Raw genomic sequence first — 69,249 nt, forward strand, 5'->3', positions numbered from 1 at the left:
TCACCAGGGATGACTTAATGCACTTATGAGAAAGGGAAATGGGAATTTTTCGATGGAAAAGGGGCAACCATAAGATTTTGATTGGGGCATCAATAAGAGGTAAAAAATAGCATTTATCGCACCTGAAAAAGGGTATAGGTCCCTTATTAGAAAGAAATAGGGGCACGTATCATTGTTAAAATGGAAATTATCAGAGGTGAAAAGTAACACATATCGCACCTGTAAAGGGGGCACTGACCAAATATAAAAAGGGGCGCTCATGAGAATGAAAAAGGGCACTTATAATAAAAGAAAATGTGCATTAGTTGAAAGAAAAGTTGAGGGACATTTATTAGAGTTTATAGGGGGCATTTATGAAAAGAGAGAGGATTCTATTATAAACAAGAAAAAGAGGCACATGTCAAAACGGGACAGTTATCAGGGATGAAAGGGAGTAATTATAAAAAGGGGGAAGGAGGCACTTATTGCAACGGAAAATGGGACACGTGGCACAATAAAAGGGACACTTATCAAATGTGATAAAGGGTAGGGGCACTTTTACATATTAATAGGGGCACATTTAGAAGTAAAAGGGGCACTTTTCTACGTAATGAGGGGCGCTTTTAGGGTACTTAAAAAATGTGGGGGCACGGTGCCCCCATCCCCCGGGAGGGCCGCCTCCGATTTGGAAAATTTCAGATATGCACTTTCCAGTCAAATAAAACAAAAATATATACCCTATCACTGACCGACCATGCGAAATTGCCGTCCAAATTCGCAGTTTTGAAGACAATTCAACTTGGTCTTAAATGGCGATCTTTATACTTTTGTGTTATATACTTTGATGACGTCATCGCAAAGTTATCGCAAAAATGATGGATTTACTATGCATTATATACAACAATACGTTTTAGGCTTGCAGTACAATTTGCACAGATGACAATGGTTTCAGAATGACTGTAATGCCCTTTTGAATGACACCAAATACGGTTTATTTCACGCAGAAATGCCCGGCAGCCAAACACACACAAAAAAGGGTTCTAGAAAAAGATTTCATGGCGTTTTAGGGTCATGCATGGCACCCATGCTTTAACTTTTGCGAAAATACTAATTAACAAGATGCGGGTGAATGCCAGGCGAATTTTTTACTAAAAATGTCATAAAATTGTAATTTCTATTTTTTTGACAAAATATATTTTGTCTTTAAAATTATGGAATTTACTAATGTAGAACGCTGCAAAAAAAAGAAAGTTTCTTGTAAATTCAGGTTTTCTTAATCTATTCAAACTTAGCCTAGCCCTCTTAGCCCAGTTAAAAGCCGTCTTAGGCTCATGTATAGCATACTGTATAACTAAGTGCAGAAATGTTGTTATTTACGTTTTAGGGTTTTCACTTAATTCCTAAATTACATTATGATACATTTATATGTGTAAAATCTTGTTAAGGGTGGCGGACTTGAATATCAGGTAAAGTGTCATAAACAGAAAATAAAATAGTGTTTCCTTGTTTCACTTCAGTTATATGTCTGGTCAAATGGTCTCGTATATTATTTTAGTGAGGAATGTTTGTATCAAAGCGAAACGAAGTAGTAACCAAATTTAGACATGCTTCAACTTCAAATAGTTTTTCATCGTAATTTTACTCTAAAGAATCTATTAGACGAACATGAGTTTGAGCTTCTACGCACCCACGCTCGTAAGTTTACCATCAGTGATCGGTTATTTTTTTCTTTAATGTTGAACCTACAGAGTACGTGAACATCATTACAAATGATTTCAATCAAAATACATTTCCTTCCAGAATGTTACTTTCAAATGTGTTTTTCTTTCTCCTTCACCCTTGTTACAAGCCCAGCCGTATGAAATATCATATTCACCTACGATACTGTGACATGATATAAAAAGTGTAACAGGCCGTATATCATGGTATGACTGATGGGGATCGGACATAGATTTATGTGGTTTCCAGGCAAAGTCACTATTTGGCTCTCTCTCTCTCTCTCTCTCTCTCTATCCCTTTCTCTCTTTCTCTCTCTCTCTCTTTGTGTTAAAAAAGTCCAGGGTCCATGAGTAAACCCATATCGTTTACATAATATAAACTAAAACTAAGAAGAAGAAGAACAACAACAAAAAAACACTACACACACAACAAGTTCTATAACACAATGTTTTTAATTTAGCCTCCTTCCTACATGATGTATTAATGACATAATTATTTCATGGCTTTAGTAATTTTAAAGAATATTAAAATAATCCCTCTTACACGTCAACATGGTCAATCAGACCATGTCGTTCATGTCAATGATAGTTGAGTTTCGGTATAGAGGGCACTGTACATTTTTTTTTTTTTAATTAATTAATTAATTAATTAATTTATTTATTTATTTATTTATTTATTATTATTATTATTTTTTTTTTTTTTTTTTTGGGGGGGGGGGTTGAGATAATGACGAACTGAGTGTCAACTTCGGAAGAGCATACAATATAGATGACAACATCCTCTTTGTTTGCTCAAAATCGGTTAAAAAACGGCTGAAATATCCATAATAATGACCATTTCTAATTTGTGGGGCTCCACAAATATTCGCTAATTTTGAACCAGCCGTTGAAAGACAACTAAATGCTTACACTTTTCAAACAAATGTGTTTAATAAGTTGTTGATGATATTTCTATTTAACCATTATTTCAACACAACATAACATGCATAATTTTATTATTAAAAAGAGTTGAAACCAATGACTTTTTAGAGAATGCCCACATGTGGTTTAACGGCTCTCTTAATTGTCAACAGGATTATTACTTAGTCGTTTGTAATTTGTGTATACCTTTCGAGCATTATGCAGCTGTAAGTATTAGTTTGAAATGTAATGGTGCATGTTTTGGTTTCTCACATTTAGTTTGACCAAAACTGTACTCTCCATACCAAAACTAAACAATTCCTATATCAATCTTAAGTTGATTCTCCCTTCCGCTACAAGTCAAGAAAGTAATTGCCCACAATGTCATTGGCAGACTAAAATATAATAATGAGTCTTGCAGGAATTTCCATCTTGAAAAGAATGTGAAAAGGACTTTTTGATTCGATGACTATTTTGCTTGATGTGTTTGGAACAGCGAACATAGCAAATTTCCCGTATAAACTACTTACGCACCCACCCACACATTCTCCTTTTTGCTTTTCCATAAATTGTATTTGTATTCAATATTAGAACAATACAAACAACTCTCAAAATATAATTATTTTTATTCCTAATAACATAATTATATTAACTTGATGAATGAATGAACACACTACTCACTCAGTGGATGTCTGCTAACATTCTCAACTCAAGAAATATACTAAATAAGTACGTTAACCAGGCTGAAAAATAGAGCTACACTTTAACAAACTCACGGTGGAGAGGAAAATAAATCTTAATCAATACTAAGTTGCTCCCACTTCAGAAAAGGTACTCCCAGCTTTTCCATCCTAATGGCTATTTTCTTTTCCTCATCCCTACAATTAAAAATGGTTTTCTTCATCTTTTCTGAAGTTGGTAGTTGCCCCCCCCCCCGATCTTGACATAAATATAACATACTTCGTCATGAAAATTATAGTATTACAGATTTGTATTCTATATGAACTACCTGCCACCCAACAAATGTATCTTGCTATTCTAAATCTTTAAAGTTGTACTAAAGCCTGCCACATCCTTTGAACGCTCCCGCAAGATAAAAAATAATATTTATATGTTTCTATATTTCCTGTTTACAAAACGAATAAATTATCACCGACAAAATCAAATCTATGAAGATGCTCATTAGTATATACTGTATAGCTCCATGCAATAATTTAAATTGAAATTCTCGTTGTTTTCTAATGAGTATAGTAATCGAACGCACGCACGCACGCACACAAACACATATATCATTCTCTATATTCACCTCCATTCTCTCTGTATCCGTTTTCCACTCCACCATATCTATTTCTCTCTTCGTTTTGATTTACATGTGATTAATCACCTCAACCTGTCATTCACTTCCTCTCCAAATCCATTTTTCATTCTCTTGATATCATACCGGTGTGTTGGCTCAGTCAGTAGAGCGTCCGCCTCACAACCGGATAGGTCGTGGGTTCGAACCCCGGCCGCGTCATACCAAAAGACGTTAAAAGAGCTACCTTGTTTGGCGTTCAACAATAAGGGATAGAGCAACGTCGATCTGGCGCTGTTCAGTGGCTGCCGGGCTCACGATCAATTTGGCAAAAAGAATTTCCATTTTCGGTTTAATACGATTTGGAGTGGACAAAAGATTATTATTATTATTATTATTATTATTATTATTATTATTATTATTATTATTATTATTATTATTATGTATTCATCTCTTCCAAGTAATAGTGATAACATTCACGAAGTCATGTACGCACGTGTAACTAGGGTGGCGCGGGGTACGAGGTTTCGAAAACACCCGAGCAGATATCGTTTCAAGAAGGAATTTAAATATCTACCACAGACTATGATAGACTAATGCGATGAAGAAATCAAGAAGGACATATTTTTATGCGGACATTAGCTAGACTCGTGACTAGAATAATCAAACAGAAAATCGCCATGGCTCTATAACAGGTCTAAAAAGAAGGGGGTGGTGATGTCAATGCCATTTTGACATAGTACAAATTGTTGTCACTATCTCCCCCCCCCTCTCCTATTGCACGAGAAACATTGTTCATTGTATGACTACATTTCCACGGGCTTTCAGGAGGACACCTTTGAGAGTTACATTCGTTTTTATGTTCATATTTCCGGGTAAAAATAATGTCCTAAATTTTCCTGGCTGAAAGAAGAAAATCCCTCTCATTCCATAATTATCTTCTGTAAGTTCGTTTTGAAAAGACAACAGATTGCTACTTTTCAGGATCTCGCATTTCTCATCACTGATTATGCATGTTTAAAAATACTCAAATTAGACGGGGACACCCCATCCTCCTCCTTTCTCGCTCCGTTCATCCATAGTTTTGACCTGTTCGTCTAAACTATGAGAAACACAGATACACATAAATTTTGTTGTAATACGCCATAATATTCCTTTGGCACAGCGTTTTACATTGAAAAGGTGAACTATCATACATCAATGTGATAATAATGTGTGAAGTATTCAAAATGCTATTAAAAACATGCATATTTTGTTGTGACTGGCATAATTTACAGAAATGTACATAAATGTATATCATTATAAAGCATTAAGCTATTCCACAGTCATGTTCGACATGTTCGATGGCGAGAATTTATACATTTACAGAGATCGGTATTCTTGAGATAATCTCCTTGACACCAAGAGATTTAAGATACAATGTTGTATTAAAAAAGACAATGAGAAAAAACCTTAATTTTACCTCGAATTATCATCATAGCTTCTCGTGTTATGTTCCAAATCTTAATCTACAGAAAAGTTCGTTGATAAAGAGGTTTCATGGACATGGCTTTTTGGTTGCCTTGAAGAGATTCACTTCTCCATAAATACTTACACTAAACACTTACCGGCGCACACTACATGATCCGGCTGCGATCTGTTTCTTGAAGAAGTAAGCTTGAAGTCCCCTAAAAGTTAGATTTTATTAATCCATGAATAAACAAATCCTCAATTATTAAACATTTTACATGTTAAAATGTTCATATAAAATGCTGTTGTAAATTCTTCCAAAATCGATCGCAGTCAGATCGTGTAGTGTGCGCTAAGCCTTAGAGTAATGTGAATCAATATAAACCTTTAAATGCAAATTCTCTTATTCAGCAAATGGTGATTGTAATTCTAATATTGAAAAACAGAGAGAAACTGCGTTACAAGTATTATACAGTAGGCTTGCGGGTGCACCATGTGAGAGAGAGGGAGGATTGAGGAGTCCTGAAAAGGACTCTCGGTAATCTTTCTTGAATGTTTTGTAGTCCTGAAAAGGACTGTTGGTATAGTCTTGAAAAAGACTGTTGGTTATCTTTCTTTGCTTATAGTCCCAAGGAGAACTATAGCGCTTGGAGAGCATGAGGGCGGGAGTGGCTCGACGTTTCGAACACTCCTGACGACGGATAGTCAACCTGTTCGAAAAGTCGAGCTACTCCCGCCCTCATCCTCTCCAAGCGCTATAGTTCTCCTCAGAACTATAAGCTAAGAAAGATAACCAACAGTTTTTTCAAGACTATACTAACAGTCCTTTTCAGGACTACAAAACCCTAAAGAAAGATTACCGAGAGTCTTTTTTTAGGACTCCTCAATACTCCCTCTCTCTCTCACATGGTGCACCCGCAAACCTACTGTATAATCTACATCACCATGCAATTAAGCCGACACTTACAAGCATACAAGTATTGTAAAGATTTGCATCCAACCATATCATAAAACAATCATACCACGAGGATACACGTTAATTCTATGATTGCCAATTATCTAACCGATTTTCTTACAGATTTAAGTTCCAATGTAAACCTTTAACAGAAACAAAAACAAGAACATCAGAAACAATAATGCTAATGGCGATGGTGATGATGTTGATGATCGTGATGATGATAATGACGACGACAAACACTTTCTTTACTTTCTCTAGGTTCCTACATGACTGTTATACTACTCGTTTGGGATCAAGTCATTTGTCCTTAGATTAATGGTCAGATTTTTGGTCAATTCATCCCAAAAACATTCTTGTCCTCTTGCGTCCTCAGTCCAGTGGATATAGGGTCTGCCATCATTAAGATACAACCTCGCCAAGAATGGCATTTCGTCATCTGGGATGTCTTCGAGGAAGACCACGACTACAAATTCAGTCAAAGTGTCACTCACGTGGTCCATGGCCGTCCGGAACTTGAGTATGAACCAGCGGTCTTGCACTGCAGCTCTGCTGAGCACTATGATGGTCTTGTAACTGTGGCTCACCACGTAATGGACGGAATCTAAATAATGCATACCTAATACAAGGTCTTCGTCACCGAAGACGTTCCTCTGAAACTGTGGTAGCCGTTCTCCGAGAGCCGGTCGGAGCTGTTCGCGAATCCATTCTTCGTCATCTTCGCCATCGTCGCAGAAAATGATGTTCACGTCAAACTCGTAGTCATTGTGGTCTCGAGCGTCTCGCATCTCTTTATAGCCCACTGCGGCCAGTTTTAAGAGAAAGAGTTTGTACCTCAACTGCCATCGGAAGTGATACAACAGCACGCTGATTACAACCAAGCCAATGGAGGCAAGGGGAATCAGAAACAATAGACCATTTATTATACAGAGTTCATTTGGATCAACATCAAGCAGGGGTTTAGGGGTTTCTCACGAAAAGGCTCCAGAGATTCTGACGAACAAATAGTTTTGTCCCTGTCTATCAGGTGTATAGATTTATTTATCCAATAAATAAGCCACTTTAGATCACAGTTACAATCAATTGGGTTCATTGATAGATCAAGTGAAGAAATGGAGGAAAGGATCGGCCTGAAAGTCTTTTGATTAAAGCGCGTTAATTTGTTGTCGGCCAAAGAAAGATTTGTGAGATTCCGGTTATTTGAGAACATTAGCTCGTCCAAGTATATGATCTGGTTTCCTTCAAAGTCTATAATGTTTACTTGGCCCAACCCCGACAATACATCATCATGAATATGCTGGATGTTGTTTCCTTTCAAACTCAACTTCTGAAGCGATTCCAACCCCGAGAAGACAAGAGGATGTAGATTTCCAATTTGGCAATATTCTAGATTTAGCTCTTGTAAAACGGAGAGTTGCCGGAATACCCCTGGCGGTAAAAAACTCGGGAAAGGGTTTTTACTCAAATCCAAATGATTAAGATGCAATAATCCATCGAAAAGAGACGCGTTTACATTCCATATGTTATTCGTAATGTCAAGCCCAGAGTCTTTCATGTATAAATTAACAAGGGAATGTAAATGTTGAAACGAGGCTGGTTTGATACTAACCCCGACGTTTAACGGATTAATAGAGTTAAGGAAAAGTGATCTTAATATTGGGGTGTTCAATTCCAGAATTGTATATAATTGACATCCGGACAAATCAATGGTTTGAATATTGTCAAGTCCCGAAAAGGCCGTCAGCTCAAAGACAGCAAGTAGTCTGTTATAGCTCATGTTTAAGAAAGTTAAATTTCCTAAACCCCGAAATACAGATGTAGATATGTTTGTAATCATATTACCGGATAAGTCTAACTCCGATAAGTCAACTGTCCAAGTCTGGTTTTGAGGATTTATTTGTGTTACTTGGTTGTTGTTCATTATTAGTCCCTTTAATGCCTTCATGCCCTCGAAAAAGTCTGGGTGAATTATGTCGATGGGGAGTTCGTTATAATTGAAAATGAATTCTTTGAGTTTTGTTAAATTCGAGAAGACTAAAAGATGGAGGCTTTTAAGTTTGTTTCTTTCTAAGTACAGAAGAGAAAGAGAAGCATCGCGCAGTGGATCGAAGAAACCTTTAGGAAACGCACCAACAGAGCCTCTCTGGATTATAAGCTCATCGATGTCTGATTTTGAGATTCCGAGGATGATGTTCGTTAACAACTCGTCACTCAAAGGGTAGCCACCTAGCATCAGAGAGCGAACATGTAATGATGCGACCACATCAGGGTCTACGGATTGGATAGGGTTTTGTATAAGATAGTAGTGTTGCACACAAAGGTGAAATCTCCTGCCGTAAGGTGTTTTATGTGATTAGTAGTCATGTATACCTGGTCGGCCATGCCACAAGAACTCACATTGATGAAGGAGAGCCGGTTCTCGAACAGAACAACAAGATCTAGGTGTGGACTCCATTTTAGAATGTCATCGGGGAGCGACTTCAAGTTTGTTTTCGTTAAATCGAGCATGGAAAGCTGTGAAGACATCATAAAGACGCCTGTTGCTGGAAGCACAAGATGCTGGTTCATCAATAGAGACAGGTTAATTAAGCCCTTGAGGGGGTAAAAAGTGCCCTATTCTATCGATCTTACATCGTTGTGAGAAATGTCCAAGGAGTTAATTAGAGGGTATACTTCAAACGAGGAGTTCAAAAGTATGGTGATATTGTTATGAGACAAGTCAAGCACCTTGGTATCATCAGAAAGATTCTGGGGAACCGTATCCAGGCCTTTATTGCTGCAAGAAGCTTTTTTCAGTTCAATGTTCTGATCACATCCCTGGAAAGATTTGTCAATGTCCAGTCTTAATGATGATATCGCCGAATCTCCATCGTGTCGATGTAAAGATTGAAAGGACGGGCCGACGAGGAGACACGCGACGAGCAATGGGTACAAGATTGAGCCGTTTGCCATGACGTCAATATATCACCTCTGAAATAAGAAGGGTACCCCTTTGTCGGATGATAATGTCGTGGGTAAACTTCCAATGAAGGAAAGTGTAGACGTGGTGTATTTTTAGTTCATCGTTTTATTTTGTCATCAGACGAAACCAAAACAAAGCCCTGCAAGAAAGAGAAGAAAAACAATCAATTAATACTTCAGTCATTTATAATATTGATGAATTTAAATAAACAGATTTTGTTGAATAACAATCAATATTGTCATAAAATGAAATATAATTTCCATCAGCTAGTAACGCTGACACATTATCTATTAAACATCGGAAGTCTGTACCTCCATCCACAGACCACAATGGAATAATTGAGTCAGAACTTCGAGAAAAAAATGCTCTGTACGGCCATGCATTATGGCTCAAGGCATGGGCACACAGAGAATTTCATTATGTTGGGAACCGGGGTAAAATGCAATAAATTATTGAAAATTTATTGCATTTTCTTTGTGTTTTTTATTTATGGAAACTGCCCCCTACCCTAGAGACTGCTGTCGTCATGGTTCAGTGACAAAGCAATGGCCTCGTAACTGTGAGGCCCCAGGATCAAAACCGTGTCGATGTGCTATTTTAGTGCCTTTTTGTGGGACATTAATCCTCATTACTGTCATTTATGACTTAGGGGCGTTGGTCCCCTAGTTAATAAGCATAGTAGCATACACATGCTTTAGCAGTCACGCAAAACACACATTGGCAAATTATTATTCAATAAAATCTTAGAATGTATACTATTATCTAGATCTATTAGGAATAAATTATTTTTAAAATAATTCCACAAATTGGGGTACAACAAAAATTATTCCAACTATATGAGCGACAGTGTACTTTGGCACAATCATGCTCCTTTTTTTCTTGAAAAGTTTCCCCTTTTTCTCTCATCATTAAACGCGCACTAGCTAATTTCAAGCGACTAAGAGCAATTTCCCCCTCGCACGCATCTATAGAGGATGTACTTATGTTACTTATCAAAGGTCTGTTCAGTCTTCCGTTATGAGAATGTGCTTATAACCCCATTTGGATTGGCTTTTTTTCCTCTTTATAAGATGTAATTTTTCGTACTGCGACCTCACACATCTTAACAATTTTCCTCGCTCGCAAACAATTTGTTAGACAATCAACTGCAAAACATGATGTTTAAGCAATGTCTTGTATGGTGTATAAATTGAAACAAATATTGAAATCATCCCTGATAATTGTAATCACAATGTAGGGGTATATACCAATGTCTAAAAAATTGTATATTTTCGCTTTGAGATTTCCCTTTGTAGGTGCCCTTTTTTTTCTTGGTGCCCCCCCCCCCCAACATTGGAAGTCGCTCGGCAGCCCCTGTTTGTAATCCAATTGGCGCATGAATTGTTAGTTCCATGAACAAAATGCATGGAATTTGTAATCTAGAGAGTTGGGGGAAAGTTCTTTTCATTTCTTTATTATACCAAACGTTTATGTATTTTCAGATGAAGTAATGATTATATCACGGCAAATGAGATTGTTTTTGTTTAAATTATAATTAGCCGACTTTTTCGGAAAACGAAGAGTTTTATGTCTCTGATGGGATCATCTAAAGGCTATGCCTACGATGTTTGAAATGAATCGGGATAGAGGAAGGGACGTAAATAGGGCTCACAAGCACAGCGTGCCAGGCGCGTAGCCAGGGGGGGGGTGGTGGGGGCGGTCGCCCCCCCCCCAAAACGCCGGCCAAAAAAAAAAAAGAGAGAGAAAGAGAAGAAAAAAAAGAAAGAGGACGTAGGAAGAAAAAGGGAAAAGGAGTCAAGAACGGTACAATGAATCGTCAAAGCTTCCGCGCTTCGCGCGAGAAGGGGGAAACTGAGTTCAAATTAAGAAATACGAGTCGGGAAAGGTACAACGAATCGTCTTCTTTCTCTAATAATTTAATGAACGTCAAAGCTTCGCGCGAGAGGGGGGGGGGGGAACAGAATTTAGACAAGGATTAAGAGTCGAGAAGGTACAACGAATCGTCTTCTTTCTCTAATAATTTAATGAAACGTCAAAGCTTCGCGCGAGAGGGGGGGGGGGGGGGACAGAATTCAGACAAGGATTAAGAGTCAAGAAAGGTACAACGAATCGTCTTCTTTCTCTAATAATTTAATGAAACGTCAAAGCTTCGCGTGAGAGAGGGGAGGGACTGAATACAGAAGGATTAAGAGTCGAGAGAGGTACAACGAATCGTCTTCTTTCTCTAATAATTTAATGAAACGTCAAAGCTTCGCGCGAGAGAGGGGAGGGACTGAATTCAGACAAGGATTATGAGTCGAGAAAGGTACAACGAATCGTCTTCTTTCAAAGCTTTTGCGCTCCGCGCGGGAGGGGGGAAACTCCCCCCTCCCTGCACCCACCCCCCTAGGGAGCGCGCTTCGCGCGCTCTTTAAGTGATTCGCACGCTTCGCGTGCTCACTACCGCCCCCCCTAAAATGAAATCCTGGCTACGCGCTTGCAGCGTGCAAAACGAGTGGGATTTGGGGTGAATGAAGAATACGTCATGACGCGTGATGTGGCCCAGAGAAAAAGAAATGATCAGATAATGTGATGGAAAATAAATTATTTTAAGCGTTGCCAAATGAGTTGATGCCTTTTTACATCATGCGCTATTTGAGTGGAAAACACTCCAAGTACATGTGCCGTACGTATAAGGCAATTTTCACAGGCATTAGTAGTCCATGGGCCAATAAATGAAAAGGCCCCAACCCCTTAGACATAATCTTAAATTTAGTATTTTTATTATAACATTTAGCTATCAGAATGTTCTTGTATGCCCTAAAGTTTGAGATCGGTGTGACGGATCAAGAACCTTAGAATTATAGAAAAGGTCATAAATTTGTAATTTAGAAATTTAAAAACAAATTCAAAACATGTTCATATTTAGATTTAAAGCTTCTCACTTGATTATGCATGTACCAATCATGTTTAAAAATTGCTGTTGCTATGAAAACTTTTTTTGTTTAGGTCCCAAAAAATCGCAACGACTCAGCCAGCCGCTGAATCAGCGGGGAGGTCAGCCATTTTTAGCTTTTTAGGTCAGCCATTTGTATATTTTTTTTTCATTTTTATTTTTAAAAATTGTAATAACAAACAAACAAAACAAAAAATTGGCCCGGGGGGCACGTCCCTATTTTTCAGTAACATTTTGGCGAATTTAGGGCTGACTTTACCATATCTTTGGGCGGCCGGGGGTCACGTGCCCTGTGCCCTGGATCCGTACCTGGGTGGTGGATGTAACCACCACGGCCATTGACGTGGTTAATAATCGGTTACACATCAAGAAAACACTTCGTTCGTTCGTGTCTCCTTAGATCAAGATTACTGTAATCTTGATCTTCGGAGTAGTTGCTACAACCGGCCGTGTCAGACACGTTGCCCCGGGGTGCGAGATAGGACTCTTGTACCGTGCCCCCATTTAAAACAATTATACAGTTATAGTTAACAATACATTTAATTAAAAGTATGAAACTATTAAAATTACTCTCACGTTACGGGAAAAAATATTGCATATACATATATTATGAATCAATTGATTTGGTCGATCCAGTTAGATGGCACAAACACGGCACTACTGGACAGAGATCCTAATAATTACAGAGCTTGGTCTTGTTGCTCTGTTCGCCAGAAGAAAAAAAAGAAAAAAGAAAAAAGAAAACACTGAATTCTATAAATACCACATATATTTGTAATTGAACAATATAAAGGCAAATGAAAGCATCTAAATCAAAATATTTGAGCTTCCAGTTTGATTGCAAGGTAGTCTGATCCATTTAAGGTCACGATGTTGTTCTTATTGAAAAAGTATGATGAAAAATTACAATTTGTGGAAAAAATAATGCTCTAGCTTTTAATTCACAAACCGTTTAAAGTTTTCTTTTGTATTTCAGTATACTACCCGGTTTCACTCATATCCTACAGCGAAAATAAACATACTGCAACAGTGGCAACTCAGGTTGGGAGGAGGGGTACACAGGGGCACATGCTCGTCCCCCCCCCCACCCCCCCCCCAAAAAAAAAACTTGTTTTGTTCTTGTCACATAATTTACGGACTATATCCCCTTTTCCATGTTGTATAATAAGGCCTAGTATCGATTGTAACTATTAATTGATAAAAGATGTAAGAGATTATTAATCATTTAAATGATAATTTCGTTGCAGTAGAATAGAAATTTCAGCTGCAGATACTGTCAAAACTAAAAATCAATGTAAAGAGGTCGAACAGAGGAAAAGAGACAAACAAAATAGATGCTCGGTATATCATGTATATCATGACTACTTTGCATGTGACTAACCTGAGATTCTCATGCAATAATCGCGTAATGTGAAAGTATAATTGAAGGCAATTAAAATTTAGTCAACATTCCATGATAACTGTTTTGATTTTTACTTGACCTTTGGCACCTATAAATGACATTAAATTACAAAATAAACATCAGAAGAGAATTAAACTCCCTTCAGAAGCTGGGAATAGACCTATCATGCATTTTAAAGGAACATTGGGCTCACAAGTTTATGCAAATTGCCCAACATTGCCCGAATGTTATTGTTCTCTAACGACATGAAATCACGAATCATCAGCCTGATCATCAACAACAACAACAAAAAGTCTTCAACGGAAAGACTTATTTTAGGTTTATTAAATGCAAGTCCACTGTCCTACCGGGGATTTGGTGGGACCACTTCGAACAAGATGATGTTCCATAAGTTAACAGAGCCAAAATGCCTTATCCTTGTCGAGGTATAGACTTAAGAATTTATAAGACATACTAATGTGGGTATAGTCCACCTTCCAATCATTCTCATAATACTAATAACATTAAGTAAATTTGTTTATGATATTTACTAAGGATTAGGATTACTGCACAATATGCATGGATTGTTTGTGACTCTATTCCGACGAGCTTATATAGCAGCTATACTTTTTTAATAATAATTATACATACATACGATTGACAATCAAATGCTCAAGGCGCAGCTTTCGCAAAAGATGAAATACATGATAAATAGACACAAGTGCGGTAGAAAAGGTATGGACATGAAAGGTAATGGTAATCAATACAATTATAGGCTAAATTAAACATATATTTCTTAAGATTATTTTTGCTCGGATCAACAAAATGTAGATGTAACGAGTAAAAAATGGCATACTATACTCACTGTTTGCCTAGATCCTGCTAAATGCGAAATGAATCGTGGAATTCGAGTCGAGTCCTTTCCTCAGAAATATTTATCCAATAATAGCCCAGCTAAAATAATTCACACATAATCTTAATTCAAATAAAAGCAACTGGCATCAAGTGACATGAGAGGTCTCTTCTAGAACATCTTATAAAGGCGTTTAAAATGTCTATTTCGCAAGATAAGTGGAGAGTTTGTCTCTGGCTCATGAATCCGGTTTGACAGATGCCAAAACATGCAGTGTGTCGAAGAAAATGATCTAGAAAGCAATATAATGCAGATTTCCTTTGCACAAAATGTGCTTCGTTCCATCAGATTTTCATGTAGAAGTGACGGATAACCCATATGAAATGAAAGAAATACATGTAGGCTGCGTGAGTCTGTATTTCATCGTCTGGTGACATGCATTGAGCAGGTACCTAATGCAAATCAGTTGGATCATGTGGAGAAAAAAACAAGAGACCAGAGGAAAAAACATATAACTACAGCTAACCAATCAAACGAGAGAATAATATCTCTCACCCAGTGAGTCGGTCCTGATGGGCATTGTGATGCAAAATTTATCATGTGATAAAGTGGCGTGGGCGGTCCGCTCAACGAGTGGAAACCTTAGTCTGTTCCCAGACAGAAAAGAAACTACTTTAAATGACGATGAGGAAGGGAGAGGGTAGAGGAGACTTTAATATATATCAACTGCAAATGCATCTGAGTACTTTTCCCACAATTCAATCATTTAAATATACTCCTCTAGCGAATCTATACAATTCGATGTCTTCTGTTGACAATGTAAACAAATATTATTTGGGGGAGGGAGTGGTGGATGACCCCAAAAACCCGACCTTACCTCCCCCCCCCTCCCCCCCAACGAAACGGAATATCAATCGGCCAAATTTTGGGACACAAAAAAAAGAGCTCTTATCCCCTATTTTATCCCCTATATTCTATTTTGCCCCGACACCCAACATAAACAAATCTTCTATGTGGGCATGCCTTGAACCATAATGAATGGCCCAAAAGAAGAATTGTTTCTGTTGGGGACTGGGGGAAAATGCAATGAATTATTGAAAATGTATTGCATTTTCTTTGTTTTTTTTTTTTTTTTGTGGGGGCGTCGACGTACCCTAGCGCCCGCTACGTACAGTCATGATTCCTTGGTTAAGCAATGGCCTCGTTACTCGGGGGGGGGGGGGGGTGTGGGGGTGCGACACCCCTCCACCTGTCAGGATATTGTCGGTAAAATTGCGCTGCCGTCGGGAAAAAGTGAAAAGGGGGAGGGAAAAAAAGAGAGGGAAAGGGAAAGAAAAGAAAAAAGAAAAGGAAAAGAAAAGAAAGAAAGGAAAAGAAAGGAAATAAAAGAGATAGGAAAGAAAGAGAAAAAAAAAGAGGGAGAAGAGGAAAGAAAGGAAAAGAAAGAAAAGGAAGAAAAGGAAAAAAAAAAGAGAAAAGGGAAACAAAAGAAACGGGGGTGAAGAGAGGAGAGAGGAGGAGGTAAGAGCCTGAGAAAGGAGGAGTGGGAGTAAAAGAAAGGGGGGGGGTTGTGGGTGGAGTCGTCTCGTCAAGGAAGCAAGAAAGACATGGGTAAATATGTTGCTGTGTCGGGCCAGCTGTGTCGGTATTCTTGCTCGATCCTCGTGTACTATATCGATGCAGATTGAAGTCGGTTAAAAGTATATTGTCGGTCGGCCGAAGTCGGTGAGATGTATATTGTCGGTCGGCCGACAAGTTTTTTTCCCTACGAACTGTGACTTTTTATCCGCTGTGACGACTTCGCGAGTGACTACAACTACAATACTTGTATTTTCTCGAAGTTTCACTTTCCTATAATATCAGCTAAAGAAATCAGAGGTTTAAAATGTTCGGGGAAACTAATTCAAACAAGGATTAAGAGCCAACAACGGTACGACGAATCGTCTTCCTTTCTCTATATTTTGATGAAACGCCAAAATTTTCGCGCTTCGCGTGGGTAGGGAAACTTCATTTAGACGAGTTGAGAACGGTACAAAGAATCGTTTTCTTTCTCTATAATAATTTGAGGAAACGTCTAAGCTTCCGCGATTCGCGCAGAGGGGGGGGGGGGGGGGGGGGGGGGACTTGATTCAGATAAGGATTAAGAGTCGAGAACAGTACAACGAATCGTTTTCCTTTCTCTATATTTTGATAAAACGCAAAAATTTCCGCGCTTCGTGCGGGAGACGAAAACTTCATTTAGACGAGTCGAGAACGGTTCAACGAATCGTCTTCTTTCTCTAGTAATTGAATGAAACGTCAAAACTTCCGCGCTTTGCGCGGGTGGGGGGAAAACTGAAATTCAGATACGAATTAAGCGTCGAGAACAGTAGGCCGACACCGAATCATCTGCTTTTTCTCATAATTTAATGATACGTCAAAGCTTCCGCGCTTTGCGCGGGAGGGGAAGAAACTGAATTCAGACAAGGATTAAGAGTCGAGCACTGTTCAACGAATCGTCTACTTTCTCTAATAATTTGGAGAACTGAATTCAGATAAGGATTAAGATGAATTCAGATAAGGATTAAGAGTCGAGAACAGTACACCGAATCGTCTACTTTCTAATAATTTAATGAAACGCCAAAACTCCCGCCCTTCGCGCGGGAGAGGCAGAACTGAATTCAGAAAAGGATTAAGAGTCGAGAACAGAACACTGAATCGTCTGCTTTTTCTCATAATTTAATGGAGGGGGGGGGGGAACTTCATTCAGACAAGGATTAACAGTCGAGATCGGTACAATAAATCGTCATCTTTACCTAATAATTTAAGGAAACGTCCAAGATCCAAGCTTCGTGCGGGAGGCCTAACACCGACACCCCCCTAATGAGCGTGATTCGCTTGCTCAGTACCGCCCCTCCCTAAAATAAGATCCTAGCTCCGCACCTGCATTAAAATATATAGCTTTAATGTTGACTAAGTTGACGAAATAATTCGTATATTTTTGTCTTTGAGGAAAATGATCATTATTATTTTGCGCATACGCAATTACTACAGATAGTCCATAGGAAAAACAATTTAGCCTTCGGCCCCGGGTTTATAGGGTTAAATTTGTAGATATTGGGACATTTAACTTTGTCGGTAATTGGTGGCTAGTTTTGTCGGTAAACGTTGGCCTCTACACCCCCCTACTGAAAAAAGGTCTAGCGACGCCCCTGTTCAGAAGGGGGTAGGGGTGGAGCTGCTGAACGTTTCCAATACCCTTTGGAAAATAGGGCAGAGTCTCGAAGTGTTAGTGAGATGTCAAATTTGCGACGGCATATTTTAAAAGTATCCCCAAAATATTGTTATTAAATAAATACTGTTGTTAAATAAATATGTTAAACTTTTCCTGATCTTTGGAATGTTTCTTTTTCCTTTATTCCATTTGTATCCTTTTTTCCATTTGTGTTTATTATCCTGTCTCCCCTCTCTGAGGATTCTAGATAATTTGTGCTTTAAAGAAATTGCGTTGCCGCAATGACAACATGTTTTAAGAACAAGGGCTCTTACTTTCGGCGTAATTTATTAGCATTCTTACATAATGTACAGTTTATGGTCACAGCTGGCCGTGGACTTCAGTTTCCCTCTATGATGGATTCCACAGAAAATAGCTTCGTCAGACGCAGTGTTCTGCTTTTTTTTTTTTTTTTTTTTTTTTTTTGGGGGGGGGGGGGAGGGGTAGGCAATTACGAGCACTCAAGGTGGCAGCGGGAGGCTGCTACAATGGGCATGTATGTCCAACACGTACTTTGATGATCACACGCATAAATTATGTACCAAAAAGCGCACGGCAAGATGAGACCATGGCATAACTTATCAGGAACGAGCATATTCTGTCAAATCTAAATACTGGCTTTACAAGCTATTTTCAAAAAGACCATAGATCTTACCTTCGCTGCATAAGTCTACACACAGGCATATGCCTACTGCACAGTCTACATACGTCACCCCACTGCAGATAACTGGGAAATCAAAATGCAAGGAATAATATTTAATAAATCAATTTACTGACCAATGAAATCGTATGATGTTTTACACGTTTGATTTCAGTCTTCTAAACCGTCAATTTTGGGTCGGGCGTTCACAGCAAGTTCTCTCAATTTGTTCTGAACATAGTTTTAGGAGGAAAGATTTAGAAACGGGTTTCCACACACTTGACAATAGCCGTACACAGAGGTGAGTGTCATTCAGTTTCTTGGAGTTTATCCAAATTCGAAGTAATTCGAATTAAACTTTTACTTACATTTTATATTACACGTTATATACCTCACTTAAGTAATCCAGCAATCGGATTGGTCGAAATTGCATTCATAAACTTTAACCGTTCCCGAAAATTCGCAGTAACCATGGTTAAAACAGACCTATTTTTCCAATAACCATGGTTATTGGGAAAATAGGTCAGTCTCCATGGTTACCCCATAGGTTTACATGTTAAAAAATGGTTTGAGCGATCGAGGATACCGTACGTGTGCGAAAAATTGGTCGGTATTTTCATACAAGACAAGACAATTCCAAACAAGACAAAAATGGCTCAAGAATCTCTCCCAAGATTTCAACTTATCAAATGCAAGACTCGCTGACAGCAAGAACAACAAAAAGGGTACGTGAAATTATCCATAAACATGTTCGTTTAGTTGCTGAAAAAGCATAGACGTATATGGCCCGAATTCACAACGGAGGTCTGAGGACAGACCCGGTTTGATCAGACCAAGGTTTATACAGACCTTGGTCTGAGCTCAAACCTGGTTTATTTTCAAACCCATTCCACAAAGGAAGGTTTGTATAAACTTTGGTCTGTAATTCCCAAACCTCGGACCAAGGTTTGTAAAACTAGTCTCAGCCATAGGGTTTCTAACATAATTTTTATGGGCTAGGCCTAGGGTTTAAATGTTAAGAATTGAAAAAACTGTTAAACTAAGCATTCTTAGTACGATCCGGACATCTTAATGAGCAATCTTGAAAAGATGATGGTTAGAACATCTCTGAAATAAACTTTTGAATTGCATTTTCATGAATTAATCGAACCAAACTGGCGCGCCGATGCAGAAAGTGCCCCACGTACTCACATTTGTGTGGTGCTGGTGAAGCACTCAATCTGACCCAGAACAAATTGACATCGGCACCTAAAAAACCTTCGTTAGATTAATACATCTAAGGTTGTCAAGGGCTCTTTTAAATTAACTGTAAGAGTCTTATTGTTTTGGGGGCTACTCATTCTTATCAATAAAATCACCTAATAATAATAATAATAATAATAATAATGATTTAATATAATTCATTTGATTGCAATTGTTAATTACTATAGATCTATATAGTTATTTTGTTAGAATGGTCAATCAATTATTATTTTAACTAGTTCCCCGTTTGTTTCCCCAACTGGCTATTTTTTCACATAAAAATTGTAACTGGTAAATGATTTGTTTCCATATAATATTAATTTAAAAAAAAAAAAAAAATCCTCTATGGCCATCTTTTCTTTCTCTCTCCCTCCCTGTCTCTTTCTCTGTCCCCGTCCCTCCTCTCTCTTTCTACCCATTTTTGTTCTCTCTCTATTAATTATTTTTCTTTCTCCCCTCTCTCTCTATTCACCTTTCTCTTTCTCCCTCCCTGTTTCTTTCTCTGCCCCCCTTCTACCCATTTTTTTTCTCTCTCCTTTTCTCTCTCTATTAATTCTTTTTCTTTCTCCACTCTCTCTCTATTCATCTTTCTCTCTCTCTCTCCCTCCCTTTCTCTCTCTATTAATTTTTTTCTTTGTCCCCCCTCTCTCTCTATTCAACTTTCTCTCTCTCTCTTCTTCTTCTTTTTTGCAATGAAACACATAATGCAAAACCATGCAAACTGCAAACACACACATCTGCACCCCCCCCCAAAAAAAAAGGGAGAAAGAGAGAGAGATAATCTGACACATATCTATTTCAGTTATCTTTGTAAATATATGAAAGCAAGAATATTGTATTTGTATTTTCATGTTTTACATAAATAATTGAGCATACAACACAATAGTAATCTACCGTTTGTTCAAACGATGCAGTTCACATTTGTAAATGTTGTAGCATGCTTATATGAAATATAGCCCACTAGAGGTTAAGAGAGGCTCTGGAAGGCCAATTAAAAGTCTCACTCTAGCGCTATTAGCAGAAAGAAAATCAGAAATACAACAAAATGGGTGACGAAAATTCAAATTTGCACATAAAAGTTCTTTAATTCTGACTTCGCTTAGTACAGTAAATAATATTTGTTCGAATACTCTCCCCCAGCTGACAACCAAATAATTTATATTGACCCACCCCTCAACTCAGCAGTGTATACAATGCTAATTATAGTTAAATCGGGTGCATTTAATCTATAGAGAACACTTATTTACAAATACCGTCAGAGTGACAACAAATACTTATCAACTAAATATAACATCAAAAATATTCCCCCCCCCCGGCCCACTGAAAAAAAACTCTTTAAAAATGTTATAGCCAAGACTTGTTTTAGGATTATGTCATGCAAAAATATTTCTTTGGTAGTTTATATAGAAAGTGTGTGTAAAATAAGAGGTAACCTGTACCTCATGGTAGACCCAGCACAGATTATATAAAGACAAACCATTCACAAAAGTAATATCATTATTGTAATTCACTGAGAATTTACACAATTCAAATAGCACTGTTATTAGGCCTAACTGTTTTATAATCACAATAAATGCATTTAACCACATGTGCAATTATATTTTTGTTCTAAATGGATGGAATTTCAAACATGTTTGTTTCACAAACCATAATCAATGTATTCAAGCACATGTGCTGTTTCACAATTTACAGGTAAGCGCAAGTTAATGTGAATTTTGAAATTGGGTCATATTGGCCCGAATTCCCAAAGGAGGTTTGTAGACAAACCTAGGATTATGTGCGTCAGAATAATGATTATGCATTTGAAGGTTTAGACCTCATGCAAGGTGAAAATTGAATCGCAAACTTGTTTACCTCAAGTAGAATAACAATTTTGTTTTTGTTTAAATGATGGGGACCTTGATCTTTTGTAATTATTCATGGATCAAACAAAACACTTAAATTGAACTGTTACATTCAGACCATGTGGTAAATCTTTTATGTCACCAATTTTGTATTATTTTTCTCACTACAACGTCTTTTAGTATTGTTAACTGAAACATTTGTATCAGCAGATATTAGGCAGTCAATCAGTAATCTTTAAAATATCTAGAAACCAAATACTTTCTAACATGTTATATAAAAAAAAGGATGATGTCCGTCATTTACCTCATAGTGATTTGCGGGCTTGAAAGTCAACAGAGATCACAGTTACCTCAAAAATATTAAAATTGATGGGGACAGTGCCTACATCAGAAGTTTTTGGCATGAAAAATCAACTTACCTCTAAATAGTTTAAACGGACAACAGTTCAACACCCAGGTTCTTGATGTAAAGCTGCATAACTACGAAGTATTGCGGGAACACCAGGGAGGGGCAGTATTTTGAAATACATTTTGAGGTAATTCCAGTTGCAATTGAGTTAAATCTGTATTTTATAACTTATTACCATATACATTGACAATTTTTGTGGAATCCTTAATTAAACAATGTATAGCTCAATAAATAGATAGATAATGGTGGTTATTTTACTTGACTGCTAAGAAAGCAATAAATGCTTGTTAGTAAGCTCCAGTGTTAGCTGTTTTAGGCTATACTTGGCCAAACCAATGCTATACTTGCACAAAATGAATTTCCCATATGGGCAACAGGAAAGCATAAAAATAATTAAGAAGTGTCGACCTTCTCTCTTAGATTGATGAGGCATGGAACGTCCTCATCCTTGCATTTAATAAATATGCGCTCAATCACACATCTCCCTTTTTTGTGTGTGAAGTGTTAAAGCCCCACTGTACTACTTGTAGCTACTTGCTCCCTCTATATAGAAAACTTCCCCAATCTGTGCCTGTTAATCCCCCATGATCCTCTTTTTCTTATGTTAATTGAGAACTGAATCGATGAGATAGCCTTCCGTCAGTGACCTCGCTGGGTTGTCTAATCCTGTTTGGCTGAACTAGTACAGATGGCCTTTAAAGCACATCTGTGGTCGACCCTCTGAATGAAGAAATGGCTTCTGATGAGGCAGAGAAGGCATGGATACCTGCAAAATCGAATGGACAAAATAAACAATATCATAAACAATATTCTTAATTTCAACTTGTTCATTTTTTTTCTTGGAGGGGGGTGGGGGGGGGGGGTAATACTATAGAAAAGGATACAATGTATTGTACACATAATCAGGAATTATTCAATCCTGTGTCACTAATACAAAAACTATGAGGTTCCACTTTACAACAAACTAATCAAGTTGCATCCAGATATCAAAAACATTAATTATGATTTGTGAACTGAAATTTAAAAGCACATGAGCTCGTTTGAATTAATTACTTAATGCGAGTTGTTACTATATTACCAAATGAACATTCCTAACATGTCACATGTTGGCCAAATACAAAAAAGGAAACAAGATTGATTAAGAAAAAGAATAAACAAATTGTGATGGAATACGGACTCAAAGGATTTATGTGACTTCTAGTTTAAACACGTTGTTGCAATTCAATGATGAAACAAAGGAGACATCCGTTTAACTCATGTTGGTTCCTTTATTGTGACACTGTCGTGGACCATCATTGGAAAGTGAAGAGAAAAATTCAACAAGTGTGTGGGATAATTCCTGCAAAATACAACAAATGAAAACACTAAATATATGTTCTTGCAATACGTTTAACACTTAGCAATCCAATTTCCACATATACTCAAGTTCCATTCTTGTGTCAGTAAATCTAAATTTTATAGTTATAATAATATGCCAACTTTCAATAAACCATAAATCTTTAAAGAAGCATTAAATGCATAATCATAGACAAAAAGAATAATCAATAACACAAACAAGAAACTTTCTCAAGCCCTAAAACGAGACTAACCATCATGAACTTATCACGTTATCTCTAAAATGATATTCATCCGCACATTAAATCGTGCGTGAAGAGGTTCTCGTAACCAATACCCTTTTCACATCTACCAAATATTGCTTAACCCCGGGAAATAGGTGGGGCTAAGGGGGCTCTTAGCCCCACCAATTCCTTCCTTAGCCCCACCAATTACCCGGGGTAATTTTAGCCGGCTTTCTGTTCACATTACGTTTTGCCAAAGTGGGCTAACCCCACAAATACCCTTTTCACATCTATTTTTCTTAACCCCGGACTATCCTTAACCCCATACTATCCTTAACCCCATACTATTTTTTTTGCTGTTCACATCTATTTTCTTAACCCCGGACTATGTGCTTAGCCGGGGTTAAGAAATTTCACGCGATTCACACTACGTTCGCCTTAGCCCCGGACTATTCGATAGCTCATGAATATTAATGCTTTTGCTACCGCGCATGCGTAACGTGAACTGCATGCATGCGTAACGTGAACTGCATGCATAGCGCGCGATAAATGCAAATTCACGACCACACGACCACGCTGTCTGTGATTGGCTGTTGCTTAGCCCCGCTTGCGAATTTTTTTTCCGTACTCGAGAGGGCAAATACCCCATGTGCGCATGCGCGTGGACTTGTGATTTCTCTGCTACTTCCCATACGAAATGTATGTATTCGCATCTACTGTGCACGATTCGCGTTCTACGAGTAAACGATGGCATAGTAGTCTTCAAACACAGACTCTGATTTGCCAGTTTGACAAAACAATTACGCATATATCGTGCGTAGCAATAGTACTAGTATTCAAGTCTGAGTAGTTGTATGATTCAGACATTTTAGTGCTTACAGAAATGCATCCCAAATTGAATAGCATGGTATAGTAGTCTGCAAGCACAGACGCTAATCGGACAGTTTGACAACATAGTGTCTTGAGTAGTGCTTTATATTCAAATATGTGTAGTTTTATGATTCAGACCCTACTGGTGCGTGTATTGGAAAGGCATCTCAACTTGCAGAGTGGCATAGTAGTCTGCAAGCACAGACGCTAATCTGACAGTTTGACAAAATAGTGTTATTCAAGTCTGAGTAGTTTTATGATTCAGACCCTACTGGTGCGTGTATTGGAAATGCACCTCAACTTATAGAGTGGCATAGTAGTATGCAAGCACAGACTCTCCTTTGACAGTTTGACAGAATAATATAGGCCTATTGTGTATTGAGTAGTGCTTTTATTCAAGTTTTCGTAGTTTTCTGTGTTGTGCCACTGCTCCCTCACTCTCTCTCTCTCTCTCTTTCTCTCTCTCTCTAGCTCTCCCTCCAGTATGCTCGCACTCTCTGTATTACTTTTATTTATAATCATGGTCTGCTGAGAGCCAGAAGTAAAAGTAATACAGAGAGTGCGAGCATACTGGAGGGAGGGCTAGAGAGAGAGAGAGAGAGAGAAAGAGAGAGAGATATGGAGAGAGAGAGAGAGAGAGAGAAAGAGTGTGAGAGAGCAGTGGCACAATACATAGGCCTACCATGGGGTCTGGAATCATTAAACTACACAAACTTGCATAAAATCACTACTCATCAATACACAATATATTATTATGTCCTTGCAGACTACTATACTACACTCTACACATTGAGATGCATTTCTAACGCACGCACCAGTAGGGTCTGAATCATACATCTACGCAGACTTGAATAAAGTACTTCTCAGCACACTACTAGTATGTTGTCAAACTGTCAGATTAGCGTCTGTGCTTGCAGACTACTATACCATTCTATACAAGTTGGCGACTTGAATAAAGTACTTCTCAGCACACTACTAGTATGTTGTCAAACTGTCAGATTAGCGTCTGTGCTTGCAGACTACTATACCATTCTATACAAGTTGCAATGTATTTCCATATGCACTACTGGGTCTGAATCATACAACTACACAGACTTGAATAAGCACATCGCGACACATACGCATATTGATTTGTCAAACTGGCAAATCAGAGTCTGTGTTTGAAGACTACTATGCCATCGTTTACTCGTAGAACGCGAATCGTGCACAGTACATGCGAATACATGTACATTTCGTATGGGAAGTAGCAGAGAAATCATAAGTCCACGCGCATGCGCACATGGGATTTTTGCTCTCTCGAGTACGGAAAAAAAATTCGCTCGGCGCTCTGCACACCACCTAAATATACACATCCCCGAGCGAAGCTCGGGGATGTACCCCGCTTGCTCCAAAAAGCCGCTGAGCCCCCTACACATTTGCCGACGACACGAATATCTATTCTATCATAACCTTTATCACCTTGGGAGTGTGTTCTGGGTGTTCGGTATTACATGAGCTTCATGCAGCTCTATTTATTTTTAAATAAAAATGTTAAAAACTCACCTAATCCTGCCTTTTTATCAGTAAAGTCCTTCACACAGCGAACAAAGTTGTGTGCAGTCCTATGGGGCTCGATCTCATGTAATCGCTGTATATGAACCGGAAGGTAATCGCAACTCTGTGAAGGTCAAGTCACGTGACGAGATCGCCCGAGTAGCACGCGCGGAAGCAACTGCTGTAGCAGACGACGCGACGTCTATACTGTGTGCAATGTAAATTTATAGCGTAATCGCCCAGATTCATTCATGATTCAGGCAGAAATTATTCAGCGTACGTAGAAACTGCCATGGAAACGAGAATGCTCAAAGAAGTTGTGGATGATGTGCTCGGAAGTACTTTTGTACTGAAACAAAAACAGGAGTCCATGCTCATAAGCGCTGCCAAAGGAAATCACACCATGGGGATCCTTCCCACTGGATACGGAAAAAGTTTGATTTATGCCCTCCACGCACCACTTTTGAACAAAGTAGGCATATTGTGTTTTTAAATGTAGCTGTCGTTTTTTTTATTGTCTTAATATTTTTTGTTAATCAGCTTTCTTGAATGGAACATGCAACAGAAAACAAGCGCCGTTTAATATGATTTTGTATAAGTTAATATTAAGGCATTGCCGTATATATACAAACTAGGGGTATGTTTGACCTTTTTTTTTTTTTTTTTTTTTTTTGCCAGTGTTTCATGATTTTTTTAGAGGGGGACAAAATATCAAATGTCCCCCCTCCTATATACGATTTGAGGTTTAACTTGTATTTTTAAGATTATATGCGACTTTTTGGTGTTTTAGTCGATGTGAGACCTTTCATTTTTCTTGTCAGTTTGTTTTGGAGTCGTTTGTTGGTTTTTACCTACCTCTCCACCTCACTTATTTATTTTTTGAAGAAAAAAAAATCACCAACAAGTTGAACAACAAGGTTTTTGTTAGTTTGTTCGTTTGCTTGTCGGAGAGGTGGGTCTCTTGCACGTATCCTGATGGAATAAGGCTCTGTCATGGGTGTAAAGGGGTGTAAAGTAAACTCTCATTTTGTGTTGTTGTAGTTGTTTTTTGGGGGAGGCCGTTCTCAAGGCCATCGTTTTGATCTTCTTTGCCGCTCCTTAGCCCCCCCCCCCTCCGTTTTGGAATTGGTAGCGGCACACCCCCGTCAAAATAACAGTCCCCCCCCCCCCCCCCCGGGGGGAGTTATACAACCTCCACAATCTTTTCCAAATGTGTCATAAGTATATGCACGCCACGGGTTAGGTGCTCCCGACCCACTCATTTTACATGAATGCAAAAAGGAATGAGACGATCGAGATTCATTCATGCTGGTCTAATTTCAGATCATTATTTTATTTGCATGCATACAGTATACATTCATCGGATAGCGGGCCTTAAAAAGTCCGTCTGATCATGCAATGAGATACCAGGCCCAAATAAGGAACGGAACGGCATACTTCCCATAATTATGTGGATGCAAGACCAGCCAAAAAAAACAAAAAACAAAAACAAATACAAAAAAACAAACAATAACACACATAAATGAATGAAAATAAAATATAAAATTAAGGTTTCAAAATTAGGCAGAGCTGCTGGAAAATGTACTGGTTTTGTCCCAATCACAATCGGTCTTAAAATGATCACTTAAAGATATAATAATAATCAATAAAATAAGATTGGTGGGACCAGCCCCCCCCCCCCCCCTCCCCATTCCCATCCTGCAGCATAGTGAATATGATTATATTTAACCAAAAAGAAAATTGAAGAAACTAATAACATTCATATTCACTGTCTAAAATATATAACTAACAAACACAGTTATATAGTTACCTTTACAAATGTATGATAAACTAAAACCTGTGCATGCATTAATCTTCTTCTTTTTTTTTTTTTTTACAGCTGAATCCACAGAAAACACACATAACCCTCGTAGTAAGTCCGCTTAAAAGTCTAATGCTGGACCAGGTGCGCAGATGGAAGAATCTTGGCATCAGAACTGCGGCCATTCTTGGCCATTCAGGTCATGACATGGACAGGGAGACTGAAAACGGTAATTCAAACAGCAACGAGAGATTTTACACGTTGTGGGTCATACAGCGGATTATACCAGGTGTCCCAGAAATAAAGTGGAACGAAGATTTTTCAGTATGCTTGCCTTAATTCAAAAGCTACATATTTGGTTTTACATTATTGGATAAATCATTTTCTACCAAAGACCAAAGAGAATGATGCCAAGATTGTTGTAAATGGTTCAGTAATTTTGATTCTATGCCCGTTTCTTTTAATACAATCATTTTCAAATTTCGCATGCTTTTAGCGACCAATATATAGGAGTACTTGTGTCGGGAATGGCGTGTAACATGCGTCCGTTTTCCGATTTCAGTTTTTCTTTTGTTTGCATGCATCAATGGGCTCCCCCCGAACATTCGAAATTTGAAAATGACTTTATTTAAAGAAACGACATGAATCAACACTACTCAATCAAATTCAAAGATCTAATTAGTATCATTCTCCTCGGTAGAAAATTCTTTACCCAAATGATGCAATAAAATTATACATTAAGGATCGTCATCACTTGTATAGGTAGGGCGTAATAGCATTACCATAATTTACATCACAACAAATAGTGCTTCTTCTTGCCACAGTTATGGTTAAATATATGGTAATAGTGTATAACATTATTATTATTGAAGTGATAATGCAAAACATCAAATCCGATGTACAATAAAATAGATAGACGACATACACTGTAAAAACTGGGGTGTTAAAATTGACACCAGTCGGTTTTAGTAGAGGACTACACCTTCAGGTATTAAAATTACTACCTTAGAGTTTGGACATAACACCAAAAATGTTAGAATAACACCATTGGGTGTTGAATTAACACCACAGATGTAAAACGCATGGCGTTGTCCTCTATGTACACCCGATATCAATATAGTTCTTGTTGTATCTGTTGATAAGAAATACAAGTGGAATAGATGTGGGATGTGATTATTTCACGTGTTTATATACAGAATGCACTCGATAGAATTTGACATGAATGCATCGATCACAACGTTCCTGTTATTTCTTCATTTATTAAACAGACCTGATGAATGGAGGGACAGACCTCGTTTTTACTTCCCCGGAGGCCATCCTGTCCCCTAAGTGGTGGCAATGGGTGCGGAAGTTTCAAAACAGGATTTCGTTGCTGGTGCTAGATGAGGTTCACTGCTTTACAAAATGGCATGTTCTTGAAAATTATTTATATATTTCAAGCCATTATCATACAAAATACATGTCTTTTAAAAGCTTATCACTTTTGTTTCTGCTAATCATGTGATTACATGGGCCCATTCAAGATAGCTCTGCATTATGAAGCTGCGTGAAAGTCTTAAACAGCAAGCGAGTTTGCAAAATGCGCCTTCAAAATGTGACATATTCATATAAGACAAAATAGGTATTTCCTCTTCATCGTTTACATAATGAAGGCCTATACATATACTCTGCACCAATGTCATTTTCATAAATATTAACAAGGAGCTACGTTTTCTGAGCTCAGTTTACTTCACTCATGCACAGTGGGATGTGCACTTTCACATGAAGACACTAATTATAAACCATAATTACACATTATCAAATTCACAACATTCACTGATAGGTAAATAGGTCAAACGAGTCAATTTTACCAATCATTTGTGTTCATCTTACAGGGGTCTTACATTCAGGGAGGAGTACCTCCGGACCACATCTTTGACATCCAGGCTGGCATGCCCTATAATGCTTCTTACAGCCACGGCAACAAACAGAATGGTCACAGAAATACTTCAAAACCTGAATCTCCGCAGGGAAGAAGTAGAAATATTCGCCGCTATTCCCAACAGGTTGGTTATACCTTATCATCATAAGCAGTTAATGTGAATGATCATTATTAATGATTTCTTCAAGTCAATTGATCATGATCATAGTATACATACATAGTATCTACTACTGAACTTCTCTTCCCTTATTGTAATAATAATTATGTGAGAAATCTTAAAGGAAAATGAAAATCAGACAGCAAAAACAAAATAAGAATACAGCCCTGCAGGGTTGCGACTAGGAACATTTATAAATAATAAATATGGTTAAGAGTGATCAGGGGTATATCAAAGATTTTAATGGGGACAGGGTTCAACAGGGGGCGGAAGGAGAACTTGCGCGCTCGCAAATCTACATTCTGCATGATACAAAATATCAGTAAAATGCAGTCAATATCTTTATGTATTTATTTATGCATTTATTAACATTAGATTATTATTATTTTTATTGTTGTTATTATTATTATTATTATTATTTTTTAATTATCATTATTATGATGTCGATGACTATTATTGTTGTTACTTTCATTGTTATTATTCTCTTTCATTTAATTTATTTATTTGTTATATTTTGTTTTGTTTGTTAGGAATTCAAACATGAGTCCGGTATCAGGGTATTAGCCAATCAAAATCGCGAATTTCGAGACTTATGTTTGAGTTGCTGAATTGGGTTTGATATCAGCTTTTATACCACAGGGTCCAGGGTTTCATAATTACTCGGATAGGCCCTTTTGAATATCATAAATGAATCATAAGGGAATTGACAGAACTTTAAATCGGACAGAAACCTGTGTAATACTCGTTATCAGTTGAGGCACATTAATTGTCTACAGCAGAGAGTCATAATGTCATAAACTATTAGGCTACATACGGACATTTAATGAAATCTTGTGTGTAAGGAGACTTTTAAGGAATATATGAATAGCTCTGTGGATATGACTGAGTTCATGTACCTTTAATTGTTCTATCCACAGACCAAACATTCATCTATCAGTGGTTCCGGTGAAGGACAAGTTTGAAGCCATTGGATGGTACTTGGATGAATTAAAGGAGAAGGGTGTCGATGCTGCAAAAACCATCATTTATGCACGGTAAATAAATTTTAAAACGCAATTTTCATTTTTCTTACGGAATTAAGTTTTATGAAGGTTTTCATTTTCAATTAACTAGTATGTCAAAACTTTAGGCGAATCTTTATGACAGCGATGCGTTCATTCTTACGTTTAACGTTTTGCAATATAAAGAATTATGTTCACATTATAAGGGGTCAATTTCATAAGGAGTTACGGTTAATCGTTACTTTGCTCAATAAACGGTTTTCCGTTCAGTTACAATTTATATCACTTTCACTATTGTTGACTGGATCTTAAAAGAGGCACACGTGGATTAGCTTCAATATCCTTAATAATGTCACTAAGTATTGTTCTTTCAGACAAATCGACCACGTTGCTGAACTCTACACATGGCTCAACGAAAGCCTCGCCGAGTCCGCCCATGCTCCAGGACCAGGGCAGTCTTGCAGTGTGGAAAGTAGACTGATCGAAATGTACCACGCATCAACGGACTCAAAGAGTCAGGAACGAATATGTCGTAACTTTTCCACCGAAGGTTCTAAGCTGCGCTGCGTTGTAGCAACAATAGCATTCGGTTTGGGTGTCGACATCGCCGACATTGATCAGGTTATCCACTGGGGATGCCCTAGTGATGTCCTCTGCTATTGGCAAGAAACAGGCCGATGCGCGAGGGATGGAAGACCCGGAAAAGCCATTATGTATCTGCCACCCTTTTCAGTCAACAAGAGATGGGTTGATGAAGACATGAGGGACCTTGTCCAATCATCCCGCTGCATCCGGAAATCGGTGTTGAACACGCTCTTCGTGCATGGCATGGAAAAGGACAATGTACAGGTGATGTCATGCTGCTCAGTTTGCGACAGTGCTAAGTAATACGGGACCCATAGCATGTATCCATTTCTATGAGTCAGTGCACAATTTAACACTGCGACGCTGTGCATCCATTCTCGTAGAAAGTGCTTTCAGCTTTTTACCAAGGTTCTTTGGATTTCGCAACACCTCTTTATGGTCGAACCCTTCAAAGCCTTTGTGTTGTCTGAAGGGCAAGTATTCAAACAGTCCAAATCCATCGTTCTCATCCACAAACAATGCAACATCTTGTTTGTATACATCCTCTGCTTTCTTCCTAGTTGGCGTCTTCATGGAGACGATCCCGGCATCACTGAACATGATATCCAGGTACCTACCAAATGGTCCTGACATCTTGGCACATCTCTGCGCGTGTTTCTCAGTCACATTTCCATGAGCGAAGTCGATCATACCTGCAAAAATTGATACAGAAAAAAAAACAGTTAAAATATAATTGTTGAGAAGATCAAATCAACCTTGATTTATAATTGCATATCACGTCACCTACGCACAACGCAAAATGCGTCAAACATTGCAACTGACATACCCTTGTAGTCCATGTTAATGTGCTCAGTACCAAGGTCCATCCCTATGTTTCCTCCGGGCTTGCCAGTGACATTGATGACTCTGTTCCAGATCAAATTGTTCCTGATGTCAGAAGGAGCAAATCCACCGATACCTGATGCCATGAAAAAACAATTTGCGAAATCTAAAACCAACATTTCACCAACATGACCAAGGAAATACTTTCTACTTTTCAAACCCCTCGTTCGAGGATCATTTCATGATGTTCAAAGGATCGCATGGGCACCATCCCTTTAACGTTAACTAGCTAGGTCACTATTAGTTTGAATGCACATGCCATCATTATGACCGTTCATCAGTATACACTTTATTAATTGTGTGTTTGCCAGCGTCCTTCTTTCGGCAAATGGCACAAATCTCCTATCTCTTAAACAATGCTTAATCTGTTTATCCCCAAACTCACAATATGCACATCCTGGAGGATTCGTTGTCTAGTACACCTAATCACAAATGAAACGGACGTATTCTATGTGCATTTCAAGTGGAAGTGGGTCTAAAAGATGATGTGATGATGTGGCACACAGAATATATTTTTGGCACATAATAATAAGTTTATCGTGAGTGTCATGAAGTCTTGTCCTGTCAGTTATTCTCGCATCGAGTCAAATGAATATCTTATCAATGTAAAATCTTATAAGTCTTCAAATTCCAGACTCACATGCTAAAAAGTAGTGGGCATTGATGAGGTACTTTGGGTGTCTCTTTGACCAGAAAGTTATGAGATCGATTTTCCAGTCTTCAACCATGACTGGTCCATTTCCAGCCCGAACTGCTGCTCTCCTGGCTAGATGTCGCAATCCTTCCAGAACGAGAGCTCTACTGTGGTTCAGCACATGGTCGTCGTTTTGAGAATCAAGGGCGCATTCTTCACTGCAATACCACTTCTCTGCGAAGATATATATATGGAATGCATTGGAACTAATGGATTTGTGAAAATTTGTTCCCTCTTCTTATTCTAAGGTACGGTTAGGGCTAATAAGATGCTTGTATAATTTATGATCGAACCTCATCAACTAGACTTTTGACATCCATGGAAAAAATGGGAATATGGAATATATAGTCCACGAATAGAGTTTTGGCTTGCATATCGCAGATTCTGGTAGAGTTTTATCCAGATAGGGACACCAAACGTTGCAGGATTAGTTCTATTTAGTGGGTTATCCAAACTTGCTAAAATGTTAATATTTGAAATTGTGTATTTATAATATTCCTGAAACCTTGTAACTATGAACAATTACAATATTCTTACCGGGTAAGAGATCAGTCAACTGAAGACCAATGCATCTGTGGTGATACCATTCATGACCCCTGCAGTTTCCTTTCAATGCGCACTGCGCCATGTTTGTGTTGCCCTCTGGATCGACTTTCCGCTGGCACACACAGTAGATGTAACTCGGACCACTCTCACAGTCGGCGCTGCAATACCAGTCTTTCTCTTTGTCTGGAGCAGCTGTCAACCCAACACAACTAAGGTGAAACCAAGCCTTGTGACATGTTGAACTGCAACACAGCACCATGTCGTCATTCTTTTCTGTATTAATTATTTTAAAAGGTTGGAAAAACATGTATCAGTCTTGTCGAATACAACTCAATTTTCTTTCAACAGAAGTTAGAGAAAACATTATTAAATTCATCCCCTAACTGATAGAGTGATATGTGTTTGAAGGATATCTTCTTTTTCTTCTATTGTCCACTTTTAAAATGCAACGCCCGTCTCCAAAACGAATTTGGGAGGTTTAAAATGCAGTTTAAGATAATTATGTTAGTAATGGCTTTGGAAAAAAATCGATATAGTGTACAATTCAGCTTGTAACTTATTTACCATTAGGTATGGCATTAATTGTCACTTGATTTTGGAAGCTTTTATCATATAATGAAACGGGAGCATATTCAGTTAAAAGTGCAAAAGAATAGATACTGGTACTGATGGACATGCCTACCAGATTTGCAGAGGCAATAGCCTAGTGCATCATCTGTTCCTTCAGAGGCCTCATTCTTGTATGCTTCTGCAGCTACTTGAACTGATGACTTATCGGGCTCCTGGTATATGTAGTCCACAACTTGTTGTGCCACACTCTTTACCCATTGGAGTTGTTCCTCTGTCGTTCCTTTAGCAGGGAAACTATCAGGGATGTCGTTTAGGGATGACGTTCCACAGAACTTCAATGCACAAAGGAGAGTGTACGCCTCGGTCACGAACTGCATAAATTATAAAAATGATTATTATAATGTGACTTTTAAGTTATGCTGGGATCATTCTTAAACTATCAAAACATCGTAACCCCCCCCCCCCCTTTCTCCTTTTACTGACATTTCCATCATCATTTTTGTCAGTATAAGCTTTAATCTTGAATAATTGTCGCCATTCCAATCCACATTTTGAAACGTCTTTCTCCAATTTCAGTTACTTGAGGGAAATTCATCAACACCCCTCCCCCCTTCACATGAACACAAGCAAAAGCAACAAACGCACACACACACACACACACACACGCACACACACATACACACACTCACACAAATACGGCTTACCTCGTACATATCCCAGACATGCTGAACATTTTGCATCACGTCTTTTTTGAAGGAATGGTGATTGAAGTCGCATTTCAGTTGTGCAAGTGTTCCTCGTGCAGAAATACTTTGACCTCTGAAGAACACATTGTTCGAGTCCTATTATAAAGATTGGCAATATATCTGAATAACGTGATTTATGACATATTTTTCAATGATATCATTTACAAGCGATCATTTCAGTTTCTGGCTCTGACTTTGCAATTTACACGTCCTGTTTTGATTAATCGACAAATGAAGAGAATTTGACACCTAACCCTATCTTTTTATTGAACTGCAATATAATTTTTCCTAATCGACATTGTCATTCACGTTTTGAGACACAGAGCATAAAAGGTCATATAAGACGGTGAAAACTCTTTTATTTGATCAATTGTAATTTGCCAACACGTATTTACTGTGGTCCATGTAGGCATTATTTTAACAAGACCGTGGGAGGGGGGGGGGCATGACGCCCATGCTATTAACCCTCCAATTAAGATGATAACATGACTTTTAGACTCGAATATCATCTCACTTAAGAATTATATTGGGCTGCACCAGTGAGAATGTTCTTCCTTTCAAACTGACCTGCAATAGGAGGATCTCCTTGTGGAACTCCTGAGGTGTTGCAAAGAATGCGTCGAGTCTGTCCTCCCATCGTTCCCCGTTACTTCGCGCTCTCTGGGCGTGTAATATGCGTTCGATTGTCAGCCCGTCGCCACTGACGAGGGTCTGTGTTGGTGTTCCTTCGGTAACAGGCACATAGGTCTGGAGGCGCTCCAGGACTGAAATTGTCCCCTGCGTGGTACTAGGATTGGCGTTCACAACTCCAATTGTTACCTGTATTATAGGTAATTATTATCTGAATGTCAACATCTATTTTTCTTTGATAATATAATCTGAACTTATAGCAGTATGCCCACTATTTTCCTGGTTTCTCTCAGTATGAAGGTAGTTTAAAGTTATACTTCTAATCATTAGATATTACATTATCAACGCGAAGTGAACATTTAATTTGTCAAGTTGGTACTGGATAAACAACTAAGGCATACAATTTGAAGTACTCAAATCGGGCACTATAATTCAGATTCAAGTTAAAACAAACAAATTAAAAAAAGACTGTGAGTTGTATATTGAATAAGGCCTCTATAGCTGCACCCCTGGTCAAATTCTCACCATTTCAGACTTCTTAGCCATGGCAGCTGTTTGTGCGTGTTCTTGTGTGATGGGAAGGTCAGGAGATAAGCTCTCTAAAAAGCCCATATGCCTCCCCATGATGTTCGATACCACATCTACTAAGCGCATTCGCTGGCGGTTGAAGACTTCCGGTGAGGGCAAGAAGCTAAACGGGTCTAAGTCCTCTGCATCGCTCACTGTCGAGGATGACGAAGAAGCTGGCACCCTGTCCCTTGCCGCGTAGCACATCGTCTGAAGGAGGAATTTGTTGCTATGTGTTCTGCCTTGATGTTTTGCTTCACATCCCTTCTGCACGTTGTCAATACAGAGTCCAAATGTAGGAGGACCGGTAATGAACTTTAGCTTCCGACGTATTGTCATGCTCGGCGCTTCCTGATCAATTTAGGGAGAGAGGGATTTCGTATTATCCACATGTCAATTCATTTCAGCATAATATTAATTGAGAAGGAAACACCGATTTTTTTTTTTAGTGTTTTCGTGTTATCTAGAGTAAAAAAAAAGTCATACATTGCTACAAGAGGAAGCGGTCATTTCCTCAAACTATATCTCGATACTGCCAAGTTCTTACTAAGGGGACGAGCTGTGGGAATAAAGAGCTTTATAGATTTTAATACGAACAACTTTCAGAAAAAAGAACATAGTAGACGACTAGTATGGATGTACATAATTTTGTTAATTACTGTGAATATTCAAAATGGTGTATGACTCAAGTACACCCTATATTTCTTCACCTCAATTGTACACTTCCACTCTTTAAGTTGTTGGTCATGATTTTCCGCCATTCTATCGACATGGAACCTGACGCGCTCTGCTCCCATGGTGATGCCACTGTGATTGAGCGTCCGGAAGACTTTCTGGGACACTCCTTGGCGCCACAGTTCTATTCCCATGGTCGCCTGGACAAATTGGAAGCTGCGTGGCGAGTGGGTGTATAATGCCATGGCTAGTATAATTCCCATTCTGCGGTCGATGATTTCCTTTGCCTCTTTATCGGATAGTCCCCTTTTAATGGATAAGAAAAATAAGATCGTTTACGTTATTATCTTTCTTATAAGAAGCGTATAAAGTACTTTTCACCGCAAATTATTGCTTGGGAAACAGAATTTGGTTGTTGTACCCTCCCCCCCCCCCCCCAAAAAAAAAAGTCCAATAACATGACACACAAAACCTCGGACTGCCAATTAAGGCTATCAGATTCGAAATATTAATTCAGTTGTTGAGTTCCTCTAACTTCTCCCGTCTCTATCTTAATGCCACAAAATCATATATTTACATAATTACGTATTGTGCGACACTAAATTGTCCTTTTGCATGTGTTTAGTTTATCTGTGTAATGTTAATTTATAATTTCTTATGTGAAGGAAAGCGCCCACAATCTCTCTTACTTTTCAATGACCCCGCTTTATCCCCCAAAGTACATAACTATGATCAGTGTGAAATGTATTCAGGTTATCACTTATCAGTACTACATGTTGTACCTCCGAGAGCCTTTCTTTCCTTTTGTTCTTCCTCTCTTGGCCCCTTTGACCGAAGGCATCATTGCCGAGATGCAACTGATTGAGAGTGGCATAATCTTCTCGGTGTCCTCTACAAGATCCTCCCAGCTGAATTCTGCGACATTTCCAATTGTCACTGGCTGGCTCAAGGCGCTTCCGGATCGCTTAATGGCTTTCACCTGATAAATACAATCAATCATACTTTAAATTGACTAAAGACATGCGAATACCACGTCGTTATTGTAGTTAAATTGTAAAGCATATGTTTGGTTTCTAATTTAGTCAAATAGTTAAATAACGTAGAAATTGAAACGTTTTCCCGACTCATGACTTGCCTGAAAATCGTTAATTTCATAAAATAATATCGTCTCGCTCTAGAAGCGTAGAAGGAAAATTGTTCAACCAAAATCGATGATACTGGTATCAATTTCTTTAGAATTACATATACACTAATCCATAAAGGCATAGACCGTGCCCCCACCCTCTAGCCTATAATAAAATTTCTTACTTCTTCCCGGATCATCTCTTGCGTGACCTGTAACAGTGCCTTCTTTGCTGCTGGATAATTCCCACATAATTGTCTGAATGCGAGGCGATATTGCGAATTTTCGACACTCGCTACAGCCCTCTCCTTTGCAGTGGTTGGTCTCGAACCAGATTCAGGAAAGAGAGACGGAAGCTCATCGTTGAGTTCAATGCTCATTGATGGTTCTGCGTCTAGAAGAGATGATGATGGCGATGATGGCGGAAGGTTTGTCTGCACGTGAGCATCTACTTGATCATTTGGTGACGATATACATCTTTCTCCTTCTGCGAATTCACCGTCACCTTTGAGTTGAGGAAGAGAAGCTTTAATAATAGTTTATTTTTCTGTGAGACATACGATGTGCTCAAGCTAATCTTGATGAATACGAATACTCCCGTGTCAAAACTTCATTGTGGAATATTTCGATATTGCTTATAAAGTGTTTAATGTTCATGTAATTATTAAGAAACAAGAAAAAAAAAGAGAAATGTATGTTGCATGCAGTTTTACTTCTCAATCCTGAACGGTTATGTATTTGGATGTATGTTACAGTGTTGCTTATCAATCCTGAACGGGAATGTACTTGGATCTAAAACTTTGTGAGCCCTAGAGTTATTTGACGAGATAAATTTTGCGCAGATGGCAACTTGCAAATGTGTAACACTTATTTGAGTAACTTTCCATTCCATTAACCGTTCTTCCGGGGAAAGAGATGCTACAGAAATAATGAATCGGGAGAAATATAATTCAGATTATTTGGGCCGGTATAATTATAGAGACCCCTCTATAAGATATATACCTATCGTTTTGCACATTTTGAACGAATTATATTTTTGCGAACCAGATTCAGGAAAGAGGAACGGGTTTTGCAGAGGTGGTTATAGAAAGAAAATACCTGGCCTCAGTATTTCTCGCGAGGGCGTGTAATCATGGTCATGTTGCACAAGAAGACATGATTCATGCGGAGTGTCCTGCGCTTCCTCCACGGATCCGTTAGGTCTTGGTGCATGGAGGTCAGGCGTCGGAAAATGCGCGGGTCGCTTTGCAGCTGGAGTTGAAAGTCCAGGTGATGAATGTTCTGGCAAAAGTGGAGAAATGAAATCATAAATGAATAAATGAATGAGAAACGGAACACGGACCATATCCTTAATTAGTTAAAAACTTCAAAATATTTTTAAAGATTATATGTTATGTTTCAAATAGCATAACATCAAATGATTTAATGTTTGGGGGTTTAAAAATTCAGAATTTTGATGCAACCCCCCCCCCCCCTTCAAAAAAAGGCTCTTGCTCTCTCACTCGCCAGCACGCAGTATTCCCGATAGAGGGGCTGTAAACATGTAAGCCTCATGCTAGATATTTGTGGTACATGAGCATTCTTTTCTTTTTCTTCTTAACTTTCATATAAATTTGTTATATTAATACCTTCACAAATTCGTTGCAGGTACAAAAATGTAAAATAGAAGGACAGGTTTCGTAATTGCATAAGAATTTTCTGATTCGGTAACCCAATATAAAAAGTAATTCCCTGTTTCCTATGCAGAAGTACGTGAAATATCGGCTCGCTCGATGCGCTCGCTAGCACTATTAGGCTTTTTGGACAGGGTGAGTTCTCGGTTTGTGTTTATAAATCTTTATTCATAAGGCAATGCACCCGCCTCCTCATAATATAAAAAATATCCGATTTGAATTTATAAACCAACTTAAAGAATGCCTTATCTTTTACTCAGAAATATACAAATTTTATGCTCTCTCGTTGCACTCGCTCGCAATGATTTCAGACCCCTATAGTCTGTTCAGTATTCGGTTTGTCTGTATATGTCGTTATTTTAAAGACCAACCGCCCAATCATAAAACTTTGACAATGGGGATACACTTTGATTATTCAGGAAATAAATTTGAAGTATTCTATATACTGCGTAGGGTATGTTCATTTTTTTTTCAGTGTCCCTACCGTGGGAACGGGACACCTCTTCCCTCCATTTCCATCCTCCCCCACCCCCCCCCCCTCCCACTCAGCCGCTTCAATCGCTCCCTCGCCCCGATATTGACCATGGGCAAATCATGAACACGGATCAATGAACATGGATTAATAAGATATCGAGTAGAATATTAAATAATTTTAGATTAATTTTTCTGAAATTGTCTCACAATAACACTGCACTTCAACATTATTCTTTCCGACACTGTTTCGTATGATCATCATAGCCCTAGCCAACTCAATTTATCCCCCCCCCCCCAAACAAAAACAAAAACAAACACAAAAAATCATAATTGAGGCGTGATGCTCGTTGCCCATCACCTGTGCACCATTTCCTTAGAACAATTAAAATCCTAAAATTTTTCCAGCATAAGAAATTTAGGTAAATATATTAAAGTAGGCCTACATGATTTGGACCCTGTTTGAAATTATTATCTTTGTTTGGTTGTTTGTCAGAATAAAAACTAAGCATGGGTTTGGAAGAGTGGTGTACTGATGAAAGGGTCCAATTAAATTTAGCTGTATATAGTGCCATACTAGAATTCATGGGGGAGGGGTGGTCGAGAGCAAAATAGACATTAATAATCGGATCATGTTTTGAGGAGATGCCGGATTTGGGCAGATCTGGATTCCTACCATATTCCTCCGACTCTTCATGTACTCGTTGAGGACTTTGTCCAGGGGATCCGGCTTGATGCAGCGTCCGTCGGGCGGTCCTTTTCCTACTCTGTACTGGCCTTGTTTGACTGACGAGGAACCTGTAGCACCGTCTACAAATAAAAACATTCAGTTCATAAAACGAAGGTGGCTTCCTAAAAATAGCCGTGAATGTTCTTGGCGAGGTGGTTGTTTTGACTTGATGACGATAAAAGCCTTTGTTTTTTGGTGTAAAATTTTGTTTACAATTGATGCAAGAAGAAATAGTTCCCTCCATTTTAGCCTGCAGCAGACGACAAGCTTTCCGTAACACATTGAACGCACACGTGCTCGCACTTCCGGTTGCGCATGCGCAATACGTATGTTTCGTGAAGCTACTATTTTGGAATTTTAGTGCGATCACCAAGGACCAAGTTTTAGGTTAATTTGTTGCATTAAATCAGTAAAACCTCACTATCAGATATCAAGAAAGATGACAATGGATGCGCACAGCAACGTGGCATAGCCAAATGTGAGTATAGTTCCAAAATAATTAATTGCGTTAATTTAAAATGTTTTTTTTTAAATGTAGAAATTCTAGAATTGGCCGTTCACTGTACTGGCGGTATGGGAGGAGGTCAGACGCCGTGCTACGCACGGCGTCTGGTCAGGCTACACACCACCAGAACTCTGAAAACGTCACGTAGCGCTAGCTAACTCTCTATACTAGTTGATCTTCCTAGTCGTATCATTTATTTTTATCCATTATTACGCAATACTCTAAGAGCGTGAGGATGCGTGATCAGCTCGCAAAATTTAGCCCAGCGATAACAAAACAATAATATATCGGGAAAACCGTCTTGAACAAGAAGACCCTCGCATCCCCAATTGAAATTGTACATAAGCTTTGGCTTCGCTATTCTTGACGTCGATATAAACAAACTTAGACTTCGGATACAGCATGTTTCGTGTAATTTCTTGCCGAAAAGCCTAGGGCAGGGTGTAAAACGGAAACACGTAAGCGGGGCTAAGCAACAGCCAATGACAGACAGCGTGGTCGTGTGGTCGTGAATTTGCATTTATCGCGCGCTATGCATGCAGTTCACGTTACGCATGCATGGTTTTTCCCAAAGACGTTTAAATATAATTACTAGACGGAAAGCAGCACGCGCGGAAACCATGCAGACGAATGTGATTAGGCTCCGCCTCTTTTGGATCATTTGAAGACAAAATAAGCACCCGAGGCGGCTTTTTGATTGGATATGAGCCTCATGAATATGTATTTTATCGATAGTATCGATAAGAAACCGGATAATATATTTGACCTCATTGCGTCACTTTAATTATGCAGATTTATGCACGACGCAGGCTACTCGCACAAACTGAGAAGATTTAGTTCATTGAGAATGGGTGAGTAATTGATTGAAATATGAGTAGATTAAGTGAATTTAGTCATCAATTTTGAAAAAGCTGCAATAGTCTTTGTGATCTACGGTAATTTCGTTACATTGTGAGACCGTTCTCAACAGATTTTTTTGGGAAAAGACTAGGAAATTATTGCTCTTGAAATTGAACTTTGATTTTCATCGTCATGAAGTAGTTTGACTGCGGTTTGCCGTCATTTCACCCTAGTACTCCAGTTAGGGGCCCGGCCGTTCCGCCTGGCCCACCCCGGCGAATTTCGGTGCTCATCTGCATCAAGATCAAACTTTCTAATCAAGTTTTATTTGAGATTTGATCGTCATCATGAATCTAATTCACCAATCATCGATTTAATTTAAATATAGATTTAACGTTACACCTTACAATAATCTCTGAAGCATGATTTTTTTGATAATCCAAGTGGATTAATTCTTGTTAAAATCTTTAGTAGATGTTGACTCTGATGGCTTTACATATCAGTGCCATCCGTTCGCTCAGTTGCATCCGTGTCAACTTTATATAGACCAAAATTATCTGTGACCATTGATAATCAAACAACTCCAAATCCTATTTCATTTAGATGTAAACCTGGAACTTATTAATAAAAAGTATTCAAAAAACATCAACACTAGGATTTCTTTATTTAATAATTAGATTTTGTGTGGGTCCAGCATGCTTGTCAAGTTATCATTAGAGTCTAGACCTTGACCTTACTCTAACTTAGATCTAGACCCCTATCAGTGGCGTACGCAGGATTTTTTCAAGGGGGGGGGGGGGGGGGGGGGTTAACATTTTGAAATCGGACCAAAAATTTCGCAACGACTCAGCCAGCCACTGAATAAGCATTGGGGGGGGGGGGGGGTTTAGGTCATCCATTTGGATTTTTTTTTGTATTAAAAAAAAACAACAACAACAACAACAACACTAAAAAGGGGGGGGGGGTTTCCAGAAAAACATACACATGAAAAAAAATGAAGGTAGGGGGGTTTACCCCCCCCCCCCTGCGTACGCTTCTGACTCCTGTTATTACTTTTAATATATTATTAGAGATTTTTTTCTTTGAATTGTGCAGTTCATGTTGATAAATCTATTTGTGTAAGAGAAGACCCCTTGTCCACAATTATGTTTACTTATGAAGTCCACTTCTTCTTGTCTTAATAAACCAATTCTACTTAAGACTACTTTATATTTATAGGCCATATGAAGCACTTTTTGAGGCACAAGTTAAATCTTCCATTTGATTTTACTTTGTACTGTGGTCCATTAAATTGGAATGTTGATTTCCACACTATATTAAAATTAAGGCCAACCATGACATGAAAAATAGCTTTTATGCTAGATCTATTTTTATTTTGTTAAGGAGAAAGGGACGCCTTGATTGTCGTATTGATTTTGTTTTCTTTTTGTTCCAACAGATGGAAACTGATGAAGAGCTGGAAGGAGCTAACTGATGAGTAGACATTACAACATTTCTTATATTTTCAAGATGAAGTTGAAAGTCCCATGCAGGTACAATTTTCAGGTTATTTAGCACACAAATATTAAACGACCACCTATTAATTCACTAAAAAGGAAATGGAACTAAGTGTATGTTTCAGGTGTATAGTGGAGGGAATATTTTATTCTAGTTCTTCCCTTTCTTTGTTTACAAAGGGGTTTGTCCTTATTTACAGGAGGTCCTGTGTGTAGAAGAACGATGTCTAATGCACATTCAAAGCACTACATAATAATGATAATGATCATACATGTAGGGTATACACAGGACCACTCATTACTTTTTTTTTGTAAGTGGTCCTTTCACTTCTTGAGCAATGAAGATGAAGAAGAACACAACATAAGATTAACGAAAGTCTGTTTATACGATGAATTATGGTTGATATGTATCTATTATTATCACTTTTTAATTGAAGTACCTACATTGCTTTCTCTTATGTAGGATGATGCTTCTCTACAGTGGATGATGAAAGCATGCTGATTACAAACCCAGGAGAGGAATAAAGAACAGATATTGACAGAATCATATCTAGAGATGTGGGCCTACTGCACTTCATACAAGCAAGTGTGCTAATATACCATGTAGGTACCCCCAATAAACTATTGTAGGACACATTTATCATGCAGAAAGTTATAGATCTGACAATTATATTTTTCATTGTCCATTGACTTGTAAAAGAATACTTGACTGAATATCACAATTGTGATTTAGATTAAAACTAAAATGTCAATATACATGAAATATAAGTCTACATAACGTATGTTTCCGACAATAGCATTATTTCCTGTACATTCTCTGTTCCAAGTTGTTTGGTCATTTTATGTAAACCGAGTATTATTCATTTATGACCACAAGTTTACATTACAAGTACATTGTACATGTACCAGTATTACTTATTTCATACTTGTCTGATCCAAGCTCCATCAGGCCTATTGTCTTAATGGGATCATCAGAAATAATCTAACATGTGGTCAGTAACTAGTTTTGTAGGAAAAAAAGTTTAGGTTTTCCCACTAGAACCCCAAGTGAATATTAGTCCTTCCTCTTTTTGTCAGAGCAGGTATCAGGGTGTATGTTATTAGTTGTTGTTTATTTTCTTATACACTGTATCTTATTTCATTTTTCCATTCAACAGACTTGGGTTATCATCACAGCCCTTTCTTCTGAAAACTAGCCTACAACTTCATCGATGAATGCAGAAGACATCTACATGGGACTACGTCTTAAAGATGCCCCCTCATATAATGAAAGAGGACAGTAGAGATGGGTTTAAACTTGAATATTTACATACTATTTATTTATTATTTGTATTATATGTTTGTAGAATACCACATTTAAAAAAAGCTAATGAATTTATCATCTTGTCAACTTTCAAATAAGTAAAGATAACTAATCATCAATGAATAAACATTAATGACATTTTAACAATGTCAACTACCATCTTATAGGATGAAACTGAGTGCTGGGCAGAAAGAAATTTCCTTGAAATTTGAGTGATAAAGATTTATCAGTCTATATCAAAGATTGAATCAATCAATGATATTTATAATTATAATTATACATGTTGAAATTCATTTACCTCAGTCTATGGACTTGCTGCTTCAAGTATTGTATGTAAGAAGGTTTGAAAGACAACCCTCTAAATGCACTAAATATGGAAACTGCTAATCATCATTGCCTGTTGTATCCAAACTGCTAATTTTAATAGAATCATGTTTTGATACTTCCTAGCTTAAGAAAACAGGGGGGGGGGGCTTGTTCTCTTCCTGGTGCTGTTTCTAAATGGACCATGTAACAGGTTGCAAAAGTGTAAACAATATTATATTTGTTATATGTTTATATTAGAAGGATTTAGAAAATGAAAACGTTTTGAATTATAGAATTACTGTTGCTAGAAGTAATGGCAGTATTGATGTGTAAGGGAAGGGTGGTTTTCCCAGTGAAATTAACGGTATACCAATGTCAAATTGATAAAAAAGAGAAAACTATTCCTAAAAATAAAATTATAAAGGACATGGGCCTCCCAACTAACTAACTAACCCTGGTACCACTCCTGGTTTTTTTTTTTTTTTTTTTTTTTGAGGGGGGGGGGGGGCGCCCCAATTCAAAATTTCCAGAGTTAAATTCCATTGTCTTTAAACAAAAATATGTCAAGATATTGAAAAACAATGTTTCACTTTCCGTTTTCAATTCGAATAAAATGATTAACATATTTTCCGATCTCTCTGGTCTCTACATTAAAAATGTTCAAAGCTCCTGCAAAGGCTGCAAAAAGGAAAAGTGAAGATAATCCAAGTGAAATGTGGACAGTAATGGAGTGAATATGGATCAATGGTTGATCGTAGTTGATAACGAGTATGTAAATGAATGGTATTACGACTGAAAGTGAGACAGAAAGGAACTGCAACAGATTGTTCAGTCAAGACAACAAACCGTTAGTTGCAGAAGATAATTTACGAAAGACAGAGAAAGAGAGAGAAGGGGAATCATAAAGGTACGATGAGAGTGGGTGGAGAAAAACCATCCTCTTTGCCACATAATTTGTATAAAATAAGGACACTTTATACATTAGCATATTTAACATGTATAATCATAGCCAGAGAATGTGTTGTTATATGGCTTATAGCATGTTTGAGTTAATAAAACAAAAACAGACCCAGTTATTGATAGACTAAAAAGGGAATAAGATCGGATCAGTATTTCTTATTCAATGAGTTAAGGCCACTCCCCATATTAAAAAACAACAACAACAACACAACAACGCGAGGTCCACTTCCCGATGCATTCTGGGTACACCAGCTGTTATACTAGTGATCGATAATACAAGTTCGAGCGCGTATTTCACCTAACGGTGATCGCATCAGAATAATCTACGCTGATTCGCTGAATCACTTGCGTTGCTAGCGCGCAGCGTGATGAATAAATTACCCATAATTCCGTACAGTAGATTATTTGACCTCTCTAATTACGCTGATACGTGTATTGTCTTTTACCATGTAGTGAACATCATTCCAGTCCACGTTTCGTGGGGAGCATCCTTCAGAATGCATAATTCATAGGGCTCATGAATTATGCAAGGAGGCTTATTTTGGCTTCTAATGGATCCGGACAAAATGGCGGAGCTTGGGGGGCCTGGTTTTTCCCCTTCATTTAGTCGAAAGGCGCATGCGCGGTAGCAAAAGCATTAATATTCATGAGCTATCGAATAGTCCGGGGCTAAGGCGAACGTAGTGTGAATCGCGTGAAATTTCTTAACCCCGGCTAAGCACATAGTCCGGGGTTAAGAAAATAGATGTGAACAGCACAAAAAATAGTATGGGGTTAAGGATAGTATGGGGTTAAGGATAGTCCGGGGTTAAGAAAATAGATGTGAAAAGGGTACAAGATACCTTCACACGTACATACGCAAGTAAACATAGTTTGGTCTTAACTTATTCAAAGTCTACCCATGCTAATAATTAAGTTAAATTCACATATCATCTTCCTGACAACCATCAATTTTAAACTACTTTATCTTTTCACAAAGAAAAAGTCTTCAAAAGACCGTCTTAACTATCAATCAAACTTTCAACGAATCCATGTTCGCGATTCGTTTCACGTCACTACACACATTCATATAGGCTATCGCTTCCATCGTGCGACTGTAATCTCTACAACTTGCAACTACTTTCAGTGGCATTTTACAGCACTGTACTTTAAGAAATATAACTCAATGAATAAACATACCTTAAGGATTATCTAAAGAGTTCCCATCTCAACATAGAAATGCTGGAACTGCAAGCAAACTGCTAAACTGTTAGCGACTGTCGTCGCTGTTGGCGAACTGCCATTACGTAGATAACAACTCTCGTCTTCTCCTTCTTCTCCGAACTATTTCTTCTAGTCTTGTCACAAGTCTTAAACATAACTTTCAGAACAAGAAAGAGTCATTCCATGACACAAATGTTTTCATATAAAGAAATAATCTACCTACCCTATAGTCTATCTCCAAGAATCAACTGTTATTCATATGCCCTAGCATGAAGCTGTCAATTCAGTGCACACTCAGAAAAGATCCTGGCATCGTGGCTGCTACCAGTCCAGGCCACCTTGCAACGATACTAGTTATTTTCCCAGCATAATCACAGACAACCTGTCAATATGAAATAACATGTTGGCATTCATTAGTTATGAAAACTCACTCATTTCACACTTCAGATAGGCCGTGAAATGTATAAATTTCACTTGTTATTTATGGTAATTAATGCAAATGCAGTTGAATATGTGATAATTGCTTTTCAATATCTATTTATACAACAAAAATTGGAAGAAAATGCTAATTACCCTATATTTATTGACTGATGAAGTATTTTTTCATTTTTAACTCATGTTTTCATTGTTTATCTTGTAACAATGTAAACAAAAATAATCTCACTTTTAACAAAACATTTCGAGCCTAAAACAACAACAAATGCTTTGTGTGTGGGGGGGGGGGGGGAGGGGGTACCCACTCTCTCATCTTTTTATGGTAAATGAACCTGTTTGTTTTTCTATAGTTTAAAATATATAGTGGTAATTGCCATTGATCAATTTACATGCTTCTCTTTGTTGTTTTTTCTTTCATTGATCAATGGAAAAAACGGTGGCCCAATTGCCTTGGCCATCAAAAAAATATCAGAAATCTAGAGGTCATATCTGTATTGCCAATAGAAGGATGGAACAAGTTTTGATTTTTCAAATTTCCCTTTCGTTAAAAAGATATTAACGAGTGTTAGGATTTTTAAGTTTAACTATCCATTGGATATTCTTAACTGTGTACAAAGGCAGTGAAATGAGTACCTGTACACGAATATTACTTTAATATCCATTTGGCTACTAGAAATCTTGCATTGGTCACCAATGAATTAGCATGGATGTACAACACACAAGACTGGAGAGTGTATATATCTAATGTGAAAATTTTGCAAGGTACAAAAAAAAGGTCTAAAGGGAAAGCCGTGCAGGATCCAGTCATGATGTATTCATTTATTCTCACATCTGAACATCGATGGAGTACCTGTTCCAGGCGCGGATCTACGGGGGGGGGTTTAGGGGGTTTAAACCCCCCCCCCCCCTTGGGCGGGCCAAAAAAAAAAAAAAAAAAGGAAAAAAAAAGAAAAAAAAAGAAAAAAAGAACGCACGCTGGAGAGAAACCCTTTCAAGTGCAAATATTGTGAGAAGATATTCAACTCATCTGGTAACCTAACCAAACACATGATAACTCTGGATATAACTGTGTATTTAACTGTTACTTGATTTAAAAAGACGTTATCATGCACTGCTTTTTATGGTCTCCATTGTGTTAATAGATGCCAGGAAAACATCACTTACGGGGTTCAAATAAACACCCCAAAAAAAATCGGCTCGCCGCTTCGCGGCTCGTGGACGATGCTCTGCATCGTCATTATTTTGGTCAAACCCCCCCCCCCCTTAGCAAAAAGCTAGATCCGCCCCTGTGTTCTTCCTATTGAAGTAGTACCTGGCTCTTGCCCCACCAGGGCTCCTGATGTAAACATGTGTCCCATCAACAGCAACTCCTGGAAATCTGCAGTACTGGAAAAACTGCTTCTGAATAGTAGTCACTTTTTGCCTTGTTGTAACTTGTAGGAAACTTCATGACTTGTCCCTTTCTTCTGACAACAGGTTCGGAAACATCCCTCACTCACTACTCTCCATTCGGCAAACAGATGAATGTGACACGGCATGCCGCCTCCTCACCGTGCATCCTTTAGATCGAATTACCTTTTTAAAAAAATTAAAAAAACAAGCATTCAAATAAATCATTTTTTTGCTGGTTTACATGTAGGTCTATGCTATTATATTTTTGCATCCCCAACTGTCACTGTCACTTTAAAAAAAAAATTATACTGATTTCCAGATGTGGTGTGAATCAATTTAACGTAAAAGACAAAATTGTCTATGCCTTTTCTAATCTCCTTCACGGCTTCACCTTTTGTGAAATTTAAGCAACAAATCACAAACTTGTTTCAAGCACATAATCTATTAGTAGATTATTGGGAAATGCCCCCACACACAAATTATGAAAATTAAGGCTTTCATCACCTACCATGTAAAAGAATAAATATCATAACTAATCTTTCAATGTATGGAATATGACAGAAAATGCTTTAAAAATTGAATAAATTTATGTAAACGCACATGTGCATGGCATTAGGGGCTTGCACGGTCGTAGGCAGACCAGCGGAGCGGGGCAAACGAACAGTGAATTTAGGCGGTCAACATGAATTGAAATATTTCTGGATTTTAATAACGACACTAGGGTAGGATTTTACAACAGAAGCCCTTTTTTATAGCTATGTTAACAATATTCATCAAGTAGTTTGGCCATGTTTTCGCCAACTTTCCCAATACAGAATTTGAATTCAAAGTACCTCAATCTAAAACAAAAGGCTCATCATCCAGCGGGTTTTCCCAATCTCAGAGGCCTCTGCCCGGTTGTGCTGCTATATATTGCTCCAGCTCCTCCTCCAGGTACACCAGCTCATTATGCTGAATCAGCTGCATTTCTACCATCTTTACTGGAGTGAAGATAAAATGAAACAAATGTTCAAACAATGTTTTAAAAATAAAGAAATGTTACTTGTGCTTGTGACTTTGTGGGTGATCCTGGCTCTGGAGACTAAACCAGTTAATTAAGACAATTAGAACCAGATCTAAATTTAATAAAAGCTTTGCTTGTCATCATCATGACTCATAAACAGAAATAACGTCTGATATGGATCATGGGTCATTTCTTTGATAAAAATAATAAAACTGACATTTGTTGACATTCTAATTTCTATAATCGGAGGTCTAGTGGAGCCAGACGTAGTCTCAGTGAACAACCAGCAATATAGAGAGACTGAAACTTTTGGTCTATGCTTGTCAGTGTGATCCATTTTGGGGAACATTGGCATTGCATTGCTGATGCCACTTCAATTTCTATTTATTTGGGTACCAGGCCAGTCAGTGTCCAAGTCAAGTGATGGACATCATTGCCAGGCCTAGGCTAGAGCCTGGTATTATTATCATTATCATGAATTTGTAATAACTAGTGTAGGTCTAGGCCTAGTCTAATTGGCATGTGTCATGGCATTGCTGACAACAAGACAAAATTAAACATGACAGTCATACTCAGATATCTACTGTAGGCCCGGCCCGGCTAGGCCCAACTCCAGCCCAGGGTCAGAGGGTGCGAGCTCCGCCGCACAGTGGGCCAGGGAGGAACCAAAGTGCGCCAAAACTCATGTTTGGGGATTTTTTTTTATAAATCCAGAGGAAATGATTGGATTTCCAGGGATTTTCGCTAAAATGTTATTACCAACATTTTCTCTGATGTCTTAGCTTTAAGTTGATACCAGATTTGGCTGCCCGATTCTGCCCGTTATTATGTTAGAGCCGTTTTCCTTGCAACATTGCCCCGAAAATGTGTTTATTTTGGTCCGCGGTGTCAGAAAAAGTGTCACGCGCCCCCTCGCGCCGTGATTTATGACCACGAATCCTTCATGATTCAGCCGCGGACCCCCAAAACCCACATTTTTCGGGGCAATGTGACAAGGGAAATCGGCACTAACATAACAACGGGCAAGATCGGGCAGCCAAATTTGGTATCAACTTAAAGCTTAGACATCATAGGAAATGGTGATATTAAAATTTAAGCGGTACACTGCGGAGATCTAAACATTTCTTCTGGATTTATAAAAAACATGGATAATTAGTCCATTTTTCAGTGAATTACCCTATAATATATCATGAAGATTGTGTTTCTATTAATTTTAACGCATTCATTGAACGAAATGAACTATCAGAAATATTTGAGAGCAATTTCATATCAATAACTTAAAAACTTCATGTTGAATTGAAAGATTTATAAAATAAGTCACTTTTGCACTAAAACTGTGAATATGTAGGATGTTGCTGTTTGAAGTAGTAAATTAATACCCTTATTGTGCATACCGGAATTAAATATTTCACTGAGGTATTCCTCTATGTATTACCTTTCAACTGGGCAAGAAAAAAATTGGAAAAAAAAAATCACCCAAACTTAGTTTTGGCGCACTTTGGTTCCTCCCTGGCCCACTGTGCGCCGCCGCCTTGGGCGTTGGACTCGAGCTCCCTCAGACTCAGTCCCTGAACTCTGGAATTGAGAGGCCGTCGGATATGAAAACACCGAACATTTCATGGAAAATGGAAAGTTATAAAGCATATCAAATAGTGAAATGTCAATAACGTGAAGAGTATGAATTCGACTACATGTACAGGTTTTATACTTACGATTTTAAGGAAAGGATCGAGAGATTGAGAGATTTCAATTGCACTAAAATCGGGCTGACCAGGTACTATCGCAGATTGTTTTGGCGGTGAATTATTTGGATAAAATCAATCGCGTCGAGCATAAATTATCTCCAGGAAGAGTTACCATAGTAAAATCTTTATTTATACCCAAATTGAACTACCTATTTTTATCTCTTCCTGAACCAAAATTAGAAATTATGAAGGATATCGATCGACGTTTTTTTGAATTTATATGGCATGGCAAACGTGATAAAATAAGTAGGAAACAAATGGGTCAATTGTACAATGAAGGCGGAGTTAAAGTGACTGACCTTTGTATGCATTGTAAATCACTTAAGATATCATGGATAAGAAGATTTATTTGTTCTGAAAGTTTCTCTCTTCATATGTTCCAATCATTCTTACCTCCACCGTATACATCTCTTCAGTTATTCATGGGGGCTGAATATTACAAAGAATTAGCCACTACAATACGAAACCCATTTTGGGAAGAAGTATTATCAGCCTTTTCAGACCTTACTCAATTCACTATAAATGATATTGCATGTCAACCCCTTTGGAATAACCCTAAAATAAAAGTTAATGATAACGTAATTTATTATAAGTCTTGGTGCGCTAAGGGGGTACGTTTTGTTAACGATGTTTTAAAAACAGATGGATCATTTCTCTCATACTTTGATTTTCAACATAAATACAATGTACATGTAAACTTTCTTCAATATTATGGCTTTTGTAATGCTATTCGATTTGGTTTTAATAAAAATGTCATACCAAAGGTCATTGAACCTACATGTATTATCCCGGAAGCATTGTTATTAATAATAATAATAAAAGTGAAAGGTTGTGCACATATATACCGTTCTTTATTGAAACATAATATAAAGGAATGTAAAAGTCTTACTAAGTGGAAACAGGAGTTTGACCTTGACAATATTGTATGGAGTTCGTATTATTTTCTTCCCTTTAATTCAAGTACTGTCGATGTTAACATGAGGTGGTTTCAGTTCAAGTTACTGAATAGAATTCTTTATATGAAAGATGCTTTGTTAAGATTTAAATTAGTTACAGATAACTTATGTACATTCTGTAATAACAGTGTAGAAACGATTATACATATATTTTGTTACTGTATTCATACAACCGAAATATGGTCTAAACTCGAGTATTGGTTGTCTCGTAATAATGTACTAAGTTTAGAAATCAAAATAAGTTGTTTGGGTTTGACGGTAATAATAACAGTGCCCTCAATTGTATTATGATTATAGTCAGGAAAGAAATTTTTGCAGCCAAATGTAAACAGTGTTTGCCAGTTTTTGAAAACATAATATCAGCGATAAAGTGTTATTATAACATGGAAAAGTATATATGTAAAACAAATCTGAAAGAACAGAAATTTATGAAAAAGTGGTTACTTTTTGCAAAGTGTTTCTGATTGTTTATTTCTTCTAAAATCATTTTGCCAACTAAATCTGTGATATTTATTTTAAAAAGTGAACTTCAATTTGTAACTGATACCGGTATCTATAAATGTATTTTCTTATCATATTTTGAATGGCCAGGAATATTATTTTGAATTTCTGCATGTAAAAACCAATTGTATACATAATAATGTGAACGATATTATTTAATAAAGGATCCCTGTGGAAGGGAAAAAGAAAAAAAAAAAAAAAAAAAATTATCTCCACCCAGTGCTGCATCCTGATTGGTTGATAGCTCTCAAACCAGGTTTGAGAAATTACATACCTCCTATCTGAGCAGTCTGTAAATTTCGGGTCTGATGACGTACATAAACCTGGTCTGAGGACAAACCTTGCTTTGTGAAATGTAATTTCAGACCAAGGTCTGAACTCAAACCTGAAACGCGTCATATGACGTACATAAACCTTGGTCTGAGGACAAACCGGCTTTGTGAAATGCATTTCAGACCAAGGTCTGAACTCAAACCTGAAACGCGTCATATGACGTACATAAAGAGCTCAGACCAAGGTTTGAGCTCGAACCTCCTTTTGTTTCGCCAAACCTCCCTTTGTTATTTACAAACCAGGTTTGTAAATAACAAAAGGAGGTTTGGCGAAACAAAAGGAGGTTTGAGGTCAAACCTTGGTCTGAGCTCAAACCTTGCTTTGTGAATTCGGGCCATTGAGTTTATACCCCTAGCACCAAGATGCTATAAAATGTCAAAGGTTTGGGCCACTTGGCTACGGGTTGCAGAGGAAAAGGAAGATTTTCGAGATGTGGACTTGAACATTCAGTATAGCGCTGCGAATTGTAGTAAGAAAACTTCAAGTGCGTTAATTGCCAAGGAAATCATTCGGCTGCCTTTCAGGGATGTGAGGTTATGAAAGAAGCACAACAGGTGCCACAAATTAAGTGCAAAGCGCATTTCTTACGCGCAAGTTGCTACATTGCACTCTAAAATAGAAGAAATTGCAGCAAATAACAATCTAGGCACCAAAAGAAAAGCCTAAGATAAAGACACAATCTGTGAAAACAATTATATGGTTTCTGAGCAGATTTAAAATAGATACCTCCAATTTGCAGAATTCTTTGAATAATTCTTTGGCTGCTACTAGTGGTAACAACACTAAACATGAATGTGATAAACATCCCTCCAATTTCCTGTCAAGTGCTTCAAACATTACACTTGTTATTTTCTTCATTACATTGATCAAAGTAATCACAAGCCCTAACGATAACCTAGTGAGTGATGTGAAAAATATCTTAAAGTGGAAATTCAAAGAAAATCACAAATATGTCAACTAATGTATCACTAGAAACGGGTAAGCTAAACCAGACTTTCAAATTAAAAAAACCCCGGAATGATATCAAGGACGGCATTTGTTCTAGTCCTGCCTCTTATCTGTACCGTTTTCGTTTAGCGCATCCAATCAGCTGATAAAATAACACACCCTCAACGTTGAAAGTAGACCTAGCCATTCCTCTAAATCTGGGTCCTGAATACGTGTGGACGGAAATTTGGGGATTGTGCGATCAGTGGAGAGACCGCGCTGTGTGTGGGGGATAAAAAGAACGAACGGACAGAATCTGGACTACATTTGTTCCCTCTTGAAACGCCGAACATACCGCGGTGTGTGCATGCAGCTGAATATACAATGGCGTCTTATTTTGTTTACAAGTGACAGATTCCTTTAATTTTGTATCGCTGCATTTGTCATCAAAATAAAACCATGCGCGGGGTTTAGAGTGAGGCAATAAATTATACGTTTAGCCCGACGGTAGTGAAGTAAGAGAAAGAACTCAAGAGAAGATGAATTTTTTTTGCAAATTCCAAATTATATATGTAAATATAGGAACAGGGTCAGGGGTATATGAGGAGGTTGTGCGATATTATGTTCATTCCAAGATGAATTACAGTAAAGTACATGTGCATGAATCCATAGAGATTATCTCTTTAGAAATATTACATGTCAAAAACTTGACATGGGAATATTAAATTAATTATTGAAAAATGTTACAAGGGGAAAACGCAATTTTATTTGGAGACTTTAATGCACATAATTTACTCTTGGGCAGTCATAAAACAGAAGCTAATGGGAAAATGTTTAAATGGACGAAACCTAGTGATCCGGAACAATGAAGATGCCCATCTGTCCTTCGCCCCTCCTGGTACCGCTAGTGACAGTGGCGGATCCAGGGGGGGGGGGGGCCCGGGGGGCCCGGCCCCCCCCCCCCTTGAGAAAAAAATCATGTAAAATCACGTGATTTTTACCTTTTTTGGGGGTTGGGCCCCCCCCCCCCTGGCGCTCAAGGGGGGGGGGGGGGGTGCAAATTGAAATTTTTTTGAGGATCAAAAAAAAAAATGTGCTCACTACCCCCCCCCCCCCCCCCCCCCCCCGTTTGTCATTCAGACGTGAATATTTACGCCTCTTCTGTTCGGATTTTTTTCCTTTAAAATTAGATTTAATTTTTTAATATACAGTGTGAGTCAAAAAAAGTTTACACCTAGATAATTGCTAATTATTTTACAAATCTATGAACAGTAAATTATTATACATCTTATGAAAGAGTGTTTTATCCCGAATCATTTAGTATCATTTTTGTGTGGTATGTGTTCACGCTTGGATGAACATGAGGCATCGTTTGCGAGATTGCAAAAATCGACTTGCGCCAAAGTCACTTATGTGATGTTTGAATAAAACAATTGAGATTTAGGTATTAATTCGGTCTTTGCAGATCCAAATGACATTCCTAACAACATTAATCATGCCACACACATCACATATCGAATATCAAATATCAACGAACATTTGTGCGCGTGCGTGTGTGTGTGTGTGTGTGTGACTTTGTTTCTGCATAAAACATGCATCTCATTTGATACATTCAATTCATTCTCTCACTTTAATCCCAACATATCACATACTGTAGGCATCACTTTGGCGCAAGTCGATTTTTGCACTCTCGCAAACAATGCCTCCTGTTCATCCAAGCGTGAACACATACCACACAAAAATGATACCAAATGATTTGGGATAAAACGCTCTGTCATAAGATGTATAATAATTTACTGTTCACAGATGATTTTTAAAATAATTAGCAATTTTCTAGGTGTAAACTTTTTGTTGACCCACACGGTATAGATTTGGATGAATTGGATTTTAAAAAGTTAAACTGTTTATGTTGAAGAATTCAGTGGCTGGCAAGCATAAGGCCTATTGGCTATATTTGGACGTCCAAGGACCAGCTCGGACACGGTACGTTGTGACAAGCTTCTAAACTCAGTCTAATGCTGAGCCTATATAGGCCCTCCGACGTCCACCAATAGGGACTTTTAGATTTGCACGTTTACAGCTTTGACTGCAACGTGTGACGTCATTTTAAGGCACTGCGCATGCGTTACGTCGTCTCAGTCGCCGATCGAGAATGCGTCAACCTTGATTTTCCTAAATCTAGTACGGTACTAGTATATGCCGCGTGCGCAAAAAATATACAGTTCCTGAGGTAGACAAAGGAACATCCCTTCCCTGCTATTATGTAAAAATGTGTAGAACAAGTGTCACATGCATATTCACCTGTTCTACACATTTTTACATAATAGCAGTGAAGGGATGTTCTACCACAGCAATAGGCCATTTTCGTAATGTAACCAAATGTAATGCATAGGTCTTTGTGAAGTGCCTCACTACAAACTATTTCATTCACCTGATAAGAATAATAGTATTTCAATAGACAGAATCCTAACTGCATACATTAGTTGTTGCCACGTTGGACAAACATTATGGCTTGACCTACCTAGCAACACTTAATATATGCAGTTGCATTCTGACTATTGAAATACTACTATTCCTATCAGGTGAATGAAATAATTTGTATTGAGGCACTTCACAAAGACCGATGCATTAAATTTGGTTACATTAAGAAAATGGCCTATTGTTGAGGGTAGAATGAGGAACTGTATATTTTGTCCTCTTTCTTTGTCTGTCATGTAATTCATAGTGTTACTTCCTGCATGCATGTATATCGTCGAGTGCAATCTAAAATATTTCTAATTGTAGTCAACATGGGCAGTTGAGTACGTTGACACGCATGATCAGTCGGCGTACGTCGTGTTCTCGTCTACTCAATCTAAAAGTCCCTAATAAGTCTAGTCGTCTCCATCGCGTTTCTTCAAAATTTTGTCCGAAAACCAATAAGACACAGATCATATACATGAAGATTCTAAATGTTGATATAGGCAGTTCTCTCTTCTATTTTTTTCCTTTTTTCTGTTTCACTCTTCTTCTTCTTCATGTATCACTCACTATAAAAAAACGAAACATCTTTGGCTCAAATAATTATGTGCGGTGCAAGGTGGTTAGTAGGGGTACAGGTGTATCCTTTTAGTTCTAACTACGAAGTTGACCAGAGCCTGCTGGTGGTTAATGTCTGTGGATTTCAGGAGTATTGGGATTGATTTTTCGTTTTCTATGCCAGATTCTGTAATACTGGCATGGCTCTCTCTATAAGAAAGAGCGGGCACTTGCATAAGAAATGGTTAACTGTTTCTTTTTCGTGCTCACAATTTGAACAATAATCAGTCTCATGTTGATTCAACTCAAATAGTTTTTCATTTAAACCTAAGTTCCCCATTCTTAGGCGATGAAGAATAGTTTCGTTACTTATGTTGTTCAAGTAACACACAAATGTTTTCGATACTAGAGTTTGCGTTTTCCGTAGGGGGAATGAAGTTTCATTCGATCTTTTTTGCCATATCCCTATGTAGTATTTCTTTATAACTTAGTTTGATTCTGCTTTGGTAAGAGCGTTGTTGATTTATATTTTTTTATTTAGTCCTGCTTTAACAAACTTATCTGTTATCTCATTGTGTTGTAGACCACCGTGACTGGGAATCCATTCGAAATTGACCTGGATGCCCTTGTATTTTAGTTGACTACACAGGGTTAGAATTTCAAGATTAAAAGATTCGTCTTTATGAGATGCTATGGCCTGGAGTGAACTCAAAGAGTCCGAAAAGATAACTGCCCCCCAGGGGCGTACGCAGGAGGGGGGGGGGGGGGTTGGAAGGTTCAAACCCCCCCTTTGGTATTTTTATGTGTGTAAACCCCCCCCCCCAAAAAAAAAAACCAACCCCCCCCCCCCGGGAGCAAACCCCCCCCCCCCCCCCTTGAAAAAATCCTGCGTACGCCCCTGGGTACGAGCATATGCGTACCCTTAATAACACTGAGTGGGGGGGGGGGGCGGGTAGTAGACTTACTTATCTGAGATTAGACCAAGTGGAACATTAACCAAATGGCTTTTAGCCTAAATGGTCATCAGACCAAACGGAACGATTACTAGACCATGGACCCATAGGTCCCCGGAATAGGTCCATGATGACTAGACAATGCGGAGTAAATGGGCAGGGTGTATACCATTACGGGAATATACCAATTGGGTATGCGGACTGGGCAATTTACAACGAACTCAAACCAAGTAGAAGGATTGTGTCCGTTCACGATTCACGCAGCGCAATGGCACCGCTCGAGTGCGCCCGCCGCCATTTTGCGTAGTACAAGAAATCGCCTGCGCATACGTATTGTGTACAAGCTCCTATTGCAATTGGAGGAAGGGACGTCCAGAAACCACTTTTATTGTTATTTTTGGTGAAAAATATCTTTACATATATTGTTTATGCCCTTTTCCAAGTCCCATACAGATGTTTGATGACTTGAATATTGGAATAAGAGCGGCAGCTTGGACAGTAGGGGAGTTGAAATTTTAGGGTTTTTTTTTGCATAAAGACTAAAAGAGCTAGACTATTTGTTAAATATCATTTGTGGTATTAGGCTAGTTTTGTCTCTTTCTGTGATAGAAAGAATATATCAAATTATTTAGGCTCTATCTATATAAATCACTCCCACTTTCTCTTTACACACACACACACTTGAGTCTTTGTGTTTCTCTTCCCACTCCCCCTCTCTCTATCCCCTTCTCTCCCTCCCTCTCTTTTTCTTTCACACTCCCCCTCTCCCCTTCTTTCTCTCTACCCCTTTCTCTACTCCCTCTCTCTTTCTCTCTTTCCCCTTCTCTCTCTCCCTCTCTTTTTCTTTCACTCTCCCTTTCTTCCTCTCTTTCTCTCTATCCCCTTCTCTTTTTCTCTCCCCCTTTTTCTTTCACTCTCCCCCTCTCTCTTTTTGTCTCTCTCCCCTCTCTCTTTCTCTATCCCTTTGATTCTTGGCACTGCAGAAGTAGGTCCACTGAATATAAATATTATTTCTTTTCTTTCCCTTGGGAGGCTACCATTTAGTTGCCAGATATTATTTTCATCCCATATAGGCATATTAAAGATTTGTCTAAGAAATTAGTGTTAAGTAATGACACATTGTGGCAACTATTCACATGTCTTTCCACATAATTGTGAATACTTTCATCTTTATTAAGTTTTTTTTTTTAACCTTGGCATTGCGCTATGTATTGCATGAATGTATACAGTACATATCAAAACATCCATGAACTATTGCAATGGTGGATATGAAGAAAAAAAAATCCTCAATGGTGTGGAAAAAACGTTCCTCAAGCAAGCAATCATGGCACATTATGTTTATACCGGCACATTTCTTATTCATTTTAACACACAGAGAAATAATCACATGTACATTTGCATTTGACTGACTACAATGTACAAAAGGCAAGATTTTCTCCCTTTTAGCACTCAAAACTTGAACATACTTCATTAAAAAACTAGACATCAACAAGATATAATACATATGAATCAGTATTTCCCTCTCTTTGGTTTGTTCATGAAGCAATGTATGGATTCATCTGATTTCAAACTATACCTAAACCTGTCAGACAGAAGACAGGCTAGTGTCAATAATAGAATCACACAATTCCTTTCTCTCTGGCATGGGTAAGCCTAGATGTATAAAACACAAAATAGACCAATAGGGCAAACATCGTAATAAATATCGTATACTATTATTATCCCTGCATGTAGTGCACATTCTGTCATTTCAGTGGGAAGAAGAAGATGAAAACAGTCTGTTTGAATTAGTATATTTATTTCATCAATGGTGAAATTTATGTAAAAAAATACACATAAATAAGATTGACCAATTTTTTTTACCCTTTTACAGCAGAAATCCCCCAAAATTCCAAAATGTATATCTTTAAAGATATACATGTACCAGAATAATGGGAGCTTCGCAAAATATTGCCTGGTGTTTTTTTTTGGTCTTGATTTGTATTTCAAGTGCTGTGCTTTACTAGGCCATATGAAATCACTACATAATCTACACATATTCGTCTGAGGAGTAAATTTTAGAGGACGTAGGAAGGTTCATGCAGGTAGCTTCTTTAACTGCCATGACTGACAGGTCGTAACTTTCACAATGACCAACTTTGATGACTGAGTAAAATTTCTTGTGTTTTACAACAATTTAAATGTCCAAAATTAAGGTGTAAATTTTGAGTAAATTCCAGTAAATTTCTTACAATAATGCTTGAAAGTCTGACGACTCACGGGAAATTGTGTCACTATTAATACCAGCGCCGCGATGCAACATGTTCATAAGTTCAAGTTAATCTTCAAAGTAACTTGAACCAAGTTTCACCAAGTCAAACAAAGAAAGTGACCTGCTTATGCCCCAATGATTCCCCCCCCCCCCCCCCCCAAAAAAAAAAAAAAACAACACAAAACAGTACAGTATTCTCTGGATATCATGTATTCGATATTATCGGTTTATAATACTTTGCAGCTCTGTGGAATTCAATATTTTTGATAGTTCATAGCCGATGTCATTGAACTCGAGCGAAAACAGTTCACAAACATGGAAATGAATAGATGGGACCGATGTACAAATACACGCTTTAGTCTGTGGCTTTCTGCGTTCGGATTATCATGCAAAACTGTTTATTTTTGCCATGTTTTTAATGAAGTGATCACTTAACTATGAAAGGTTATTCCAGAGCCTCTTTTAAGGCGATTGGTGCAGTTGAAAGATGCACAATATGGCATCTTGCAGACGAAAGTTGAGCATACACATAGCACGTAGTCGCAGTTCGCTTTCACAACGCTCGTTCTATCCAAGATGGCGCACGGCGGTGCAATTCAGCGGTCTCGGAAAATCCTTCTACTTACTTGGATTTCGATGGCAATTTACCATCATCGTTTGCCTCATGACATTCACCATGAGATGGCGCTGTTCATCATATGCCAATCAGCAGCAGCAGAGGCCAATGGCATATTGATATTCTTGTTCTCTCTCAAAATAATATGCTACTTTTTCTGTCGTACTGATGATGGGGGGGGGGGGGTGGAATTAAAGGTGGTGGTACACTTTGGAGACGGAGGACCAACAACGCAGCTAGGGAAGGAGCGAGTTGCCTTCTGGTCTATAACCAGTTCGACTACTATCCAATATTTATTAGTCTATTCCCCTCTACACCCAGCCCGTCTACTATCCACATGGTCTTACAATAATTTCGTCTTGTTATCATGTGGTCCAATGACCAATTAGGCTAATAGCCATTTGGTCTAATTCCAAGTTTGCATAATGCCCATTCCGTCAGTCTGATAGTCATTTTGATGATTATTATTGTTTATGCTTAAATGATTATTAGACCGTATTGATAGTAGACAAAAAATAGTAATTAGACCCAAAGCATAATGTTCTTGGGTGGGGTGGCGAGGGAAGGTGAACAGTTACCTGTCTTGATGGGTGTGGCCCACTTCCCCCCCCCCCCCCTCCCCACCGTAAGTCTATCAGAGCTAAATATTAACTTACTTGGATTCGAAAGAACAAAATGATCCGATTCGGGGTGATGAAGGAGTAGGGGCCAAAAGCTACATGTATAAGGGGTTCAAACTTCAAAGGATAGAGACACAAACTCCTTAAGGTACTGGTCACCTTTTTTTTTTTTTTAATTCAATTTTGAATAATTTTTTTTTTTGGCAGGGGGGGGGGGGGGCACGCCCCTGTTTTCAGTACATTTTGGGCGAATTTAGGGCTGATTTTATTGGCCGGGGGGGAGCACGTGCCCCCCGTGCCCCCCGTGCCCCCCGTGCCCCCCGTGCCCCCCCCCCCGGACCCGCCAATGCCAGTTTATAACTGGTCTATTTGCATACTTCCAGTTGCACCAGTTGATAACTGGTCTGTGGGCATATTTCCAGTTGCACCAGTTCATGTGATTGTGGGAATATTGCCAGTTGCACCAGTTGATAAATGGTCCGTGGGCATATTCCAGTTGGCAGTCGATAACTGATCTGTGAATTCCAACTGGACCAGTTAAAATTCAACTGGTCTGGGTCAACTGGCCCATTTCAATTTCCAGGGTTACCAGTTGGCTTCAACTGCAATTCAACTCGACCAGTTGCAACTGGTTTTTCCTTCTGGGGAGGCAGGCTAAAAAGTAAACAAGCTTGACCTCAAACTTGACTTTTGTGCTCCTAGCTTCGATGAAGGTAAGTAGAAATTATCAATCATAGGGTCGAGGCCTAACCCAAAGAATACAACAGAGAAAGTAGATTCAGAAGTTGCAGTATTTAGAAGAAAGCAGTCAAGGAATAGTATTCCTCCCTGTAAATTGTGAAAGTCCCCAGGATTGCAAACAGTTGGTAAGCTAAAATTACATTATTATCAAAGTTTATAAATTATATGTGCTGTCACTTATACCATAATACTTGGTTCAATAACTTATTCATATTTGTGTATTTCAAGCTCAAAGTAGAGTGATGGAATTTGGCACTAGCTCTCTATCAAGCATTATACTGCATGAACATGTATACTTGTACACATACACACACACACACACACCCACACACACACATACAGTGACAGTGATAGGCGTTAAGTCAGATTTAATTAATGTGCTATATAAAATAGATATAATCTCTATCTTCCGTGTTATTATTAATATGTGCTTATGTTCAAAGAAACTTTATATTGGTTGATTTATATAAGAATATTATCTTTGTATTCACTATCTGAGAGTATATGGTCATTCACACATAATTCGTTGCCAATCGGTATATAACACATCAGCTATATGGTGTTGGGTTGTTTGGAAGATCTCTGCGCCTAAGCACGAGATCATTAGTAGTATATTATAACGTTGTAAAGTTGTATCAGTTTATCATTTACATTAGTGTTGTTGTTATGAATTAGTTTAAGAATCACATATATGATCCATCATTTCCGCCAGACTAGTAGATATATTCAGATACTTATTCTGATAATTAATACAGCAAAAAATATAAAATGCACTGCTCAGCCGTGCATGCATGATGTTCATTTTTTATTGGAAGAGTTTATAAAGGGCCGTTTCGCAGGGCACTTTATAACGTGTGCAGTACCCGCACGTGCTTACCAGTGTATGTTGAAACTTTCGACCCTGCCCATTATTCTGATATACTTTATTTCTTCCACGGTTGCATAATCATAATTATGATATTATCTTACAGAGGAATAAACCAACCTTCCAGGCGCGGATCCACGGGCCGATTCTACAGGCCTGGCCCCCCAGACCCCCAAAACGGCGTTAAAAAATAGGATAGTTACGTATATTTTACCTTTTTATTAAACAAAAGCGGGCCCCCCCCCCCAATATTTTTAAAATTTTGCCCCCCAAAAATAAAAAAAAGTGGTCCTCCTCTCCAGCAACCCCCCCCCCCCCCCTTCCCCCGCTTATTATTCACCGGCCGGCTGAGTCGGCGCAAAAAAAAATCCTCATAAACTGGACCAAAACAAATCTATATTTGTTTTGGTCCAGTTTATGAGGAATCATATTTCAAACTTATTTCAAACTTATCATATTTCAAACTTGTTTCAAACTTTCGCCATTCTGTTTTTCTTATTTTACTGCTTCCATACAAATAAACTGGTCACAAGTGTTTAGATTGCCTCTAACTCCCTAAAATGCTTACACGGTTTTGATTTAATTAAACGAGCGCGCTCGCTAAATTCGATTCAACAACTAGTGCTCATTATTTTCCCACAAATTATTACTTTCTGTTGATGATGATGATACGGGTTTCGTTGATCTGTTGATTCACGGACGTAATCATCCCAAGATATGAAACATGAAACTGTAGATATATTGTGAATTAGGCAGACATGATAAAACAAAATATTTAAAAATTGCTTCAGAGAGGGAGAGAGGGGGAGGGGATGGGTGGAGAGACAGAGAGAGAGAGAGAGAGAAAGGGAGAGAGAGAGAGAGAGACTACATCATGCATGTACACGTAAAATGTTAATTGCGTCTTGCCGATATTTATCACATCGATTAGGTAATAAGGAAATACACCAGATGAATACATTTTTTCTTTAATATTTGAGATGTATCTTTTAAGAACCATTCAACATTCTTTCACACAAAATACGAAATACAACATACACAATAAAACGATAGAAGGGGTAGGGGAGTGTACGGGACATGATACATCTCTCGTCCATTTCCTTTTCTTTAATCTTAACATTAATGTATTCGATTTTTTTAAAGAGAAGAATAAAACAACATTCCACAACAACACCACCAACCCAAAATAATGTGCCCCCCCCCCCCCAACCTCTAGAGATTACGCCAGCCATAGTGGAATGGGCAACGTTCTTCGCAAACACAGTGTATGTGTGTGTGGGCGGGTGTATTTTGGAGAAAGATGTGAATAGATAATAATTTAAAATCTTAGTTTTTCATTTCTTGATGAAGAATATCAATCACATGTACCATGCATTCTTTTCGAGGCACCTGTAAAATTATGGATGAAGGATGAAGGATATCAATCACGTGTACCATGCATTCTTTTCGAGGTACCCGTAAAATTATGAATGAAGGATGAAGGATATCCTCCATACCCACCAAAACCTCATCCGAACGCCTACGCACCATCGCATTATCTTTCACCCCCGAGCCACCCCCAGCCACCACGCCCCACATTTCAACCATCAATGTTCACGCCAAGACAACGATCAACTACCGCGACGCGTTTTGGTCCCTATGGAAACAGAGCATATGCATCAGTAGTCCGCGAATCATCTACAATGTACGGGACATGTTGCGAATACTGCGCTGAACCCAATCATAGAGCTAACACTTGTCGACATGGAATCCAACTCCAATGTCGCCGATGTAACCAGCTTGGTCACAAAGAGAAGTTTTGCACTTATTAAAAGACTGGCCAAGAAGAGAGTGCCAATGATCACTCGCCTGTGCACCTCGACGAGCCTAATATTAAAACATGTACTCCATATTTTGAACATGACAATAAAAATAATCCAAACAATCTAAAATGTATATCCTTAAATGCAAGAAGCGTTGTGAATAAGATCGACGAAATAAGAACAATTATTGAACATGATAAACCTGATGTTTTTTGTATTACGGAGACTCATTTATGTCCGGAAATTTTATCTTCTGAGATATTTCCCCAAAATTTTAAGGTAGTACGAAAAGATAGGAATAGACATGGTGGAGGAATTCTTATAGCATATCATAATATTTTGTCAGTACTCCATAGAGAAGACCTTGAGTCAAACTGCGAAATTATTTGGTGCGAATTATTTTTTAAAGAAACAAAATCTATTTTTCTTGGAGTTTTTTATAGACCTCCAAACAGTAAAATAGAAAGTATTTATGAATTTGAAAAATCTATGTCATTAATAACTCATAATGGTAAAAAAATATGCAATGTTATTCTGACAGGAGATTTTAATTTACCAAGTTTGAAATGGGTAAACGGATATAATGTCACATCCGAAAACTCTGAGTTAACAAAATATTTTATGTCGGTTATTGACAACAATTTTCTATATCAACATGTAAGTCAACCAACAAGAATTACTGATAAGACTTGTAACATACTAGATTTATTATTTACGTCTCATCCATCAGATGTGTCTAAAGTTAATATAATTCCTGGTATAAGTGACCATGAGGCTATAAGTTTCATTATTTGTTGTATGAATAACAGTGAATTAAAAAAGAAACATATATATTTTTATTCTAAAGCTAACTTTGAACAATTCCGAAAAGATTTGAAAGAAGCACCTTTATCTGAAGAAAACAGAGATGTTAATGTGAAAGAATATTGGCAGTTGATTAAATCTACAATAATAAAGATTTGTGATGCAAATGTTCCGCATGGTAATTTAAGAAAAGGATCAAATGTTCCGTGGGTAGATAAGGATTTAAGGAAATTGATGAGAAAAAGAAATAGAGCGTTTAAGAAAGCTAAAAGAACAACTAAGAGAACCCAATGGGAAAAATACAGACAGTTGAGAAAAGAAGTAAAAAAGAAAGTTAAATTGAAATATGTGAATTATTTACGCAATGATATATGCAATAGTCTTAAACGTAATCCTAAACTTTTTTGGAATTTTATTAAGTCCAGAAAGTGTGACCGTGGTATGATAGATTGCTTAAATGTCAGTGGTAGAATTATTACTGAAGATCAACAAAAAGCTGATGTTTTTAATGAACAATTTAATCAAATTTTTAGTAATTGTGAAACCCTTTCCCAGCCCGAATGAAATATTAATGCTCCTATTATGGAGGATATTCAATGTACCGAAGCTGAAGTCTTAAAGTTGTTAAAGAATGTAGACATTTCAAAAGCGCAAGGCCCCGATGAATTAGCCCCATGTTTGTTGAAAGAAGGTGCAGAACAATTGGCACCTGCTCTTTGTAAACTTTATAAGCCCGAATCAAATAGTAATGCTCCTATTATGGAGGATATTCAATGTACCGAAGCTGAAGTCTTAAAGTTGTTAAAGAATGTAGACATTTCAAAAGCGCAAGGCCCCGATGAATTAGCCCCATGTTTGTTGAAAGAAGGTGCAGAACAATTGGCACCTGCTCTTTGTAAACTTTTTAATCTGTCTTTGTCATCAGGTGTATTGCCAGCCGATTGGCAAAAAGCTAATATATCACTATGAACATGACAGACAATGAAAGCGGACAAAATATACAGTTCCTCAGGTAAACAAAGGGACATCCCTTCACTGCTATTATGTAAAAATGTGTAGAACAGGTGTCACATGCATATTCACCTGTTCTACACATTTTTACATAATAGCAGTGAAGGGACGTTCCTTTGTCTACCTGAGGAACTGTATATTTTGTCCGCTTTCATTGTCTTTCATGTTCATAGTGTATGTCCATTGTATAAAAAGGGTAACAAACAGGATCCGGGTAATTATCGCCCTATATCTCTTACGTCCATTACATGCAAGATCTTAGAACGCATAATTTGTAAACGTCTTATTGAACATTTTAATGAAAATAATATACTATGTGACAATCAACATGGTTTTCGGGAAAAAAGAAGTTGTGAAACACAACTTATAGAAGCAATTAATGATTGGAGTTATAATATGGAGTCTGGTTCAAGCGTCCACATTGCTTTCCTTGATTTTGCAAAGGCGTTTGATAGTGTACCTCACGACCTTTTAAGAACAAAACTTGAAATGTATGGTGTAAGATCTCAAAATTTAGAATGGATAATGAATTTTTTACAGAATAGATATCAAAGGGTGGTTATAAATGGCGAATGTTCTTCATGGATCAAAGTTAAATCAGGCGTTCCGCAAGGAACAATTTTAGGCCCGATATTGTTTTTATGTTTCATTAATGATATGCCTAATAATATTTCATCAACTATTCGATTATATGCGGACGATTGTATATTGTACCGTCCAATTTTCAATGTAGATGATTGCAAGATATTACAAAATGATTTAGAAGTTTTAAGTAAATGGTCTGAAACATGGATGCTCGACTTTAATGTATCAAAGTGTAAAACTATGAAAATGTCTCGAAAGCTTCACGATATAACATATAATTATTCTCTCAATGGACAGGAGTTAACAAATGTAAAGTCTGAAAAATACTTAGGTCTTGTAATAAATGATTCTTTAAACTGGAACGACCATTGCACTGACTTATATACAAAATGTAACAGGATCATGGGAATTATAAGACGGAATTTTGTTAATTGTCCAAAGTCTATTTTAAAAAGTCTTTTTGAATCACTAATTCGCTCACGTTTAGAATATTGTTGTACAGCATGGGATCCCTATAGAAACACACACAAAGAGAGGATTGAACGTATTCAAAAACGTTACGTAAGGATGATGTGTAAGGATTGGTCTACGAGTTATAACGTGTTATTACAAAATGTCAAAATGAATTTATTAGAAAATAGACGAAAGTACCATAGACTTGTTTTTTACTATAAGATTGTAAATAACTTGATTAATGTAGGAGAAGTAAATAGGTGCACACGAGCGAACAGAATAGGAAGAAATGATAATACTTTTAAGATGCACGTTCCATATGCCAGAACAGACTATTATATGAAATCCTTTTATCCCCAAACAATTAATGAATGGAATCAACTCCCACAAAGAGTAGTAAACAGTCAATTGCTAAATACCTTTAAATCGGCTCTGGTAAAACATCTCAATCTAGATTTTTAAAATAGAAGTGTCTTGCAATTTCTAACTTGTATTTCTGTTGTTGTATTTATATTGAACTATAACCTATGTCATACTTCGATATTTTATGTATTAGTATTTACTGTGTAATTATGTATGCCATTTTACTGTCCATATCTGGGATGCAAACTTGTATGGGTTTTTCTAAACCTTGTTTTGTAACCCAAGACATGTATATATTTTTATATTGTCTGAATAAAATAAAATCAAATCAAATCAAAATCAATCACATGTACCATGCATTCTTTTCGAGGCAGCCGTAAAATTATGGATCTTCAGTGACTGGTTTCTCAGAAACTAGTGCTATAAAGCCAGTCACAGAGAAATTATGATTTCGACCCGAGTCTCTTCTAAGTGCATGGTATAATTGACTTTATTCAAATATAGAATTTCTTGGTCAATTTCGTAAGTTAGCCACACAAATGCTATTTATGTTCATTCAATTTCGCCGATTCTGTCACCGCAGCTGTTAATTTTCTTTCAAATTCGATTTTTAGCGTTTAAATTCATAAAACGATTATTCAAAAAAACATTTTATTTTCATTCGAATTATTAAAACGTGTTTCTTTTTCTTAAATTTTCATTCAATTTAAAGAT

General features: G+C 37.9%; 2 protein-coding genes and 2 long non-coding RNA genes across 5 annotated transcripts; 2 read left to right on the forward strand and 2 right to left on the reverse strand.

Moving 5' to 3' along the window:
* Positions 1-22,488: 22,488 nt before the first annotated feature.
* LOC115923126 lies at positions 22,489-51,778 on the reverse strand. 2 transcript variants are annotated; one of them, XR_004063801.1, is made up of 3 exons: positions 51,704-51,778; positions 47,385-47,543; positions 22,489-22,580 (listed from the first exon to the last, which is right to left on the reverse strand). It is a non-coding gene; the product is annotated as an uncharacterized LOC115923126 (long non-coding RNA). The 2 variants fall into 2 exon arrangements; XR_004063800.1 differs by lacking the exon at positions 51,704-51,778 and having other exon boundaries at positions 47,385-47,702.
* On the forward strand, positions 25,583-32,676 carry LOC582073 (probable Werner syndrome ATP-dependent helicase homolog 1). The gene is made up of 6 exons (XM_782046.5): positions 25,583-26,248; positions 27,656-27,806; positions 28,846-28,984; positions 29,452-29,622; positions 30,573-30,689; positions 31,031-32,676. The coding sequence occupies exons 1-6, from the start codon at positions 26,069-26,071 to the stop codon at positions 31,542-31,544; spliced, it is 1,272 nt and encodes a 423-aa protein (XP_787139.2). The 5' UTR covers positions 25,583-26,068; the 3' UTR covers positions 31,545-32,676.
* On the reverse strand, positions 30,162-41,163 carry LOC115923125. Its single transcript, XM_030983386.1, has 13 exons — positions 40,495-41,163; positions 38,773-38,955; positions 37,860-38,179; positions 37,334-37,530; positions 36,587-36,857; positions 35,835-36,227; positions 35,247-35,498; positions 34,638-34,775; positions 34,046-34,304; positions 33,355-33,636; positions 32,764-32,991; positions 32,068-32,199; positions 30,162-31,933 (listed from the first exon to the last, which is right to left on the reverse strand). The coding sequence occupies exons 1-13, from the start codon at positions 40,790-40,792 to the stop codon at positions 31,572-31,574; spliced, it is 3,315 nt and encodes a 1,104-aa protein (XP_030839246.1). The 5' UTR covers positions 40,793-41,163; the 3' UTR covers positions 30,162-31,571.
* LOC115923127 lies at positions 43,782-44,646 on the forward strand. The gene is made up of 2 exons (XR_004063802.1): positions 43,782-43,992; positions 44,547-44,646. It is a non-coding gene; the product is annotated as an uncharacterized LOC115923127 (long non-coding RNA).
* Positions 51,779-69,249: the final 17,471 nt, after the last annotated feature.

Source organism: Strongylocentrotus purpuratus, unplaced genomic scaffold (genome assembly GCF_000002235.5).
Source record: "Strongylocentrotus purpuratus isolate Spur 01 unplaced genomic scaffold, Spur_5.0 spur5_scaffold_13, whole genome shotgun sequence".
Taxonomy (NCBI): domain Eukaryota; kingdom Metazoa; phylum Echinodermata; class Echinoidea; order Camarodonta; family Strongylocentrotidae; genus Strongylocentrotus; species Strongylocentrotus purpuratus.

Excerpts from the sequence above, each read along its gene's own strand:
- LOC582073 (XM_782046.5), top strand. The coding sequence starts at position 26,069 with ATGGAAACGAGAATGCTCAAAGAAGTTGTGGATGATGTGCTCGGAAGT. Across the intron at positions 27,807-28,845 it reads GGACAGGGAGACTGAAAACG|ACCTGATGAATGGAGGGACA; the intron begins GTAATTCAAACA and ends TTTATTAAACAG. Across the intron at positions 28,985-29,451 it reads GTTCACTGCTTTACAAAATG|GGGTCTTACATTCAGGGAGG; the intron begins GCATGTTCTTGA and ends TTCATCTTACAG.
- LOC115923125 (XM_030983386.1), bottom strand. The coding sequence starts at position 40,792 with ATGGAGGGAACTATTTCTTCTTGCATCAATTGTAAACAAAATTTTACA. Across the intron at positions 37,531-37,859 it reads AAGAGATGATCCGGGAAGAA|GTGAAAGCCATTAAGCGATC; the intron begins GTAAGAAATTTT and ends TGTATTTATCAG. Across the intron at positions 33,637-34,045 it reads CTATTGCCTCTGCAAATCTG|AAAAGAATGACGACATGGTG; the intron begins GTAGGCATGTCC and ends TAATTAATACAG.